General features: G+C 42.5%; 1 protein-coding gene across 1 annotated transcript; it reads right to left on the minus strand.

The window, feature by feature from the left end:
• Positions 1–4,797: 4,797 nt before the first annotated feature.
• Positions 4,798–52,989, minus strand: LOC115150875 (RING1 and YY1-binding protein B). The gene is made up of 5 exons (XM_029694649.1): positions 52,820–52,989; positions 51,908–52,033; positions 14,877–15,569; positions 10,729–10,812; positions 4,798–9,724 (listed from the first exon to the last, which is right to left on the minus strand). Exons 1-5 carry the CDS (start codon positions 52,843–52,845, stop codon positions 9,475–9,477), a joined length of 1,179 nt encoding a protein of 392 aa, XP_029550509.1. The 5' UTR covers positions 52,846–52,989; the 3' UTR covers positions 4,798–9,474.
• Positions 52,990–69,892: the final 16,903 nt, after the last annotated feature.

Genomic DNA, 69,892 nt, shown 5'->3' on the forward strand with positions numbered 1-69,892 from the left:
TCAGTAAAAAGAGACAACGGCAAAGCCTTTAAGCTAGCGTGGTGTAAAACAGCTTAGACAGAGCCAGGTATCAGGTAGTCAGGCCGTGTAAATGGTCCCAGCGAGCAGGTGAAGCTGAAGCCAGGCCCTGAGGTGGAGACATGACAGATAGAAACGTGATAGCTATCAGAGGCTGGGTTTCTGACCTCCAGGTACGTCTGCTTTACAAGCCTCTCAAGGCGCCAGAGTTCATCAATAATTTACCGCGCGGCTGCTCGTGTTAACACTATCCTTAAGCGCAGTCATTATGTATAAGAAACACACACACACGAACGTATGCATGAGCACGGACGGACACCACATGAGGTTCTGTGGCAACTTAATTGGGGAGGACGGGCTAGTGGTAATGACTGGAGCAGTATGAGTGGAACGGTATCAAATACATCAAACGTGTTCGATGCTATTCCATTTGTTCCATTACAGATGTTATTATGAGCCGTTCTCCCCTCAGCAGCCTCCTGTGGCGCACACACACGCACGCACACACACACAGATAGTTATGAAATGATCCTCATTATCTCATGTCATGAGAAGGTGTAATTTTGCACATAATAATGGCAGGCAAAGATCATACAATATGGTCAGTATACGAAAGAGGATTCAAGGCTGTCCAATTTCCTAGAAAGTATGGATTGTCTAAATTAAACTACATACTCCATTTCATTTCAGTTCCTGGCACAAATACGAAGACAATGCGTGGCAGCTGTAAAAGCAAATGTGTCCTCCCACAGACATGGTGGGGGAAAAAAAGCCAAGTTCTTGAACAGAGATTTACAGTTCCAGTTTATGAGCACTGGGGGCTGATGCTCAATAAATCCTTTATCGTTGGGCTTTTATTGGGAGATTATTTATTCTCAGCAGACAGATGGGGATTGTGTTAAAATCATTCTGACTGAACCAAGATGTGGTGCCATCCATGTAGACGGGCACTATAGTAATTGTCAATTATTGAAATATAGTTAGTAGGTATGTGTCTATCACAAATCATGTCTGCTCTTAATGTGCTATTTGTGTTTTTTGTCAACTCATGAGGAGTGGGTGGCAATCAGGTATTCTCACCAGTTCAGCTGTTGCTGCTGGCAAAATAACAGGTGTAGACTAACAGTGAACTGCTTACTTACGGGCCCTTCCACATTTTACATTTTAGTCATTTAGCAGACGCTCTTATCCAGAGCGACTTACAGTAGTGAATGCATACATTTCATACATTTTTTTCTTCATTTTGTACTGGTCCCCCGTGGGAATCGAACCCACAACCCTGGCGTTGCAAACACCATGCTCTACCAACTGAGCCACACGGGACCAACAATGCGGAGAGAATAATATAGAAAAATAATAACACGAGGAATAAATACACAATGAGTAACAATAACTTGGCTATATACAGGGTACCAGTACCGAGGCTAGTGCAGGGGTACGAGGTAAATTAGGTAAATATGTACATATATGTAAGGGGTAAAGTGACTGGGCAACAGGATAGATAATAAACAGTAGGATTGATAATACATGTGATGAGTCAAAAGAGTTTGTGCAAAAATTGTCAATTCAGATCGTCCGGGTAGCTATTTGGTTAACTATTTAGCAGTCTTATAGCTTGGGGGTAGAAACTGTTCAGAATCCTGTTGGTTCCAGACTTGGTGCATCGGTACCGCTTGCTGTGCGGAAGCAGAGAGAACAGTTTAAGATTTGGGTGGCTGGAGTCTTTGACAATTTTTAGGGACTTCCTCTGACACTGCCCTCCTGGTATAGAGGTTCTGTATGGAAGGGAGCTCGACCCCAGTGATGTACGTACTACCCTCTATAGCGACTTGCGGTCGGATGCCAAGCAGTTGCCATACCAAGTGGTGATGCAGCCAGTCAAGATGCTCTCAATGATGCAGCTGTAGAACCTTTTGAGGATCTGAGGGCCCATGACAAATCTTTTCAGCCTCCTGAGGGGGAAGAGGCGTTGTCGTGCCTTGTTCACGACTGTGTTGGTGTGTTGGGACCATGTTCATTGCTCAGCCCTCCGTTTGCTGTAGTCCACGATCAGCTCCTTCGTTTGCTGATGTTGCGGTAGAAGTTGTTGTCCTGGCACCACACTGCCAGGTCACTGACCTCCTCCCTATAGGCGGTCTAATAGTCATTGGTGATCTAGCCTACCACCATTGTGTCGTCAGCAAACTTAATAATGGTGTTGGAGTCATCCGCGGCCACACAGTCGTGGGTGAACAGGGAATACATAAGGGGAGTAGACACGCACCTGTGAGGTGTTGTTGCCTACCCTCACCTCCTGGGAGCATCCCGTCAGGAAGTCCAGGATCCAGTTGCAGAAGGAGGTGTTCAGTCCCAGGGTCCTGAGCTTAGTGATGAGCTTGAAAGGCACTATGGTGTTGAACACTGAGCTGTAATCAATGAACAGCATACTCACATAGACCGGAGATCAATGTAGTATTGACTCTTACCTATCAAACTAAATGGTTTTCCCCCATTGATTGCAGTGGAGAAATGAGACGTGAGTGTGATGTGACTTGTATTCATGACAAGCAACGCAAAACTTTTCAGTGGAATATCTCAGCATGTATCCTCAAAACGTATCCTATTTGCTGGAGTCTCTTGTTGGAGTCAGAGAACCTAATAATGTTCAAAGAAGCAGTGGACCAACAAACGATCTAAGCACCGGCTCAATTCCATTTTCTTAAGTGAATTGTCTGCGCGTGCATCTGGACAACAAACAACATCTGGTATCAAATGGACCATGTGATCTGTTCTGTCAGGTGTTACAGTTAAGAGTTTCGAAGGACATGTGGGGCTTGTAGGTGGAGTCCAGCGACAACCTTTACTGCGCTCCAAGCCACTGCAGTTATGAAGGCGTTAACATTCTGCAGTAAAAAAGAATCCACCAGGAACAGAAAGAAAATGCAGCAGATATCACTCATGCGATTCCAAGGCATGAAGAAACAGTTTCTCAGTGGTGGTGCTCAAACAAGCACAGTGCTTTAATTTCAGCTCTTGGATGGTGCATTATATGGAGAGGCTCTGAGAGAGGTCTGACTGCTGAGGAGGGAGTGGGTTGAGAGCTGCAGCTCTATACAGGGCCTGGCAGTCTGAGGAGATGCAGGTGGCCGTCCGGACCCTGTGGTGGCCTCCTCCCAGGAGCCTACTACCTCTCCTGCTGTATTATCTGCTCAATACACACTGATACCCATATTTCCAACCTGCAATACATACACATAACACATGCACTCTGCAAAATGTTAACATCTACTTTGTGGTTGAGAATGCTAGAATCATAGGGCAATCTGGGAAACGATAGAGAAAATAACTGCACATTTTCACTAGACTAATTGCTAGGAGACAAATACAAACTTGGAAGTGAAGTCTGCATAGAGACAAAGAGGATGGTCTTGCTTTTAGACTAGCCTACCATGGACTCTGTTTGGAAGCAGATAAGTGCTGTGTGCTGTCAAAACAACATTTGGTAGATTATTGAAATCATAGACAATACTTTGTAGTCACACCCAATCAATCAAACTGGTGCTCGAATGATGTTTTAACCATGATGCTTGACCTTGCCACATGCTCTGGATTCCCTGTTTAGCTGACACGCTAGCTAAGAAATGTGAAGCTAATCATGCAGACGACCCTCTCTGTGGTGAAAATCAATAACAGTAAATATATCTGGCATAATTTCTACATGATAAATTAGGCACTACAAAAATATTGGGAGATTGCAGAAACATCAGACACATTCTCCTTCCGTTAACCACATTGTTCAACATTAGGTGTCTTCATTTTTTCTTTGTATCAAAGCTGCTCTCTTTTCTGCAATGTACAATCGTTCCTCACCATATGGATTCATTCACAGTGCAGTGCGGTTACGTTTTGGCTGGAGGAGAAGAGGGGGTCTCCAATGGAAGAGAGCCATCTGTTGGAACCTGAGTGGAGCAGAAGTCATTCTGAAGAGCGTCTCTCTCTAGGGGAGAGTCCGGAAGTGGAGTAAGCAGCAGGGAAGGCCAAACCCTGTCACTGGATAGCCCAAAGACATTACAAAGACTGTAATGAGCCACAAGAACTACTGCACAATCTGAGACTAGAGGCACAACAACAGAGGTGGAATAGGAGCAAGGTGTTACGATTCTACAAGGTGTAAAATTATACTTCCTTGGTCATTATATTTTGTTGAGGAGCGGTTAAGACTCCGGTTCTGCAACATAGTGCAAGCAGATGACGAAATAGCAAGCAATTGGATAGCAATTCAAGTTACCTTTAAGTTTAACTCATTCAAGTCAAAGTGTATTAGTCAGGTACACAGTTTAGCAGATGTCATAGCAGGTGCAGCAAAATGCTTCTAATCATCATGTATCTTTGACTCATCTGTGGTGTCTAGTCATCCAGGTTGTGACAGACAGCAGAGGGCTGCTGCTTCTGCCCCCGAGCCCCGCCTCATCCAACTGTCTGAGAGAGCTCTACTGCTCTGTTAACCAGCCACTGGGGAGAAAGGATTTCCCCAGCAGAGATGACTGGGGGGTGTCTACCTGTAAGGATCCCCCGTGTCTCGTGTCACTGCACTGTGTAGAAAGAAATCCCCCTCACACACCCTCACCTCCCTCCCTCCTCATACACTCAGACATCTCAATCAGGTCTGAGTGATAGCGCGGGAGACGACCAGGCCGGCGTGACGGCTGATCTGTGAAGGCAGCCAGAGATAACTGATAAGACATGGAAGCCACAGCTCAGGTCAGAGGGGGAAATAAAGAAAACAAAATTCCCAAGGAATAGATAACTTGAACAATTTTATTTGTGAAAAACTACAAGCAAAATTCATAAATATACATTTCTATTTGAAGCAGAGGAAATAATAAGGTAGCCTATAAGCGTTAAGCCGTGCACATGCCAGGAAACATGTATTATTCAACATTGTATAAGCTAGGGGACAAGAAGCGGTGATCCTTTGAAATTCGCTCCATACATTTCCACACTAGTGAAGTAATGTGACCATCTCACAGGGTGACCAATGACACATCAGCAAGTAGTAAGAAAGAAAACAGAACGCAAACGAGATTAAACAAAAAAATTGATTAATATACTGACCATACATACTTTTACTGAGCATTAACTTTAAAAGCATTGTACAAGACATTGTAATACGGGAAAATGAAAAGAGCTTGTTGACAATTCCACGATAAATAAGTGATGCCGAGACAGATTTTTCACTTTAAAATGTATGTCAAACAAAAAACAATGATAGCAAAGTTAAACAAACCATACAACTTTATGAATAATTTCTTACCATTTTAAAACACATTTGACAAAAACACATTTACTTGAAGAACAGTGCAGATGCAACACACTGGGCAGATGTCATTTCAACATCTAGTCTTGATTTACATTTGGTTGAGTTGTCAACTAAGATAAATTTAACGTGAAATCGAAATAAAATATTCACCATGTCAATAAAGTTGGGTGAAAAAATGAAAAACAAATCCCTTATGTTGGGCTTTTTGCAAATCCAATGAGTTTCCCCGTTGATTCAATGTCATCACATTGAATGTTTTTGTTGAAATTATGTGGAAACAACGTTGATTCAACGTCATCACATTGAATGTTTTTGTTGAAATTATGTGGAAACAACGTTGATTCAAACAGTTTTTGACCAGTGGGAAAGTCTGGAAGCACAATGACGGTTACCAAACTTTGGATCTGCACTGTTCTTCATGTAAATGTGTTTTGTAAAATTTCTGTGGAAATTGTTAAAAGTAGTCCTTATGGATAGAGTTGTATGGTTTGTTTAACTTTGCAATCACTGGTTTTTGTTTGACATACATTTTAAAGTGAAAAAAGTGAGTCTCAGCATCACTCTTTTACTGTGGAATTGCCCTTGTATAATACATTTAAACTGGAAATTCAAGTGATTATTGTTACTCAGTCAATAAACAAGCAGTCTATATTTAGGTGTCTGACAAACAAAGCTAAAAAAAAAAATGTAACCATCTTTACACAGTAAATTAAGGTTACTGGTCGCACAAGAACAGAACTGCTTGCGCGTAAAACAAAGGAAAAATATATCAAATAAAACAATGCCATTCTAATAAAGTTTGCTCTTGCACCATTTCAGATTATACATACAAGCAACGTTTTATATACCCAGCAAATGGCCATTTTCAATAATTTAACATACAATGAATCAATTCTATAATAATGTCACAGAAGTCAGTCATGTGAATATGGTTGCGGGTAAGGCATGTGAAAATATGGCTTTTAAAGCCAATTTCTTCTGGATTGCATTACAAAGCAAAGAGTTAATATTCTCAGTAAAAATGTGACCGATAACATATTTTTCTTCATATCTCAGCCAGACACCTCATTAATTCTGTTCACATTGCATTTTCTTTGAATGAATCTGATCTTCTTCCTCATTCAATGTAGCCTAGAGACTCCATATCTTTGCACAAAATAGAGTTTAAATAGATAATTATTACATATCATAATCATACAGCTGAACAGCAAAACGAAACTCAGGGAGGAGTCAGAAGAAGTTACAACTTATGCTTAGGCCATACAAAGTTGATTAACTTTCAACGGATTTCATTTTTTAGTAAATTGAGGCGAGTGACCGAAAAGAAGAAAAAAAAAAAAGAGTAAAAAAAATGAATTGAACTAAAGCAACCTTAGTACAACACCTAGCAACATTACCAACAGATTTTAGCCTTTTGGTAAAACGGTTTTGGAATGAGTCCCCCCCCCCCATGTCAGAAGTTGGACCATTTAAAACCTGTCCTGGCACAGTTCATTCAGTTTTAGGCACAGTAAATTTTTTCAGAGCATAGTTGTGCCATTTCTAATAATTGATGTGCTATCTGAAATAAATAGCACTCCTAAAGAAATCAGACCTACTCTCCCTATTATGATCAGCTTCAGCTTCTATTTAGCTTGAATTCTACATTCTTCACATCTCCCACTAACATACAAATTAGATTTTTAGACAGCTGAAGCAAGCACACACATTTTTCTTTGGGAAATGTGCCTTTTCTAGTTGCCATATTTATCTTTCCTTAGAAATGTTTACTTTGCAGGTTGACTAGCATCTATTGAGTTGTAATGTTCCATAAATTGAATTCCCAACTCTACTTAAAGTATCGACAAAACACGTTTTGTAGCCACATAATCCAAAAAGGAAGGCTACAGCTTATCTTTTGCCCCAAAAATACTGCTCACAATTCTCAAATTCTTATTTTGATTCACAGCAATTGAACCAGATCCCAACAATCGCGAAGTGAATTGTTTGTTTCATCAATAAATCATTTAAAAGACTCGATACATATGAATCGTAAAAAAGAAAAAGGGGGAAAAAGTGTGGTCGAGAAATGTGAAGCAGGCATCTGTTAAAACAGTAAATCAACTGTGTATGGCCTTATTGGACAACAAACATTGCTTATTCACAACACACAAATATGATTATCGTATCTACACTAAATAGATCGTAAAGCCTTTACTACAACACCTGCCCGGTGGACTCATGGTCACGGTAAGTTAGAAGGGTATGCCTACCTTGCCTGACCTGCTTTAAAGATGTCTATAGGGAGAGATTGAACTGGCCTGGTTCTCTGCAGGGGGAGATACTGTACGGAGGGCAGTGGAGCAGAGGCTCAAAGCACAGGGCTTTACATGGCTCCAAGAGCTTCTGAACACCGCAGAGATCCCTGCAGCTCACTGCCCATTGAACGCTTTTCATTGCCTCAAGTGTTCTCTAAGTAGAGAAACTGACTTGTGATTGAAATAATGTTAGTGTCTGTTCTGCTTATTCTCGGGTTTATCTAGGTAAGTTCCTTATAAAGTGGACAAGAATTACACCATTTAAATGGATTATATTAGTCTTTATTTAAAATGTATTTCATTTCACACATTTTATAATTGCATCTCAAATTGTTATTCATTTGTCTATGTATCATGTCATTATGAAATTCCTTTGGTCCTTCAATAAATAAAACTAAGATATACACATTTATTCTTTATACAATTTAATACAGTTAAGAGGAAATGATGGTCTATTTTCATCTAAGGAGAATGAGAATTAGAACCATTTAATTGGTTATTTAGGTAAGTGTTCACTGCTTTGAAAATGCAAAACAAAAATCAATATTATTCTATTAGCTATATCATCTACTTGCAATGTTTCTGCCTTCAATTAACCTACATATTGGAGTCTTAAATATATCTTAGCAGAAAAAGTCACTCAAATCAATTCTCAAATCGTCATGAACTGTCCAGGCATTTGCACTAAATAAACCGGAAAAATCACAACTTTGTAAACCAGAGCATTCAAAAAAACATTAGTAATCGTTCGCTAGGACTTCTAAAAACCTGAAGTCCCTTAGCATCAGTTGGATATCATAAACAGTATATGGCATCACTATATTACAGTTCAAACTGTGGTCTTGACAGGTGGATCTGAACTTGACCTTTCTTTCAGTCATTACAGAAATAAAAAAAGGTACCACACCTTTCCTCAACTGGCTAACCAATATTAAAGCGACGGAATGCAAAAACATCAACAACTTTAGTGTTTTTCACAATAGCCTACACTATAGAGTTAAGGACAGGAGACACGGACTGTATAAGATAGATGCTATATATCAGACAAAGGTTTGGGTGTGTGTTGAGTTGACATTGTAGGCCTTTCAAATCAAAACAAAGCAGGTGACCTTCATATGCTGCACATTCACCTCTACACATCAACCTGAAAGACCACATGGAGGTTCAAACTAAAATCAGACACGAGTGTAAGAGTGAGAGAGTGTGCGAAAGAGGGAGAGAGAAAGAGAGCGAGAGAATTTCTGGGTTATTAGCACTTTTGTTGGATCGTGTGAATGACAGTCCCACGTCGGAAACTGTTTCACAGTGTATCGATGTAGCACCAGTGTGTAGTGGTCTCAAGCGTCTTGTCCCATCCTACCAGTTCAACCATCAAAACAAGTGAAAGTGAGAGATGGGTACAACTACACAGCAAAGCCTCAACAAAAGAAAAGTCTCTCAAAGTATAAGGGTGCAACAAGTAATAAATAAGGGTCATGTTTCAGAGTTGCTAAAATGGTGGTGGTTATTGTGTACAGCAGATCATTTCTTTACACAAAAACAAAATGTCGGCCGCACATCCACGTACAAATATCAAACAATACATACAAGTGTCAGGATGCCACCAGTGGGGGCGCTATTCCCATCAGCCCCACTCTCCCGCCTGGGCCATGCTCAACGTGTACCCATGATTTGACGTTTCTCCATTAGGCGCACGCCATGGGCTACTCCAATCAGAAGGCAGACTGCTCCAATCAGCTAGCTTTCTCAGCATCCTGGGACGGTGATGGAATGAAGGCGGAGGCAGGAGGCAGGAAGGTGAAATATCTCCCCCTAAGGGATCCGATCCAGAGTCATCACGGAGCACCTGGACTGTAGGGCTCAGAAGGACTCGTCGTGCCCCACAGAGAGCTCTCCTTTGGGGGTGGAGGCGCGAGACGAGCTCTTGTCCATGCTCTCGGAGCCAGAGCTCTGGTGCCGCTGCTCGGAGCCCGAGCTGGACGTCACGGTGGACGAGGATGTGGACGAGGAGCGGGTCTTCTCCTTAAAGTCCGTTATGATGACCGTCACGTTCCCCACCGTTATGGCTAGCTGCTGAGCGGTGCTCCGGTCAATGTTCTTCAGTTTGGGCCTGGTCAGCAGGGGAGAAACACAGGGTTAGGATTAAATTGATAAAACTGCCTTACTAAGATACAACCACATTAAGGTGTGTAGTACAGTGTGGGTGGTTAGACCCAACCGCTCATTTCAATGTATACTACAAGGCCAACAGGAGTAAGAGGGATAAAGTGAGAGTGGGTGTAGAACATGAAATAGCATTTATGAAACACTTGAGTTTGATTTTGGCAATGAAGTCCTTTTCAACTTACCCAGAGTCAGATGAATTAGTGGATACCATTTTTATGTCTCAGTGTGAAGAAAGTTGCTAACTAGTGTTAGCACAATTGCTTACTAGCATTAGTGCAATGCCTGGAAGTCTATGGTAACAGCTAGCATGCTCCCCTAGACTTCCAGTCATTGCGCTAATGCTAGTTATCATTGGCTAGCAAAACTACCTCTAACTTCCTTCATACTGGATGCATAGACATAACAATGGTATCCATGAGTTCATCTGACTCTGGTGAAGTAGATAAGGTACGTCATTGTCAAAATTCCGAAGTATCCCTTTAAAGCGGCAATCAGCAGTTGAAACAATAACAGTGTTCTCCCCACCTCCGTTTCGGGAAAAATCTGAGAGATGGGGCTGGAGAAATGTAACCATAAATTCATATAAAAAGCTATGCATCCATGATATAAAAAAATGAGTTTTAACCATGTATTGAGACTATAGTGTTTGTTCACGTTTACTTTGTTTACAAACATTGGAGTAAAACAAGCTTATATTTTGGGTTCTCATGGGGTACGACAGTTGAACTAAGCTCATGAAACATTTATAAGTTATATTCTTCAAGCATCCATGGGAACATCTTCATTTATTAGTCCAAAACTGGATGTAACAACTGCTGATTGCCCCTTTTAGAATATCTTGTACGAGTTCCAATTTAAAAAATGCCATGACAGGTTCTCACAATGTCCAACTGGAAGATAAGGTCAGTACTAGTAGTGGAAGACATCTGTAAGAGGACAATGACCCACCTGGAGATGTGAGAGTTGTTGATCTTGGTTGTTGACTCCCCAGACTGTATGCTGGGTAGACTCTGATGAACGTCTGTCTTGGGTCTGCACAGAAAACACAGATGAGTATAATATGTATATATATATATTTTTTCTTCTTTAGGGGGTAAATCAGCTTTAATATGCAGATAGATTGTAGCTTCCATCAATGTAATTGTCTGCATCACTTCCAATCCTCCATATTTGTTTTTGCAAATACACATACATACAGTTGAAGTCGGAAGTTTACATACAACTTAGCCAAATATATTTAAACTCCGTTTTTCACAATTCCTGACATCTAATCCTAGTAAAAATTCCCTGTTTTAGGTCAGTTAGGATCACCACTTTATTTTAAGAATGTGAAATGTCAGAATAATAGTAGAGAGAATGATTATATCAGCTTTTTTTCAGCTTTCATCACATTCCCAGTGGGTCAGAAGTTTACATACACTCAATTAGTATTTGGTAGCATTGCCTTTAAATTGTTTAACTTGGGTCAAACATTACGGGTAGCCTTCCACAAGCTTCCCACAGTAAGTTGGGTGAAGTTTGGCCCATTCCTCCTGACAGAACTGGTGTAACTGAGTCAGGTTTGTAGGCCTTCTTGCTCGCACATGCTTTTTCAGTCCTGCCCACAATTTTTCTATGGGATTGAGGTCTGGGCTTTGTGATGGCCACTCCAATACCTTGACTTTGTTGTCCTTAAGCCATTTTGCCACAACTTTGGAAGTATGCTTGGGGTAAATGTCCATTTGGAAGACCCATTTGCGACCAAGCTTTAACTTCCTGACTGATGTCGCTTCAATATTTCAACATAATTTTCCGTCCTCATGTTGCCATCTATTTTGTGAAGTGCACCAGTCCCTCCTGCAGCAAAGCACCCCTACAACATGATGTGTCATGCACAAAGTAGATGTCCTAACCGACTTGCCAAAACTATAGTTTGTTAACAAGAAATTTGAGGAGTGGTTGAAAAACAAGTTTTAATGACTTCAACCTAAGTGTATGTAAACTTCCGACCTCAACTGCATATACATGTTATGGGCACAGTATGTTTTACATTAGTTATCTTGTTATTAGTCCCAACCTTCAGCTCCATTCAACCCCTCCCATTTATCTCTTAACACCATCCATATTGGATTCTATTTGCCATATATTTTTCAACTGTGCCGTTTCACAAAAGTTCTGAACCTTTCTATTTTCATTGTTTCTACAGATTGTAAATTGTAAATAAACAGTTGTGCAAAAAATATTATTATATTATTGATTGACTATGACTTTTCAGATCGCCCAGTAGTGCTATCTGCAGGGTTATCTTGTTGCAATTCTTCAGCCATTGCTGGACCTGTGACCAAAAACAAGCTACATATGGATAGTACCAAAACAAATGCTCTAATAATTCTGCCTCTTCGCAGCAAAATCTACAGAGCTGGGAAGGTTGTATCGCACATATAAATAACATTCTGTTGGTTGCAAGAATTCTGTATAATAATATAAATTGAAAAATTCAAAGTTTTGAATCTGGCATTGTTTTGCTTATCAGTTCATGAACCATGTGCCATGGAATTGGTACATCAAAAATCTCTTCAACTATTTTGCAATCTATATGGCACAGCTGTACATTCTTTGGTCCTTAAATAAAATTGGTATACTTTTAAAAATGTATTACAGTTCTTTAACCAATTATGGTCTTTAATGCAGGGCCGACAGACAAGTGCCTTACTTTTTCCCCCTTCCCTCTTCTATTTTTACGGTAACGCTGTAATTAGTTGGTTGTAATTTTGAGTAGAGCAGACATTTCCATGTTTTAGGTAGCTGCATGTATGACATAGATTATAGCCTTTTCTTTTATTCAAACAAATTATGTTTTTTTATCAAATAGTATATTTGAGTTTAACCACAATATATATTGTATTATTTGTTCTGTCTTTTCTGGTGGATTAAATTGAAATTGCAACCAACTTTCAATGGCTTATTTTAAAAATTGCAATATTTGGGAGATTATTTCCTTTTCAAATAACAATGTGAGAGGTTATAATCTGAATAAAGGGGGGAAAAAGCCTTTCATGAACATAGGGTGAGACATTCTTACTTATTTGCTAGAGAACCAGTTTGGATTTAAGTATAACTTTAGTATGACTGAAGCCATTAGTGAGAGGTCTAATGCTTTCATATTTAAGACTTTCTGCCCTCCGAATGTATAGTCATTATATAAATAGGCCTGTATAATTTTGTCTTCCTTTCCATTCCAAATAAAATTGAATATTTTTTTCTCTCATACAATAAGAAAAAGACAACTGTTCTCCAGGTGTAGGCAAGACCATAAGCAAATAGGTAAACTGGGATATCACTGAAGAGTTAATCAGGGAGATTTTTCCACAAATAGAAGGGTATTTACCTTTCCATGGTAGCAAGATCTTATGTATTGTTACTAACCTCTAATAAAAAATGTATTGGGAGTGAGATTATTTATTTAGGGATATGTATACCGAGTATATCCACAATACCATCAGACCATTTTATTGGTAAACTACATGGTAATGTAAAAGTTGAATTTTTTTGTGATCCAATACGTAAGTTAGTACACTTAACATTTGGTTGTAATCCAGAGAGGTTAGAAAAATGATCTAGATCCTATGAGGCTGTGGAGGGATCCAAGTTGTGGATTTAAAAAAAAAAACATGAATCATCAGCGTACAATGACACCTTTGTTTTTAAGCCCTGTATTTCTAATCACTTGATATTATTGTTGGATCTGATTTTAATAGTACGACGGCCATAATAAATAGATATGCCAATAGTGGACAACCTTGTTTTACTCCTCTTGACAGTTTAAAACTTTCTAAATAGCCATTATTTACTATTTTACACCTAGGGTTACTATACACGATTTTAACCCATTTTATAAGAGATTCTCCAAAATGTAAATGTTCCAGGCATTTCTATAAAAACTCCAGTCATACTTCATCAAAAGCCTTTTCAAAGTCAGCTATGAATAGCAGGCCTGGTTTCCCAGATTTTTCATAGTGTTTCCAGTTCTTGCCTTATATTATCTCCAATGTAAAAAACCTGTCTGATTAGAATGAATAACGTCTGACAATAACTTTTTAATTCTATGCGCTATACATTTTGCTAGAATTTTCACATCACAACTTTGAAGTGTAAGATGCCTCCAATTTTTATTAAACGGACTGGATCTTTATATTTCCCACTTGTATCCTGTTTCAGTAATAACGAAATCAGACCTACTTGTTGAGTGTCTGATAATCTACCATTTACATAAGAGTGGTTAAAACATTCTAATAACGGTCCTCTGAGTATATCAAAAAAGGTTTGGTATACCTGAAATTGTATGCCATCCAGCCCTGGAGTTTTCCCAGACTTAAAGGCTTTAATTGCATCAAGAAGTTCCTTCTCTATAATTTCACCTTCACATGAGTCTTTCTGTATGGCTGTTCATTTAAAGTTATTAATAGAAAAAAAGTCCATACAATTAGCTTCGGTTAAAGGAGCTGAAGGAGACAAATGAAAACACATGGTTAAAGTACTTTGCTTCCTCTTTCAAAATATAATTTGGTGAATCATTGGTGACTCCGTCATTTGTAACAAGTTTCAGCAAATAATTTGTGGGCGCTGAAGATTAAAAAAGAATTTGGTGCATTTTCCCCCATATTCCATTCAGTTTGCTTTACTTTTATTAATCTTTGTTGAATAAGTTCCTCCATTTCTTTTTCCTCCAACTTATTCTGAGCCTCTATGGTACAGTTTTCATTGCCATCTATCTGTTCTGTTAGACCTTCTATTTCCTTTGTTAGTATGGATGCCTTTGACCTGAATTGCTTTTGTTTTAGAAAGGAGTACTGAATTGCATGGCCTCTAAAAGGCACATTTAAAAGTGGCCCATACAATAAGCGGATTTGCTGTACCTATGTTATGTCAGAAAAATTATGTAATAAATTCCTCTGTCCTAGTTAAAAACAAGTTATCATCCAATAGGCTTTGATTAAATTTCCAATATCCTCACCCACATGGAAATTCAGTAAGAGTAATGTATATGCCAATTATTTGATGGTCTGACCACAGAGGAGTATATTAGTAAAGTTAATGTCTTATAAACACACACTGACCTGATCTTTTTGATGCTGGGTTTCTTGGCGATGGGCCTGGCTGGGCTGCTCTCTTTGATGCTGGGTTTCTTGGCGATGGGCCTGGCTGGGCTGCTCTCTTTGATGCTGGGTTTCTTGGCGATGGGCCTGGCTGGGCTGCTCTCTTTGATGCTGGGTTTCTTGGCGATGGGGCTGGCTGGGCTGCTCTCTTTGATGCTGGGTTTCTTGGCGATGGGCCCGGCTGGGCTGCTCTCTTTGATGCTGGGTTTCTTGGCAATGGGCCCGGCTGGGCTGCTCTCTTTAATGCTGGGTTTCTTGGCAATGGGCCCGGCTAGGCTGCCCTCTTTGATGCTGGGTTTCTTAGCGATGGGCCCGGCTAGGCTGATCTCTTTGATGCTGGGTTTCTTGGAGATGGGCCTGGCTGGGCTGATCTCTTTCCCTTTCTCCTCCTCTTGCTCTGGCTTTGCTGCTTGGTCGTTTTCCGGCTTCTCCTTATCGCTCTCGTCTTTATCCAGGGGAGGTTCTCCTTCTCCTTCTGGCTTCACTCTTTCCAGAAGCTCTCCCTCGGGGTGCTCCCCCTCCCCATCCAAGAGCTCCCCGTCCGGGCCGTGCTCCCTCTCAGGCCTCTCCTTCCTCTCTTTCTTGGGCGGGGGAGGCATCGCGTACTGCTGAGCCACCTGCTGGGCCACCAGCTGGGAGTTGATCCTGGGTTTCCTGTAGAGGCCAGGGCACAAATAGGGATTAGCAGGCAGCAGCGACTCCAGGCTCAGCTTACTCAGGACATGATGACCATGAGCAGCCCCTGCCTGACCACATAGCAACACACACACCCTCTCTGCATCATCTTATAAGGAGTTTGCTGGATTGAGTCGCAGTGCCTCTGTGGAGTGAAAGGGTTAATGTACACACACGGCTGGCTGACTGGATGCAAGTGACAGCTCTTGGTCGGGCTGGTCTGTTTGAAGAGTAATCTCACTAGCTCAGTGCTATAATAAAATGAATGTGGGGATCACAAGGTGGGACAGTTGAAGCATGTCATTTACGTCCTCTTATCTGATTACTGCAGCACTGACACCATTTGTCACAGACTGGGATACACAGAGACGTGCAGCCGCTCACTTACTAGCTGGCTAGCCCACCAGAGAAGAATGAAGTCACTCTCTGTGGCTCTCTGTCGTCACTCACACAGACACACCTAGCCTATTCTCTTTGAGCCAAACCCTTCTCGTTCAGCAGGCAAATGCGTTGTGAGTGAGAGATGGAGACAAATGAGTGCCTTGATAGATGAATAAAAAGATCTAGGATAAAAGGCTCATTGGGAGCTCATCACTCTTCATCCTGAGAGGTTAGAAGAGGTACTTCATTGGGGGGAAAAAAAAACACTTCAGTCAACTGAATGAGAACGCGAGGATTATCGTGTGAGTAACTCCCGACTAGGGGCTGTTCTTAGGCCGACACGAAGCAGAGGGCCGGGGAAACAGCCCTTTGGAGGGTGAAATTAACAATAATTCCCGGGTTATTGCTTTTATAAAACAGTTACTAACACATTTTTCAAAAGATTACATGTTTACATTCAAATATTTAACTTGTTGGGGATAGGGGGCAGTATTTGCACGGCCGGATAAAAAACGTACCCGATTTAATCTGGTTACTACTCCTGCCCAGTAACTAGAATATGCATATAATTGTTTGATTTGGATAGAAAACACCCTAAAGTTTCTAAAACTGTTTGAATGGTGTCTGTGAGTATAACAGAACTCATATGGCAGGCCAAAACCTGAGAAGATTCCAAACAGGAAGCGCTTTCTCTGACTATATCTTGGCCTTCTTGATCATCTCTAACCAAAACAGGGGATCTCTGGCATAACGTGACATTTTCTAACGCTCCCATAGGCTCTCAGAAGGCGCCAGAACGATGAATGGTGGCTTTGCAGGCCATGGCTGAAAAACATTAGCGCATTTGGTAAGTGGTCGATCTGAGGACAATGAGACTGGAGGCGCGTGCATGAGCCGACACCATGTTTACTTTCTCTCTCTTTGAACGAAAACAACGACTCCCGGTCGGAATATTATCGCTTTTTTACGAGAAAAATGGCATAAAAATTGATTTTAAACAGCGTTTGACATGCTTCGAAGTACGGTAATGGAATATTTTGAATTTTTTTGTCACGAAACGCGTCGGGCGCGTCACCCTTCTTTACCCTTCGGATAGTGTCTTGAACGCACGAACAAAACGCCGCTATTTGGTTATAACTATGGATAATTTGGAACCAAACCAACATGTTATTGAAGTAGAAGTCCTGGGAGTGCATTCTGACGAAGAACAGCAAAGGTAATCAAACTTTTCTAATAGTAAATCGGAGTTTGGTGAGTACCACACTTGGTGGGTGTCAAAATAGCTAGCCTGTGATGGCCGGGCTATCTACTCAGAATATTGCAAAATGTGCTTTCACCGAAAAGCTATTTTAAAATCGGACATATCGAGTGCAGAGAGGAGTTCTGTATCTATAATTCTTAAAATAATTATGTTTTTTGTGAACGTTTATCGTGAGTAATTTAGTAAATTCACCGGAAGTGTTCGGTGGGAATGCTAGTCACATGCTAATGTAAAAAGCTGGTTTTTGATATAAATATGACCTTGATTCAACAAAACATGCATGTATTGTATAACATAATGTCCTAGGATTGTCATCTGATGAAGATCCTCAAAGGTTAGTGCTGCATTTAGCTGTGGTTTGGGTTTATGTGACATTATATGCTAGCTTGAAAAATGGGTGTCTGATTATTTCTGGCTGGGTACTCTGCTGACATAATCTAATGTTTTGCTTTCGTTGTAAAGCCTTTTTGAAATCGGACAGTGTGGTTAGATTAACGAGAGTATTGTCTTTAAAATGGTGTAAAATAGTCATATGTTTGAGAAATTGAAGTAATAGCATTTCTAAGGTATTTGAATATCGCGCCACGGGATTACACTGGCTGTTGAGTAGGTGGGACGCAAGCGTCCCACTGGCCCAGAGAGGTTAAGGGCCTCCCGAGTGGCGAAGCAGTCTAAGGTGCTGCATCGCAGTGCTAGTGGTGTCACTACAGATCCGGGTTCGATCCCGGGCTGTGTCGCTGCCGGCCGCGACTGGGAGACCCATGAGGCGGCGCACAACGATCCCAGCGTTGTCTAGGTTAGGGGAGGGCTTGACCGGCCGGGATGTCCTTGTCCCATCGCGCTCTAGCGACTCCTATGGCGGGCCGGGCGCATGCACGCTGACACGGTCGCCAGTTGGACAGTTTTTCCTCCAACACATTGGTGCGGCTGGCATCTGGGTTAAGCGAGCAGTGTGTCAAGAAACAGTGCGGATTGGTAGGGTCGTGTTTAGGAGGACACATGGCTCTTGACCTTCGCCTCTCCCAAGTCCGTACGGGAGTTGCAGCAATGGACAAAACTAAATACAAATTGGACATCATGAAATTGGGGAGAAAAAAGGGGTAAAAAGTAAAAAAAAAATATATATTTTAATGAGTAAATTCATTTCTTTCATCCTTCCACGATATTGTCTGGGCAAAAGTCGTTAGCCAAATGAACTGGTTGTCCATTCCAAATGTTCTAAGCAAAAAAAGATTGCCATGCAGGCTACAGTAGCTAATCCTCCATTGCTAGCCAGCCAACTAGATCAAAACACAATCACACCAAGCAGCTGAAATGACAGCAAATTTCTTTTACCTTTGTTTCTATTGCCATTTCTTTGGATATATCCATTATAATCATCCTGATAAATGAAATCACCTGGCTCAGAAGTTGTCAGTCTCTTCACGTTCATTCTCTCTACGGCAGGTGGAGATTGCAACAAAAAAAAACCTTGTTGCACAGGTCAACGAGAAAGGCAGCAAGGTTTAGACTAGAGGTCAATCAATTAATCAACATGGCCGATTAATTAGGGCCAACAAATTTTCATAACAATTCGGTAATCGGCCTTTTTGGACGCCGATTATAGCCGATTACATTGCAATCCACGAGGAGACTGCGTGGAAGGCTGACCACCTGTTACGCGAGTGCAGCATCAAAAGGACAAGGTAAGTTATTAGCTAGCGAAAAGTGCAAATCAATCCCAGAACAGCAGCAAAAGACCTTGTGAAGATGCTGGAGGAAACATGTACAAAAGTGTCTATATCCACAGTAAAACGAGTCCTATATCGACATAACCTGAAAGGCCGCTCAGCAAGGAAGAAGCCACTGCTCCAAAACCGCCATAAAAAAGCCAGACTACGGTTTGCAACTGCACATGGGGACAAAGATCGTACTTTTTGGAGAAATGTCCTCTGGTCTGATGAAACAAAAATGGAACTGTTTGGCCATAATGACCATCGTTATGTTTGGAGGAAAAAGGGGGAGGCTTGCAAGCCGAAGAACACCATCCCAAGCGTGAAGCACGGGAGTGGCAGTATCATGTTGTGGGAGTGCTTCTTGCAGGATGGACTGGTGCACTTCACAAAATAGATGGCATCATGAGGGAGGAAAAATTATGTGGATACACTGAAGCAACGTCTCAAGACATCAGTCAGGAAGTTAAAGCTTGGTCGCAAATGGGTCTTCCAAATGGACAATGATTCCAAGCATACTTCCAAAGTTGTGGCAAAATGGCTTAAGGACAACAAGTCAAGGTATTGGAGTGGCCATCAGAAAGCCCCGACCTCAATCCCATAGAAAATTTGTGGGAAGAACTGTAAAAGCGTGTGCGAGCAAGAAGGCCTAGAAACCTGACTCAGTTACACCAGCTCTGTCAGGAGGAATGGGCCAAAATTCACCCAACTTATTGTGGGAAGCTTGTGGAAGGCTACCCAAAACATTTGACCATATTTAAACAATTTAAAGGCAATGCTACCAAATACTAAATGAGTGTATGTAAACTTCTAACCACTGGGAATGTGATGAAAGAAATAGAAGCCGAAATAAATAATTCTCTCTGCTATTATTCTGACATTTCACATTCTTAAAATAAAGTGGTGATCCTAACTGACCTTAGACAGGGAATGTTTACTAGGATTAGATGTCAGGAATTGTGAAAAACTGAGTTTAAATGTATATGTAAACTTCCGACTTCAACTGTATATGAAATACAAATGGTATAGAGAGAAATAGTCGACGGGTCATAACTCCTATAATAACTACAACCTAAAACTTCTTAACTGGTAATATTGAAGACTCATGTTAAAAGGAACCACCAGCTTTCATTTATGTTATCATGTTCTGAGCAAGAAACTTAAACATTAGCATTTTTACATGGCACATATTGCACTTTTACTTTCTTCTCCAACACTGTGTTTTTGCATTATTTAAACCAAATTGAACATGTTCCATTATTTAGTTGAGAATAAATTGATTCCATTTCTGTATTATATTAAGTTAAAATAAAAAAAGTGTTCATTGTTCATTCAGTATTCTTGTAATAGTCATTATTACAAATATTTATATATATATTTTTTTTAACCAATTGTGATTTTTCAACACCGATACCGATTATTGGAGGACCAAAAAAACGATCCCGGTTAATCGGACAATATATATTGTCCGATTAACCGGGATCGTTTTTTTTGGGGTCCTCCAATAATCGGTATCTGTGCTGAAAAATCACAATCGGTCAACCTCTAGTTTAGACTAACCCCAACTGTTGCAAACCATATGCTAACCTAGTAGCATAGGGAAATAATGTCTAGACACTTTTTCCCAGGGGAGATTAAGTTTATCTTGTTATGGCTTGGGGGCAGTATTTCGACATCTGGATGAGAAGCGTGCCCAAAGTAAACTGCCTGTTACTCAGGCCCAGAAGCTAGGATATGCATATAATTGGTAGATTTGGATAGAAAACAGGCTGAAGTTTCCAAAACTGTTAACCTCTATGGGACCGGCGGGACGAATTCGTCCCACCTACGTAACAGCCAGTTGAATCCTGTGGCGCAATTTTTAAAACGTTTGAAATACTATTACTTCAATTTCTCAAACATATTACTATTTTACAGCTATTTAAAGACAAGACTCTCGTTAATCTAACCACACTGTCCGATTTCAAAAAGGCTTTACAATGAAAGCAAAACATTAGATTGTCAGGAGAGTGCCCAGCCAGAAATAATCAGACACCCATTTTTCAAGCTAGCATATAATGTCACAAAAACCCAAACCACAGCTAAATGCAGCACTAACCTTTTATGATCTTCATCAGATGACACACCTAGGACATTATGTTATACAATACATGCATGTCTGTTCAATCAAGTTCATATTTATATCAAAAACCAGCTTTTTACATTAGCATGTGACGTTCAGAAAAAGCATACCCCCCGCAAACTTCCGGGGAATTTACTAACAATTTGCTAAATTACTCATGATAAACGTTCACAAAAAGCATAACAATTATTTTAAGAATTATAGATACATTACTCCTCTATGCACTCGATATGTCCGATTTAAAATAGCTTTTTGGATGAAGCACATTTTGCAATATTCTAAGTACATTGCCCAGCCATCACGGGCTAGCAATTTAGACACCCACCCAGTTCAGCCTTCACCAAAATCACATTTCCTATAAGAAAAATGGTCTTACCTTTCCTGTTCTTCGTCAGAATGCACTCCCAGGACTTCTACTTCAATAACAAATGTAGGTTTGGTCCCAAATAATCCATCGTTATATCCAAACAGCGGCGTTTTGTTCGTGCGTTCTAGACACTATCAGAATGCTAAATCACGGTCGTGCGCATGGCGCAGAACTTGACAAATTTCTAAATATTCCATTACCGTACTTCGAAGCATGTCAATCGCTGTTTAAAATCAATTTTTATGCAATTTATCTCGTAGAAAAGCGATAATATTCCGACCGGGAATCTGCAATTAGCTAAACAGCCGAAGGAAAATACTGCACTGGGTCGAATCGCGCACTGCCATAGGAGTTCTGTTATACTCACAGACACCATTCAAACCGTTTTAGAAACTTTAGGGTGTTTTCTATCCAAACCTGAACAATAATATGCATATTCTAGCTTCTGAGTTGGTGTAGGAGGCAGTTAAAAATGGGCACATATTTTTTCCAAAATTCTCAATACTGCCCCCTAGCCCATCGAGGTTAAAATAATGTCTGTTAGTATAACAGAACTGATATGGCAGGCGAAAACGTGAGGAAAATCCATCCAGGAAGTGGGATATTTTTGATGTATGTAGTTTCAATTGAATGCCTATTCAGTATATAATGGGTTAGGACCCATATTGCAGTTCCTATGGCTTCCACTAGATGTCAACAGTCTTTAGACATTGTTTCAGGCTTATTTTCTGAAAAATTAGGAAGAATGAGACCATTTTGTAAGTGGACTGTAGAATGAAGCAGAGCTGGTTTGTGCGCGTGACCGATTGCGCGCCCTTCGTTGTTTTTCCTTTCTATTGAATACGCTATTGCCTGGTTGAAATATTATCGATTATTTAGACAATAGACAACCTGAGGATTAATTATAAACATCGTTTGACATGTTGACGAACTTTACTAGTACTATTAGAATGTATTCGTCTGCATGTTGTGACCGCCATTGAGCCAGTGGATTACTGAACAAAACGCGCCAACAAAACGGAGTTATTGGGAAATAAAGAGGGACTTTAACCTCTCTAGGGCAGGTGGCACCAAATCGTCCCACCTACGTAACAACCAGTTGAATCCTGTGGCGCGATTTTCAAATACCTTAGAAATGCTATTACTTCAATTTCTCAAACATATTACTATTTTACAGCTATTTAACCTGTTTGGGATAGGGGGCAGTATTGAGAATTTTGGAAAAAATATGTGCCCATTTTTAACTGCCTCCTACACCAACTCAGAAGCTAGAATATGCATATTATTGTTCAGGTTTGGATAGAAAACACTGAATTTTCTAAAACTGTTTGAATGGTGTCTGTGAGTATAACATAACTCCTATGGCAGGCAAAAACCTGACAAGGTTTCATGCAGGAAGTACCCTGTCTGACAAGGAGTCGTGCGTCTTGCATCTGTTTATTGAAAAGTAAGGATCTTAGCTGTAACGTGACAATTCCCAGGGCTCCGATAGGCTCTCAGAACCCGGGAAATACCTGAAGGTTGACGAGGCAGCCTCAGGCTGAAACACATTATCGCCTTTGGTAAGTGGCGGATGAGAGGACCTTTGAATGAGGTGCGTGCACGATTCGCTCCTGAGGAGAAATTTAATTCGGCTGTTTAGGCTCAATGCATATTCCCGGTCGGAATATTATCGCTTTTCTACGAGATAAACGGCATAAAAATTGGTTTTAAACAGCGGTTGACATGCTTCGAAGTACGGTAATGGAATATTTAGAAATGTTTTGTCACGCCAATGCGCCATGCGCGAGACTGTGATGTTGCCTTCTGATAGTGTCTAGAACTCACGAACAAAACGTCGCTGTTTGGATATAACGATGGGTTATTTGGGACCAAACCAACATTTGTTATTGAAGTAGAAGTCCTGGCAGTGTATTCTGACAAAGAACAAGCAAGGTAAGAACATTTTTCTTATAGGAAATGTGATTTTGGTGGAGGCTGACCTGGGTGGGTGTCTAAATAGCTAGCCCTGTGATGCCGGGCTATGTACTTGGATTATTGCAAAATGTGCTTTCACCGAAAAGCTATTTTAAAATCGGACATATCGAGTGCATAGAGGAGTTCTGTATCTATAATTCTTAAAATAATTGTTATGCTTTTTGTTAACATTTATCGTGAGTAATTTAGTAAATTGTTAGTGAATTCGCCGGAAGTTTGCGGGGGGTATGCTAGTTCTGAACGTCACATGCTAATGTAAAAAGCTGGTTTTTGATATATGAACTTGATTGAACAGACATGCATGTATTGTATAACACAATGTCCTAGGTGTGTCATCTGATGAAGATCATAAAAGGTTAGTGCTGCATTTAGCTGTGGTTTGGGTTTATGTGACATGATATGCTAGCTTGAAAAATGGGTGTCTGATTATTTCTGGCTGGGCACTCTGCTGACATAATCTAATGTTTTGCTTTCGTTGTAAAGCCTTTTTGAAATCGGACAGTGGGGTTAGATTAACGAGATTCTTGTCTTTAAATAGCTGTAAAATAGTAATATGTTTGAGAAATTGAAGTAATAGTATTTCTAACGATTCAAAAATCGCGCCACTGGATTTCAGTGGCTGTTACGTAGGTGGGACGAGTTCGTCCCACATGCGCCAGAGAGGTTAAAGACAAGACTCTCGTTAATCTAACCACACTGTCCGATTTCAAAAAGGCTTTACAACGAAAGCAAAACATTAGATTGTCAGCAGAGTACCCAGCCAGAAATAATCAGACACCCATTTTTCAAGCTAGCATATAATGTCACAAAAACCCAGAAGACAGCTAAATGCAGCACTAACCTTTGATGATCTTCATCAGATGACACACCTAGGACATTATGTTATACAATACATGCATGTTTTGTTCAATCAAGTTCATATTTATATCAAAAAACAGCTTTTTACATTAGCATGTGACGTTCAGAACTAGCATACCCCCCGCAAACTTCCGGCGAATTCACTAACAATTTACTAAATTACTCACGATAAACGTTCACAAAAAGCATAACAATTATTTTAAGAATTATAGATACAGAACTCCTCTATGCACTCGATATGTCCGATTTTAAAATAGCTTTTCGGTGAAAGCACATTTTGCAATATTCTAAGTAGATAGCCCAGCATCACAGGGCTAGCTATTTAGACACCCAGCAAGTTTAGCCTTCACCAAACTCCGATTTACTATTAGAAAAGTTTGATTACCTTTCCTGTTCTTCGTCAGAATGCACTCCCAGGACTTCTACTTCAATAACAAATGTTGGTTTGGTCCAAAATAATCCATAGTTATGTTCCAACAGCGGCGTTTTGTTCGTGCGTTCAGGACACTATCCGAATGGTAAATAAGGGTCACGCGCACGGCGCATTTCGTGACAAAAGATTTCTAAATATTTCATTACCGTACTTCGAAGCATGTCAACCGCTGTTTAAAATCAATTTTTATGCAATTTTTCTCGTAAAAAAGCGATAATATTCCGACCGGGAATCTGCAATTAGGTAAACAGCCGAAAGAAAATACAGCATGGGGTCGACTCGGGCACGCGCCTAATTCCTTTGTCCTCTGATCGGCCACTTGGCAAAAGCGATAATGTGTTTCAGCCTGGGGCTGCCTCGACATCGTTCAGCTTTTTCCCGGGCTCTGAGAGCCTATGAGAGCCGTAGGAAGTGTCACGTTACAGCTAAGATCCTGACTCTTCAATAAACAGAGGCAAGAACAACAACACCTTGTCAGACAGGCCACTTCCTGCATGAAATCTTCTCAGGTTTTTACCTGCCATATGAGTTCTGTTATACTCACAGACACCATTCAAACAGTTTTAGATACTTTAGGGTGTTTTCTATCCAAAGCCAATAATTATATGCATATTCTAGTTACTGGGCAGGAGTAGTAACCAGATTAAATCGGGTACGTTTTTTATCCGGCCGTGTAAATACTGCCCCCTAGCCCTAACAGGTTAATGAACAAAACAAACATTTATTGTTTAACAGGGACTCTTGTGACTGCAACCAGATGAAGATCAAAGGTAAGTGATGAATTTTATCGCTATTTCTGACTTTCGTGACTCCTCTACTTGGCTTGAAAATGTTTGTATGCTTTTGTAAGCGGGGCGCTGTCCTCAGATAATCACATGGTATGCTTTTGTTGTAAAGCCTTTTTGAAAGTCTCAGGGGCAGAGAAAGACCATAGAGTGCCACAGACACAGGGTTAGCCAAGATTTGGCTCTCACCGGCACAGATAATCACATCACTGGACTGGGCCAGCTCAGTGAAAAATACCAGAGTATACCACACACATACACACTCAACCACGCCTGAGAGGTGCATGGTTTGCCAGCTACTCAGGAGACACAATCCTATGGCATAGCCTCCACATCTCATCTACTGCATTGCCAAGAGGTCCTGTTTATTGTCTAGCTGTTCAGAGTGTGTCATGATTAAAGAAACTCTCTGCAGGTTTGAGGGCAGATGGGCACTTCCATGCTTTCTGATCCACCTGCCTGAGCCTCAGAGACTGAACTGATAAACAAGCTCTGTCTGGCTCCTAGAAAATGTAGCCTACCTGTTGAATAGAATACCGATGAGGTGCTGACTCGTTCGCTCAGAGAGTCTGTTATCGTTAAGTTGGTCAGAACATGAGCAGAAACTTGATGACAATACTGTTCTGATGGCGCTGCTCAAAACATATTTTAGACAACATGGTCCCCAGGCTTTACTTATGGTTCATTTCAGATATGGTTGTCTGATTACGATGGGTATATTGATAATGATGCATGGCTGATGAGGTCTATTTGTGGAGAGGAGAGTGTTTTTCACAAGGCTGCTGGAGTGATTTACCTTAGAAACAGCACATCCTAGATATCAACCCTTTTACTTTCTCCAGGCCTCTCCCTGTCTCTCTTTCCCCGTTCTGCAGCAGATAGAGAACCCACCGTCTCTCCCTCAGGGGGGACCAGTCGATCAGAAGGCAATCAATCGCTTCATAACATGGCATCATGTCGTAGCGCTCGCACCGTGCTCCAATCAATAGGCAGGCTGTGGTGAATGCTGATGACCTTGTTGTGACTCCACCCAGCACAGCTGGCATGGCTCTGGAGCTGCAGCATAAAGCTAGCCTACTCACTCACTCCTGCAGAATCAATGCCAGTCACACTCTGCAGGAGAGGAGGGATTGACATGCTCACGTTCAGCAGCATCTGGATGATGAGACACTCAAAAGAAACTTAAGTGACTTGACAAGGTTTGAGCAACTTCATATCAATGGCAATTCTCAATACCCTTGAGGAGCCTCACTTGTACTCTCAGACTGGCGCCCGAGGTCACTTTGCAACAAGCACTCAAACACACCAAAACTATTTGGCTCCAACGGCAGTGAATATTGTCGCCAATCCATCACAGGATTTGGCAGGACGCATGCAGACCAAACACTCGTAAACAGGTTCTCAGCGCAGCCCGTGTCTGACGGGCCCAGAAATCATTTCCCGTGGCAGGTTAAGCTGTCAGCAGAGTGCTGGAGGTAGAAAGTGAGCGTGATTGATTGATTGATTGATTGGCTCACCGCCTCCTTGGCCCATCACCCCAGACCAAGAGATTTGTGTCAGATGCAGCAGCAGTAGAGCTCAGCCCAGAGAGAGGGAGGCAGCAGGAACAGCCCCAGTAGTTAAGCTGTGATTCAGTGCCAGCTGTAACTCAGCCATGGAGCTGTTGCTGGCATGATCGGAGTGGTGCTCCCTGTTGGCCTGCCCTGTGGTGCGCTTACTCTACAGTGTATTATTACATTTACCAGCTACGTCACTGCTGCCCTGAACACCACCACTCTGACCCATTAACACGGCTGGCTAGCTGGATCCACACCACCGGGCTGACCACACTCATCTTGCTGGTAGGCAGGAAACCAGCGCCACTGCGTCTGTACCAAGCCACTTCTCACTGAGAAACACCAGATAAGCCTAGACCGATTAACTTCCTCCTTTTCACACCTCCATAGATAATGATTGACATTGTCTCTGCTGACCGCCCCTTAAATTCCCCTTGATATGGGGTGTGGATTCTTACCCCACAGGAGGCTATGAAATGACTGTCATCAGCACTAAACACTAAACCCAGGCAGACAGACCTATGGTTATGCTGCCAGCCACACCCACTATATTGTCAATCATAAGAAGTACTTCCAAGGAACTACTCATGCATGTCAATATTAGCCTCCTACCTGAAGAGCATAGCAAGTGGAGACCTAAAGATGCCAATAACATACTGTTGAACTTAAAACCAAGCAGTGTTGTGACAGAATTGAGATATTGAGTACTTCTGTAGAGACAGACACGGAGAGAGAGGTGACCATGCGACCACAGGAAAGCCCTCATTAACACGGTTCTTTATTTTGAGTGATAATTGGAGGACAGGCTATTACTCCCAGCCAGCCACAGACCCAGAGCATGCAGCAGCGGCAGCTCGAAGAGAGAGAGGCCTAGACAAAAAGGTCCCCTCTAACAGGGACAGCCAACTATAGTCAGACAGTAAGATATCATCTGAATCTAAAATACTGTGCACCTGGAGTTAGGACTACACGATTAATTGTATTCAGATTAAAATTGCGATATTGACATGTGCAAATATCTATATCGCAAGAGGTTGCAATTTTCTCCTTTCTTTGACACTGTTAACACAAGAAAAACTAGACTATGGTACCATCTTCAATGAGAGGCGCTAGACTCCATTCACTCACCCTCTACATGCACAGAGGATGCTGACCAATCACAAGCGGGCTCTCCCACTCTCTGCACGGCATGCACATGCTGGCCAATCACAATCGTCCGCGCTGGTGAGGAGAGAAGGGGCTTCACCAAAGACAGTACAGTATGAGGTTCAGAAACTCTGTGGCTTTACCTCAAAGTTTGTGTCAAACATGAATGCTGCAAGTGCTAATTAAAATGTCAATTTGGTGCCAAAGAAGGGCGCATCTTCAGCAGTATTTTTGGCAAAATTAACCTCAGAGCTGTGGTGTCAAGAGGCAACACAACAAATGTATTCAATCATTTGAACAATAACCATCCCCTACTTTCCGATGATTGCACGGTAAAATTAAAAATAAAAAGTGCCTGACAGCAGCAAAGCCCCTAAACCACAATCAGCCACCTACGGTAAACAGGCATCGATTGTCCATGTATTTTCAAGTGTAACGCCCTACGAAAAACAACCTGCAGACACACAGAAATCAGAGGCCATCACATAGCCAAAGACATGGTTCCTATTTACACTGTCAGCAAAGACAGCTTCAAAGAGAATATAAACAAGCTGGACAGGACATGGAATCTTCTATCTTGCACATATTTCCCAAGTCGCCATCCCAACACTGTATAACAAAATTAAAAGGGAGAAGTTGAAACATGTCGAGTTGAATGACTGGACCAGACCGTTTTTGGACACAGGCTGCACCTTGCAATTGGTAGGCTACGTATTAAGGCACTTTGACTCATCATTTCAATCATAAGGCATACTTATACATAATTTTACACACTAACAAGTTTCCTATTCCATCTGCAGCCTATGGCTGCCTGAATAAATAATTAACTTAGGAAATGTAAGAACTAAATGGTCAAATAAAAACTAGGACCTAATGTTATTACTTAATTAATAAGTGCTAGGATAGAGGAGCACCATTTTGATGATCATGTTAAAAATGTATTTTAGTTAAGAGGTAGATGTAATAATCCTATGTATTATCACAGTACCAGTCAAAAGTTGACAAAGAAAAACCCTTGTATTAGTTATTTTTACTATTTTCTACATTGTAGAATAATGGTGAAGACATCAAAACTATGAAATAACACATATGGAATCATGGAGTAACCAAAGAAGTGTTAAACAAATCAAAATATATTTTAGATTTGAGATTCTTCAAATAGCCACCCTTTGCCTTGATGAAGCTTTGCACAGTCTTGGCATTCTCTCAACCTGCTTCATGAGAAATGCTTTTCCAACCGTCTTGGGAGTTCCTACATATGCTAAACACTTGTTAGCTGCTTTTCCTTCACTCTGCGGTCCAACTCATCCCAAACCATCTCAATTGGGTTGAGGTTCGGGTAATTGTGGAGGCCAGGTCATCTGATGCAGTACACCATCACTCTCCTTCTTGGTCAAATAGCCCGTACACAGCCTGGAGGTGTGTTTTGGGTAATTGACCTGTTGAAAAACAAAATGATAGTGGGACTAAGCCCAAACCAGATGGAATGGCGTATCGCTGCAGAATGTTGTGGTAGCCATGCTGGTTACATGTGCCTTGAATTCTAAATAAATCAAACAGTGTCACCAGCAAAGCACATCACACCTCCTCCTCCATGCTTCATGGTGGGAACCACACATGCGGAGATCATCCGTTCACTTACTCTGCGTCTCACAAAAACAAGGCGGTTGGAACCAAAAATCTAAATTTGGACTCATCAAACCAAAAGACAAATTTCCACCGCTCTAATGTCCATTGCTCACGTTTCTTGGACAAGCAAGTCTCTTATTATTATTGGTGTCCTTTAGTAGTGGTTTCTTTGCAGCAATTTCACCATGAAGGCCTGATTCACGTAGTCTCCTCTGAACAGTTGATGTTGAGATGTGTCTGTTACTTGAACTCTGTGAAGCATTTATTTGGCCTGCAATTTCTGAGGCAGGTAACTCTAATGAACTTATCCTCTGCAGCAGAGTTAACTCTGGGTCTTCCTTTCCTGTAGGGGTCCTCATGAGAGCCAGTTTCATCATAGCGCTTGATGGTTTTTGCGACTGCACTTGAAGAAACTTTCAAAGTACATGACATTTTCTGAATTGACTGACCTTGTCTTAAAGTAATGATGGGACTGTCATTTCTCTTTGCTTATTTGAGCGGTTCTTGCCATAATAAGGGCTTGGTATTTTACCAAATAGGGCTATCTTCTGTATATCACCCCTACCTTGTCACAACACAACTGATTGGCTCAAACTCATTAAGTAAAGAATTCAACAAATTAACTTTTAAAAAGGCACACATGTTAAGTGAAATGCATTCCAGGTGACTACCTCATGAAGCTGGTTGACAGAATGCCAAGAGTGTGCAAAGCTGTCAAGGCAAAGGGTGGCTACTTTGATGAATCTCAAATATAAATAGTTTGATTTGTTTAACCTGTCTGGGCTAGGGGGCATTATTGAGAATTTTGGAAAAAATATGTTCCCATTTTTAACTGCCTCCTACACCAACTCAGAAGCTAGAATATGCATATTATTGTTCAGGTTTGGATAGAAAACACTCTGAATTTTCTAAAACTGTTTGAATGGTGTCTGTGAGTATAACAGAACTCCTATGGCAGGCAAAAACCTGACAAGGTTTCAAGCAGGAAGTACCCTGTCTGACAAGGAGTCGTGCGTCTTACATCTTTTTATTGAAAAGTAAGGATCTTAGCTGTAACGTGACAATTCCCAGGGCTCCGATAGGCTCTCAGAGCCCGGGAAATAACTGAAGGTTTACGAGGGAGTCTCAGGCTGAAACACATTATCGCCTTTGGTAAGTGGCGGATCAGAGGACCTTTGAATGAGGTGCGTGCACGATTCGCTCCTGAGGAGAAATTTTATTCGGCTGTTTAGGCTCAATGCATACTCCCGGTCGGAATATTATCACTTATCTACGAGATAACTGGCATAAAAATTGGTTTTAAACAGCGGTTGACATGCTTCGAAGTACGGTAATGGAATATTTAGACATTTTTGACACGCCAATGCGCCATGCGCAGGACCGTGAAGAAGCATTCTGATAGTGTCTAGAACTCACGAACAAAACGTCGCTGTTTGGATATAACGATGGATTATTTGGGACCAAACCAACATTTGTTATTGAAGTAGAAGTCCTGGCAGTGTATTCTGATGAAGAACAAGCAAGGTAAGAAAAATTTTCTTATAGGAAATGTGATTTTGGTGGAGGCTGACCTGGGTGGGTATCTAAATAGCTAGCCCTGTAATGCCGGGCTATGTACTTAGATTATTGCAAAATGTGCTTCATCCGAAAAGCTATTTTAAAATCGGACATATCGAGTGCATAGAGGAGTAATGTATCTATAATTCTTAAAATAATTGTTATGCTTTTTGTGAACGTTTATCGTGAGTAATTTAGCAAACTGTTAGTAAATTCCGGGGGTTATGCTTTTTCTGAACGTCACATGCTAATGCAAAAAGCTGTTTTTTGATATAAATATGAACTTGATTGAACAGACATGCATGTATTGTATAACACAATGTCCTAGGTGTGTCATCTGATGAAGATCATCAAAGGTTAGTGCTGCATTTAGCTGTGGTTTGGGTTTATGTGACATGATATGCTAGCTTGAAAAATGGGTGTCTGATTATTTCTGGCTGTGTACTCTGCTGACATAATCTAATGTTTTTCTTTCGTTGTAAAGCCTTTTTGAAATCGGACAGTGGGGTTAGATTAACGAGATTCTTGTCTTTAAATAGCTGTAAAATAGTCATATGTTTGAGAAATTGAAGTAATAGTATTTCTAACGATTCAAAAATCGCGCCACTGGAATTTCAGTAGCTGTTACGTAGGTGGGACGAAATCGTCCCACATACCCGAGAGAGGTTAACACTTTTTTGCTTACTACATGATTCCATATGTGTTATTTCATAGTTTTGATGTCTTCACTATTATTCTACAATGTAGAAAATAGTCAAAAGAAAAGAAAAGAAAAGCCCTTGAATGGGTAGGTTTGTCCAAACTTTTGACTGGTACTGTATGTAGCCTATAAAACAATGTTGAAAAAGATTAGTTTCATTTGGTTTAGTATTCAGTTAACACAGTATGTGATCTCATTCTACAAGGATGTGATCTCATTTTACAAGTTATTTTCTCAACCCTGACACGTTTTAACCATGTCTGATGATATTACCAAGTTTTCACCCAAGTGTTTGAAAATCACAATCTGGCCCCCCACCCCCACAAAAAAATAAATGGTTTGCTATTAGACATTGTGCAGCCCTACCTGGAGTGGAGAGCAGCTCCAGGCTGCAGCACTGTCTGCATGACTCACTGCTGGCTAGAGCCAAGGGCATTATTAAAAACATTGAATTAAACATTCATCCATCTCCTCCAGACACAAAATCCTGCACCCCCAAGGGGGATGCCCCTGCATGCCTCCCCATGCCCCGGGTACTCAGTGAGCACGGTGGGCCCCAGCAGAGCCCTCCTTCTCCGCAGCCCTCAGAGGAAAAGGACACGACAAGGCAGCTGAGCATGACATTTCGTTCCCACGGTGATGTACAGTGACAACTATTTGGGACAGTTGACAAAAGAGAAAAATCTATGAAAATCTTAAAAACAAAAAAATGGGGAAAGAAATAAGTCCCTCATCCTTACAATTTAAAAAAAAAATTTTAATAGCACCCTTTAACCTAAACCAGTGTGGGGCTTCTGAGTGTGTGTGGCCTCCCACTGGGAGATATTCCCTCCAAAGTCTGACCTTCAGGTTACAAACTGCTTCCCATCAGGGTGATTGACAGCCGTCGTTGTGACAGCACTAAGCATGCATGAGCTCCCTCCATCAGAGGCTCCATGACACATTCCTCTTTGTATAACATGCGCTCTCTCCGCCCTCGCTTTCCCTGCTGAATCATTATCTCTTCTCTTTACCTCTTGTCAAGTGTATCATCTACTTTGTCTCCAGTCCCCATTCTAAATATGTAGCTATTGCTTCCCTGCTATACCTTTTCTGTGCTGTCAGTCACACACTGTTTTTCACTCTTCCTTCCCTTGTTATTTCTCATTCCGTGGCTCTCACATCAAGCTCCTCTCTTTCCCTGTGTCAGTCTGCCTCCCTGCTATGTGAGGGGTGTCTGCCAGTGTCTGTTGGAACCAGTCACCTTGCAGCGGTCATGCGTTGTCATACTTGCTCTTGTGTAAACTTGGCCTGTTTCAAATTAGCTCAAGTCATCAAGCAACACTGCTCAGGGGAACACAGTGGTTGACAGCAGGCATTTCATGTTGTACAGCGCATTCGAAAAGTATTCGGAGTTACGTTACAGCCGTATTCTAAAATTGATTAAATACACCCCCCCCCCCAAACACACACACCCCATAATGACAAAGCAAAAACAGATAATTTTTTGTTGCCAATTTATACACACACACACAAAAAAAGAACTATTACATTTGCATAAGTATTCAGACCCTTTACTCAGTACTTTGTTGAAGCACCTTTGGCAGTGATTACAGCCGAGTCTTCTTGGGTATGAAACTACAAGCTTGGCACACCTGTATTTGGTTTCTCTCATTTCTCTCTGCAGACCCTCTGAAGCTCTGTCAGGTTGGATGAGGAAAGTCACTGCACAGCTATTTTCAGGTCTCTCCAGAGATGTTAGATCGGGTTCAAGTCCGGGCTCTGGCTGGGCCATTCAAGGACATTGAGAGATTTGTGCCGAAGCCACTCCTGCGTTGTCTTGGCTTTGTGCCTTAGGGTCATTGTCCTGTTGGAAGGTAAACCTTCGACCCAGTCGGAGATCCTGAATGCTCTGGAGCAGGTTTTCATCAAGGATCTCTGTGTACTTTGCTCCGTTCATCTTTCACTCGAACCTGACTAGTCTCCCAGTCCTTGCTGCTGAAAAACATTCCCGCAGCATGATGCTGCCACCACCACCATGCTTCACCGTCGGGATGGTGCCAGGTTTCTTCCTTATGTGACACTTGGCATTCAGGCCAAAGAGTTCAATCTTGGTTTCATCAGACCAGAGAATCTTGTTTCTCATGGTCTGAGAGTCCTTTAGGTGCCTTTTGGCAAACTCCAAGCGGGCTGTCATGTGCTTTTTACTGAGGAGTGACTTCCGTCTGGCCACTCTACCATAAAGGTCTGACTGATGGAGTGCTGCAGAGATGGTTGTCCTTCTGGAGCTATGTCAGAGTGACCATCGGGTTTTTGGGCACCTCCCTGACCAAGGCCCTTCTCCCCCGATTGCTCAGTTTGGCCGGGCGGCCAGCTCTAGGAAGAGTCTTGGAGATTCCAAACTTCTTCCATTTAAGAATGATGGAGGTCACTGTGTTCCTTCAATGCTACATAATTTTTTTGGTACCCATCCCCAGATCTGTACCTCGACACTATCCTGTCTCGGAGCTCTACGGACAATTCCTTCGATCTCATGACTTGGTTTTGCTCTGACATGCGCTGTCAACTGTGGGCCCTTATATTAGACAGGTGTGTGCCTTTCCAAATCATGTCCAATCAATTGAATTTACCACCGGTGGGCTCCAATTAAGTTGTAGAAACATCAAGGATGGAAACAAGATGCACCTGAGCTCAATTTCAAGTCTCATAGCAAAGGGGGTCTGAACACGTTTTTAATTGTAATATATTTGCAAAATATCATTATGGGGTATAGTGTGTAGATTGAGAGAAAAAAAAGTGGGAAAGGGGTCTGAATATACTTCCAGAAAACACCGTAAACTATACAAAACAGAACAAAACAGAAACATAACCTAAATACAATCAGAGAAACCTTCTATCCTGACACTGCATAATGCTAGTGAATAAACACTACACGAACTGCTATAAATTGGGTGATTTCCAATGTTCACTCTAAGCTGCGTGCTTACGTGGCCGCGCACCTCCAGGACTGCCGCACAGAAGAAATGTCAAGCAGCGCAGAGAAGACCCAAGAGATTGAACTTCACCGAGTTCACCCTATTAGTTTGCCCTATATATACACACACACACACTGCTCAAAAAAATAAAGGGACCACTTAAACAACACATCCTAGATCTGAATGAAATAATCCTAAATACTTTTTTCTTTACACAGTTGAATGTGCTGACAAAAATCACACAAAAATAATCAATGGAAATCCAATTTATCAACCCATGGAGGTCTGGATTTGGAGTCACACTCAAATTTAAAGTGGAAAACCACACTACAGGCTGATCCAACTTTGATGTAATGTCCTTAACCTCTACGGGCTAGGGGGCACCATTGAGAATTTAGGAAAAAATATGTGCTCATTTTTAACTGCCTCCTACACCAACTCAGAAGCTAGAATATGCATATTATTGTTCAGGTTTGGATAGAAAACACCCTAAAGTTTCTAAAACTGTTTGAATGGTGTCTGTGAGTATAACAGAACTCCTATGGCAGGCAAAAACCTGAGAAGGTTTCATACAGGAAGTACCCTGTCTGACAAGGTGTTGTTGTTCTTGCTTCTGTTTATTGAAAAGTCAGGATCTTAGCTGTAACGTGACAATTCCTAGGGCTCCAATAGGCTCTCAGAACCCGGAAAAAACCTGAACGATGGCGAGGCAGCCTCAGGCTGAAACACAGAATCTCCTTTTCCAAGTGTCCCATCAGGTCACAATAGAATTAGGCGCGTGCGCGATTCGCCCCCGTGGAGTATTTTCATTCGGCTGTTTAGCTAATTGCAGATTCCCGGTCGGAATATTATCGCTTTTTTACGAGAAAAATTGCATAAAAATTGATTTTAAACAGCGGTTGACATGCTTCGAAGTACAGTAATGGAATATTTAGAAATTTTTTGTGTCACATTCTGCGCCATGCGCACGACCGTGATTTAGCATTCTGATAGTGTCTAGAACGCACGAACAAAACGCCGCTGTTTGGATATAACGATGGATTATTTGGGACCAAACCTACATTTGTTATTGAAGTAGAAGTCCTGGGAGTGCATTCTGACGAAGAACAGGAAAGGTAAGACCATTTTTCTTATAGGAAATGTGATTTTGGTGAAGGCTGAACTGGGTGGGTGTCTAAATTGCTAGCCCGTGATGGCTGGGCTATGTACTTAGAATATTGCAAAATGTGCTTCATCCGAAAAGCTATTTTAAAATCGGACATATCGAGTGCATAGAGGAGTAATGTATCTAAAATTCTTAAAATAATTGTTATGCTTTTTGTGAACGTTTATCGTGAGTAATTTAGCAAATTGTTAGTAAATTCCCCGGAAGTTTGCGGGGGTATGCTTTTTCTGAACGTCACATGCTAATGTAAAAAGCTGGTTTTTGATATAAATATGAACTTGATTGAACAGACATGCATGTATTGTATAACATAATGTCCTAGGTGTGTCATCTGATGAAGATCATAAAAGGTTAGTGCTGCATTTAGCTGTGGTTTGGGTTTTTGTGACATTATATGCTAGCTTGAAAAATGGGTGTCTGATTATTTCTGGCTGGGCACTCTCCTGACATAATCTAATGTTTTGCTTTCGTTGTAAAGCCTTTTTGAAATCGGACAGTGTGGTTAGATTAACGAGAGTCTTGTCTTTAAATAGCTGTAAAATAGTCATATGTTTGAGAAATTGAAGTAATAGTATTTCAAACGTTTAAAAAAAAAAAAATTGCGCCACTGGATTCAACTGGCTGTTACGTAGGTGGGACGAATTCGTCCCGCCGGTCCCATAGAGGTTAAAACAAGTCAAAATGAGGCTCAGTAGTGTGTGTGGCCTCCAAGTGCCTGTATGACCTCCCTACAACGCCTGGGTATGCTCCTGATGAGGTGGCGGATGGTCTCCTGAGGGATCTCCTCCCAGACCTGGACTAACGCATCCGCCAACTCCTGGAAAGTCTGTGGTGCAACGTGGCGTTGGTGGATGGAGCGAGACATGATGTCCCAGGTGTGCTCAATTGGATTCAGGTCTGGGGAACGGGCGGGCCAGTCCATAGCATCAATGCCTTCCTCTTGCAGGAACTGCTGACACACTCCAGCCACATGAGGTCTAGTATTGTCTTGCATTAGGAGGAACCCAGGGCCAACCGCACCAGCATATGGTCTCACAAGGGGTCTGAGGATCTCATCTCGGTACCTAATGGCAGTCAGGCTACCTCTGGCGAGCACATGGAGGGCTGTGCGGCCCCCCAAAGAAATGCCACCCCACACCATGACTGACCCACCGCCAAACCGGTCATGCTGGAGGATGTTGCAGGCAGCAGAACGTTCTCCACGGCGTCTCCAGACTCTGTCACGTCTGTCACATGTGCTCAGTGTGAACCTGCTTCATCTGTGAAGAGCACAGGGCGCCAGTGGCGATTTTGCCAATCTTGGTGTTCTCTGGCAAATGCCAAACGTCCTGCACGGTGTTGGGCTGTAAGCACAACCCCCACCTGTGGACGTCGGGCCCTCATACCACCCTCATGGAGTCCGTTTCTGACCATTTGAGCAGACATGTACATTTGTGGCCTGCTGGAGGTCATTTTGCAGGGCTCTGGCAGTGCTTCTCCTGCTCCTTCTTGCACAAAGGTGGAGGCAGCGGTCCTGCTGCTGGGTTGTTGCCCTCCTACGGCCTCCTCCACGTCTCCTGATGTACTGGCCTGTCTCCTGGTAGCTCCTCCATGCTCTGGACACTACGCTGACAGACACAGCAAACCTTCTTGCCACAGCTCGCATTGATGTGCCATCCTGGATGAGCTGCACTACCTGAGCCACTTGTGTGGGTTGTAGACTCCGTCTCATGCTACCACTAGAGTGAAAGCACCGCCAGCATTCAAAAGTGACCAAAACATCAGCCAGGAAGCATAGGAACTGAGAAGTGGTCTGTGGTCCCCACCTGCAGAACCACTCCTTTATTGGGGGTGTCTTGCTAATTGCCTATAATTTCCACCTGTTGTCTATTCCATTTGCGCAACAGCCTTCCCCGTAGCTCAGTTGGTAGAGCATGGTGTTTGAAACACCAGAGTTGTGGGTTCGTTTCCCACGGGGGGCCAAGTACGAAGAAAAAAAAAAAATATATATATATATGTATGAAATGAAAAATGAAATGTATGCATTCACTACTGTAAGTCGCTCTGGATAAGAGCGTCTGCTAAATGACTAAAATGTAAATGTAATGTGAAATGTATTGTCAATCAGTGTTGCTTCCTAAGTGGACAGTTTGATTTCACAGAAGCGTGATTGACTTGGAGTTACATTGTGTTGTTTAAGTGTTCCCTTTATTTTTTTGAGCAGTGTAGATGATTTGATCACAGAAAAAAAACTTTAAACATTATATCAGCCCCTTTTCAATGCAAAACAAAAGCAATCTAACTTTGCAAGATTGAGCCTGTGAATTTGTTGTAGGCAGAGCCAGAGCACAACAGAGTACAATTCTATTGGCGGGTACAGTGGTTCCTCCTTTAAAAGTTGCGTCATACTGCGGCGCATCATACTGCGGCGCATCATACTGCGGCACACCCTGCGTGCTGCTGCAGCATTCTGTGGCACGTCATTTAATTCTCAGCCATTTCTTCTGTTACTGCAAGTTATTGCTTGTTTGACCACCAGAGTGCATCTTTGAGAATTTTTTTTTAATGTACATATGAATTACAAATCAATCATGTTTCTAGTCTATTGCATAGTTACAATGTGTAATCGTTGATGTCCCAGGAGCAGTAAACACTGTTGAAGTGTATAATTGTAATACATTCATGCAGACACAGCGTCATTCAAATAATGGAGTTTGATATGACTGAAAAACTATGTCTCAGAGATTCATACCTGAACCGCACCTTTATTTGCCAAGGAAGAGTACATGATCACTGAATATATTCAATGTGGGAATCTCATACGTGGTAATAAATACAGTACATGTGTATATAGGACTTGCATCCTTGGCACAATAAAGTTATTATATTCTACTCTATCCACAGGCTTCATTAATGCCATTCAGACTTGAAGTTGATACAACTATGATTGCTGAGGTTCACAGATTGGTATGAATATTAGTTCAGAACCTAAAGTTTTAGGGTCCATACACAGATCAGCGACATACTGTAGCTAGCTACACATCCATAGGCATACAGTCATTTTTATCCTTCACTACACAATAAGCAAGTAAATAGTTAGCTAGCTATGTTACTTTAGCTGCATTGCAAGGCAAGCTTACACAATTGTACATTCAATGTGCAGTAAATGCTTTAGCTAGCTAGATTCTTTACATCCACTGTTTCACAAGATGACAGCCTGGTTTGCTGGTTCTCAGGAGTCCCTAAAACATTAAACACTAATTACAAATTAATTCTCCTAACACGAGCAAACTGGCTAATGTTAGCTAGTCAGATAACTTGCTAAATAGCGATTTTCGTGAATTAGCTTTATGACAAAAAAATATGCACAAACGTTTGTCTCTGCATAGTCAATTTTTGCTTGACTTGTTATGACGTTATAACAACTTACATCTGGTTCCACCGTAATGTTTTGTCAGCCATCTTTGTTGAAGAACGCCACTAGGCAAGGGTGAAGAAAAAATAAATGTATGAAATGTATTCACTACTGTAAGTCGCTCTGGATAAGAGCGTCTGCTAAATGACTAAAATGTAAAAAAAATGGCTTGCGTCAAAATTTATCATTGGAACCACTCGATATGATTTGATGGAAATACCACTGAGCCAGTCTCCAAATTACAAAATATTCTATACACAGAAGACTATCATGTCACAATCTTACCTGAATAAAAAGACAATACATTTTTAACTTGCCTAGTTAAATAAAATTTAAAAAATATATATATATTTTCCCCAGATGACACTACCGCTGAGCTGTTTCTTTCCCTGTCTCGTGTTGTGACAGACACGGATGGAGTTGTGATCCAGAGGGATGGCCATGGTGGAAAGAGGCATGTGTGAGGGCCAGCCCAGCTCTTTCCTTCCCTTAGCTCCCTGGGTAATTATGTGCGCCATTCTGTCATCCCCCAGGAGACTCTTGGCTGAGTGAACACATCCCCCCTCCACAGTCCAACACGCCCAGCAGGCCCCCCCCCCCCCCTTCGTCTCCGTCACAGCACGACCGGGCCCAGCCACTCCAGCCCACACTCTTGTATCCCGTATGCTTCCCCTTGTCCCCCCGTACCCTCCTGATTCCCCTTGTCCCCCCCGTACCCTCCTGATTCTCCCCCGTACCCTTTGATTTCCCCCCCGTACCCCCTTGATTCCCCTTGTCCCCCCGTTCCCCCATGATTCCCCTTGTCCCCCCGTAACCCCTTGATTCCCCCCGTAACCCCTTGATTCCCCTTGTCCCCCCGTAACCCCTTGATTCCCCTTGTCCCCGCGTAACCCCTTGATTCCCCTTGTCCCCGCGTAACCCCTTGATTCCCCTTGTCCCCCCGTAACCCCTTGATTCCCCTTGTCCCCCCGTAACCCCTTGATTCCCCTTGTCCCCCCGTACCCTCTGCTCTCGGTTCTTCTCCCGGCTACTTTGCCTCCCCACTCTGTCACTCTACACGTCTCTCTCGCAGTCTCGTTTGCTCGCTCCCTCTCTCCATCCTCTGAGGACAAGTTCAATTCAACAGCTCGTTCTCTCAACGTTTCTCCATTTGTCAGATTGCCTAATGGGCCATTGTATTTCAAAATCACTCACATTCTCTCAAATCTCATGAAGTAATTAAGAACTCTGAAATACGCCAATTAACACATTTAGATTAGGGCCTACCTGCTCATGCTTAAGGATTAATGCAGATGCTGATAATGATTGATAAGCATAAGCCTTTACAAATACAAATGGAGTTTGCAAGCACGTCCTTCTTATGTAATTCCATTAGCCTTGACAATGTGTTAATGTGACAGCGGTAAAATCCACAGATTATAATGACAATGGCCGGGCGATATGACGATATATATCGTGTGACGATAGAAAAACGTCTATCGTTTCATATTATGCTCTATCGTTTATTTCGTTGTGTCGCAAATCACACTCTTTACGGCAATATTTTTCATCAATTGGAAAGAAATTCGCAACACAAACAAACATGGAGGGCAGTGAACGTGACACGAAGCTCGTACCTGAAAGAGTGGCCACTTCGGTCACATGGACGTGATTTGGGTATGAAAAGTCTGACACGGACCAGAAAACCGTCCTCTGCAAAATATGCCGCAGGACGGTCCCGACGCAAGAATCATGTGAAACAGTACGGAGAAAGTCTACGGATGAGAAACTAAAAAGTACAGTCAAGTGCTCAAAACAAACCCCCGACTCAGACGTTGAAAGAGGCTTTTGCCCGCGGCACACCATATGGCAAAGAATCACAAAAGACGGAAGGAGTTAACAGCTGCCGTTACAGCTTACATCTGCAAAGACATGGCCCCAATTTACACGGTGGAGAAAAGGGGGTTTCGTGAGTTGGTGCCAACACTCGACCCAAGGTACCAAATGCAAATTGATATGCGACACGTATTAATGCCAAAATAACATGCAACAGGCAAGCCCCACCCCCCACAAAAATATATATTTTAGGCCTATATTTATGTTGTTTGCAACTATAATTGAAGTGTTTTCTATTTACCTTTTTCGATTTTATACATTAATATTTTATTACCGTAATTTCCGGACTATTGAGCGCACCTGAATATAAGCCGCACCCACTGAATTTTTTTAAAATTCTTATTTTGAACATAAATAAGCCGCAGGTGCCTACCGGTACATTGAAACAAATGAACTTTACACAGGCTTTAAACGGAGCACGGCTTGCAACAAAAAATAAAACATTTGCAGTAAACAGTAGCCTACCAAGAAAGTCATTGGTCACCATCTTCCTCCTCCTGTGCACTGAAACCACTGAAGTAATCTCCTTCAGTGTCGGAGTTGAATAGCCTCAGAATTGCTTCATCCGATATTGGATCGTTTTCATTGTCGCTCTCGTCACTGTTTGACCTTAACCCGTTCAGCAATTTCATTGGTCTAATGAAAGCTTCATGCCGCCAAAAAAAACTGAGCACGTCACAGAATGTGTTTTTTTGGAGAGAAAAAAATGGAAAGCGGGAAAAATCCATATATTAGCCGCGTCATTGTTTAAGCCGCGAGGTTCAAAGCGTGGGAAAAAAGTTGCGGCTTATAGTCCGGATTTTACGGTACACGCTTAATTTAAAATTTGCACAAAGGTTCTAAATAAAAGGAGAAATAATCAAATGAGTGAGTAAGAACCTTTTATTTGTTAATTCAACATGTAATAAGAAATAGGCCTTTACATGTGATAATTTTATATAAACTATTTATTCATTGAATTTACATAAAATGTGCTATATAATGATATGAAATGACCTATCGGGACATGAGATTTTGGCCATATCGCCCTAAATGACTCTATTCCTTCATTTTAACAGAAGCACATGCACGCACGCAAGCACGCACACACACACACTGTAGGCTTATATTGCTTTCAGTGTGACCCAATCAAAGCGGTCACAAAGAGGATGTAAATATTGAAGTAGGCCGAAGACTTATAATTCAATTTCCATAAATGTCCCTGTCCATTGTGAGGCTACACTAAAATAGAGCAATACATGCCTCCCATTCCCTCCACTTAGGTGAAGCATATTTTTGCAGAGCAGAACATTTGTGAATGTGCAAGTTCAGTCTGAGTGCTACTGCAAACCTCAGTTTAACACCATCACACTAAACTGACAAACACTCAAACATCTGGACATCAAAATGTCAATGTGAAGGGTCAACAGGTTGCAGTCTGCATACCAAACAGTAGCCGAGTTAACGCAATTCTAATAATTTGGTTTGGAATATGATAATCACCAGCGTGACGCACAGCAGTGAGCCAAAAATCCTACCTCTGCATAAACATGTCTGGAACAAAGTGGCAAGCAACAATCAACAAGGAACGTCACGTCCCCCAAAACCACAGCCTGAGGCATCACGTCACAACAACCAAAGAGCATTGATCCCCGACGATTAATCAAGTTGATTCCGACCATTAAATCAAGTTGATCCTGACCATTAATCAAGTAATCAACATTACATGTTGAAAATAAGAATTTGTTCTTAACTGACTTGCCTAGTTAAATAAAAGGTAAAATAAATGTAAAAAAATAAAAAAGTTAAGGCCCCGCCAGGGCCTGGAGCAGCTCAAGGTGCAGCATACCAACAAGCACAGCCATCAAGAAAACTGTGCTGATCCAGCAGCAAGATGTCACAATCTAGCACTGATTGGTTTCATGTGCTGGCTACTTTCGAATGATAGCTGATCACTGCTGTCAGGCGTATGCTGCTAACGCAAAGATACTCAAGATGGGCCTCTTCCAGTATAAGAACGCTTCAAAAACGTACTCCAACTATTAACAGCAGAACTTGGGAGGTCAGGTCACAAAACACAGTGCTTTCTTGTTAGAGAACCAAAGTGAGTGCAGTGGCAGTGCACAGATTTAGCCTACTTGAGCATTGTGTGGGATTGGGTGAGAGTTGGGCCTCCCCATGCATGTTGATATTGCTTCTGTAGCACATGTTAGCACTAGAGGTCTTCACGGATTCACCTGTACCCGAATACCGAGACCAGATCCAGGACCCTGATTTAATTGTCACAGGTATGAGTAATTTTAACTGACTTGACCAAGAGGGACCAATACAGAGCCGAATGCACCTGCTGCAGTAGAGAGAGAATTTGTATAATTTATGCTGCTGCTCTGTGCTTTTCACGAGAGTGCCGCATGTAGCTTGTTGTTGGCCAATCATAAATCATCAAAGCGACATTAGGCTAGTAATAGATCCTCCATGTGGGGCAAAAGTTAGGAGAAACCCTACATGACCAAAAGTATGTGGACACCTGCTCATCAAACATCTCATTCCAAAATCATGGGCATTAAAATGGAGTTGGTCCCCCTTTGCTGCTATAACAGCCTCCACTCTTCTGGGAAAGCTTTCCACTAGATGTTGGAACATTGCTTCCATTCAGCCACAAGAGCATTAGTGAGGTCGGGCACTGATATTTGGCAATTAGACCTGGCTCGCAGCCGGCATTCCAATTCATACCAAAGGCATTTGATGGAGTTGAGGTCAGGGCTCTGTGCAGGCCAGACAAGTTCTTCCACACCGATCTCAACAACCCATTTCTGTATGGACCTCGCTTTGTGTGTGTGGGGGGGGGTACTGTTATGCTGAAACAGGAAAGGGCCTTCTCCAAACTGTTACCAATGTTGAAAGTACAGAATCTTCCAGAATGTAATTGGATGCTGTAGCATTAAGATCCTCCAAACTTTACAGTTGGCACTATACATTGGGGCAGTTAGAGTTCTCCTGGCATCCGCCGAACCCAGATTTGTCAGACTGCCAGATGGTGAAGCGTGATTCATCACACCAGAGAACGCGTTTCCAATGCTCCAGATTCCTATGGCGGCTAGCTTTACACCACTCCAGCTGACGCTTGGCATTGCGCATTGTGATCTTAGGCTTGTCGTGGCTGCTCGGCCATGGAAACCCATTTCATGAAGTACCCGATGAACAGTTCTTGTGCTGACGTTGTTTCCAGAGGCAGTTTGGAACTCGTAGTGAGTGTTGTAACCGAGTACAGAGAATTTTTACGTGCTACGCGCTTCTGCACTTGGCGGTCCTGTTCTGTGAGCTTGGTTGGCCTACCACTTCGCGGCTGAGCCGTTGTTGCTCCTAGACATTTCCACTTCACAATAACAGCACTTACAGTTGACCAGGGCAGCTTTAGCAGGGCAGAAATGTTACGAACTGACTTGTTAGAAAGGTGGCATCCTATGATGGTGCCATGTTGAAAGTCACTCAGTTCTTCAGTGAGATCATTCTACGGCCAATGTTTGTCTACGGAGATTGCATGGCTGTGTGCTCAATTTTATACACCTGTCAGCAATGGGTGTGGCTGAAATAGCCGAATCCACTAATATGAAGGAGTGTCCACCTACTTTGTATATACATTGTATCTAATCAATGGAGGAAGATGGAATTAAAATGTTGGCTGCTACTTTATATTCTGAATGGAGTTGTTTGTAACTGTGTAGGACAATAAAGCGTGATGTTGCCTACCCTTGCCACCTGGGGGACGGCCCGTCGGGAAGTCCAGGATCCAGTTGCAGAGGAAGGAGTTCAGTCCCAGGGTCCTGAGCATAGTGATGAGCTTGGAGGACACTATGGTTTTGAACGCTGAGCTGTAGTCAATGAACAGTATTCTCACATAGGTTTTCCTCTTGTCCAGGCGGGAGAGGGTAGTGTGGAGTGCAATAGAGATTGTGTCATCCGAGTATCTGTTGAGGCAGTATGCGAATTGGAGTGGGTCCAGGGTGTCTGGGATGATGTTGTTGACGTGAGCCATGACCAACCTTGGCTACAGATCTGAGTGATAAGGGGTGGTAGTGATTTAGACAGGTTCTTAGCATTCTTGGGCACAGGGACTATGGTGGTCTGCTTGAAACATGTAGGTATTACAGATGGGGTCAGGGAGAGGTTGAAAATGTCCATGAAGACACTTGCCAGCTGGTCAGCGCATTCTCTGAGCACGCATCCTGGTAATCCGTCTGTCCCCGCGACTTTGTGAATGTTAACCTTGATTAGGGAGAGCGAGATCACACAGTTATCTGCAACAGCTGGTGATCTCATGCATGGTCCAGTGTTGCTTGTTGCAAAGCGAGCAAAAAAGGCATTTAATTTTTGCTTGTAAGCAGGAGGACAGAGTTATGGTCAGATTTGCCAAAGGAAGGGCGAGCCTTTCATGCTGGTCCCTCAGTTGGTAGAGCATGGCGCTTGCAACGCTAGGATTGTGGGTTCAATTCCCACAGGGGACCAGTACGAAAAAAGTATGAAAATGTATGCACTCACTACTGTAAGTCGCTCCGGATAAGAGCGTCTGCTAAATGATGTAAATGTAAAAATGTTGTGAAACGGATCAGTTTCCCTGCATTAAAATCACCGGACATGAGAAGCGCCGCTTCTGGATGTACATTTTGTTTGCTTATGGCCCTACACAGCTCGTTGAGTGTGGTCTCAGTGCCAGCGCCGGTTTGTGGTGGTAAATAGACAGCTACAAAAAAATATAGATAAATAGGTAAATAGTTTGGTCTGCAGCTTGTCATGAGGTATTCTAACTCAAGCAAGCAAAAACTTGATACTTCCTTAAAGGGTAGGAAACACGCAACAGGGTGTAGTCACGATCTGGTTACCTATACGTGCAAAAAGTTGTTACATATTCAATATTAACTTAACTTATTTCCGGATATCTTCTAAACTACCCACAATGCATTATTTCTCAACATCAAGTGGAGGATCTGCTCTGTGCTACTGAGCAGCTAGCTCAAGCTGGCTAACGTTAGCCACTAGCGATGACAGCATGTAATTACATTCCAAACCAAGTGTTGGCGGTGGAGAGCTACAATCCACCAATCTCAGGAAGTGTGATGTAAACAAGAAGTTGATGGGGCACATGCGGCCATGAAGCATGCTCTTCACAGACTTTGTGGCTGTGTTATCTATTTGGAACCAGTCAGAATGGCAGGCCCTGGTGCCTTCTTCCCGTGGGCTCAAATCGATAGAGAAAATCTAATTTTGTAGTACCTCGTCTGTTCTCCTTTTTGTTTTGTCAACTTTTCAGCATATTCCCTGTTTAGTACACTATAGGAGTTTTGTAACCTTTTCCACCTTGGCTTAGTGCTAACGCAATAGATTCCAGATATCGGTCAGCTATCTATTTGGGATTTCCCTGAGACTCCATCAGCCAGTGAAGTACCCGCCTCCTCCTGGCTTTGGTAGCTAACTCAGATCCAAAAATAGTTATCATTTCCAAAACTCTGGTTTACTTTAATGTAGCTGTAAGCTAGGTGTTGATAGCAACTGGCTGACTCGTGTAGTGCTAACATAACACTAGCAGGCAAGTAGGGCTAATGTTAGCAGGCTAGTTGGCTATTAACCTTGCAAGTTGGTTTGTAACAATAAACTCATTAAGTAATTGCTTGTAAGTTGCCTGAAAATTACACCGAAACCAGTATTCAGGACCACCTACAATTTGGTTTAATTTTAAGTTATTTCTGTTGGAGTTTACATTATAGAAGACAGGCTGGCTTGCCGGGTCCTCCATAAAACATCACCTCACGGAAGAATATTTTCCGACATGACTTCGGCATTCTGATCAGCTTTATGTAATAACTCAAACAATAGAAAACTGAAGTGTGACTTTGCATTAAGACTTTTGAGGTCTATACTAATGCAAATACATATGCTACGTTTATGCTACCTACCCTTTAACAGAGATCACGCACCAGCTGTTAAAGATACACACCCCTCCCCTCTTCGTCCTACCCGAGGCGGCCGAGCGGTCTTGACGATGCATGGAAAAACAGCTAGATGTATGTTAGCCATGTCCTTGTTCAGCCACGACTCCGATAAACATAGAATAATACATTTCTTTAGATCCTGTTGATAGGATACTATCGAACAGAGCTCGTCCAGTTTGTTCTCTAGTGACTGTACGTTTGGCAATAGAACGTAGGGTATAGTAGTCTCGTCTGGATGCCGGCTCATCTGCCTCTCTTGCACTGTTGCTTCTTCTTTCAAATTCCAGAGATTAGGGCCTGGTCAGGAGTAGGTTTGGGTAGTATCCTGGTTTTCATATCGTCATACCATCCTTCTCTCACCCCGGGAGATGCATGTGTACTAAACTGGTAATAATGTAACTGTCAAAAATAATGCCAAAAACCCAATTGGGTGTCTATTACCAGAATGCTAACAAAATTAGCACAAGTAATAGCGAATTTCCATGGACCCTGCTAGCTAAATGTGATAAATTGCAAAGACAGGCAATCCAGCTCACAAAGTTTTACATATATAGGTAGAAGCTACCGAATGTCATTTTTGATGAGTTTGGACAATTACAAGCGAATGAGAACGAGATAAAGTTGACGCATGCAGTACTGGCTCTCGAGCAGCATGTCTACACCAAAGATTTGTATAACTAACCCCATCTGTGTCAACACGCTGTGTCTGTGTGGAGTCTGCTCTACTCGGAGAAGAGGGGGGAGGAGCAGGTGGGCCGAGAACAGAGAGGAGGGAAAAAAATGAAGGAAATCAACATAGCAATGGCAGCTGTACAGATAACTCATGCAAAGGGCTTTGACTTCTCAAACATGGCAGAAAGCTAAAACAATATGATGCCCCGTCACCTTATTAATTCAGCCACTTACTTAGATTAGGCCTGGTTCGCAGTCGGCATTCCAATTCATCCTTAAGGTGTTTGATGGGGTTGAGGTCAAGGCCCTGTGCAGGCCAGTCAATTTCTTCCACACCGATCGACAAACCATTTCTGTATGGACCTCGCTTTGTGCACAGGGATCATTGTCATGCTGAAACAAGAAAGGGCCTTCCCCAAACTGTTGCCACAAAGTTGGAAACACAGAATTGTCTAGAATGTAATTGTATGCTGTAGCGTTAAGATTTCCCTTCACTGGAACTAAAGGGCCTAGCCAAACCATGAAAAACTGCCCAAGATCATTATTTCTCCTCCACCAAACTTTACAGTTGGCATTGGGTCAGGTAGCGTTCTCCTGATATCCACCAAACCCAGATTCGTCCACCAGACTGCCAGATGGTGAAGCGTGATTCATCACTTCAGAGAATGCGTTTCCACTGCTCCAGAGTCCAATGGTGGTGAGCTTTACACACCACGCCAGCTGACGCTTGGCCTTGCACATGGTGATCTTAGGCCTGTGTGCGGCTGCTCGGCCATGGAAACCCATTTCACGAAGCTCCCTACGAACAGTTCTTGTGCTGACGTTGCTTCCAGAGGCAGTTTGGAACTGAGTGTTTCAACCGAGTACATGCGATTTTTACGCACTTCAGCATTCACTGGTCCCGTTCTGTGAGCTTGTGTGGCCCACCACTTTGCAGCTGAGCCGTTGTTGCTCCTAAACTTTTCCACTTCACAATAACAGCGATTACAGTTGACTGGGGTATCTCTAGCAGGGAAGAAATTTGACGAACTGGCTTGTTGGACATGTGGCATCCTATGACGGTGCCACGTTGAAAGTCACTGAGCTCTTCAGTAAGGCCAATCTACTGTGAATGTTTGTCTATGAAGATTGCATGGCTGTCTTCATATGGTCACATGCCACAAGGCAACTTTGAAGCCAAAAACTGTCAATAGGCTGGTGTTCCTGGCACAGAACTTGTGAAGAGGGAGGCAGTGAATTGTTACATGTTGAACTGAGAAACATAGAGTGTCTGGTGAATGCTTGAAGAAGTTAGTTTGAAAAGGTTTACAACTTGAATTCATAATGTCCAGTACTATGCTGAAAAAAAGACTGCACTTCTTATGTGTCAGGGGGAAAAAAATAAATATATATTTATTTTCTTTACATCCTGAATACTTTAAATATTTGTTTTATTTAATTTGACTGCACATATATTTAACTCATACCTTTGTTTATGTTTCATGTTTGCACAGGTTTACCATAGAATTTGTATTTTTTTTAATAAAGTGCAATGCTTTCTGTTTCTATAGGGTTAAAAGCAATATTGTCTCATTTATTAACTTTGAAGGGCTCATAAAATGTTTGTTTTATTAAAGTACAGTATATCGTGATATCGTTATCATCCAGAAAGTGGAAAATATTGTGAAATAAACTTTAGTTCATATCAACCACCCTTACCACACACACACACTGTTAAAGTGTGAATCATTTGGCTGAGAGCATACTGCATCAAACAGAGAGAAAATATGCCTAATTAGTACTCATTACAATAAGAGCCAGGCTTACAACAAGCAAACAACTGCATCAAAGGTTAACAATTCAGATCAAATGGGAATGTGACAACCCACTTCAATGATGTCATGCGATTCCATTTACCAAATAGAGGCAATTGGGCTATTGCCAAAAGCTCCATGGTAAGGGGCTTGGACATACTTGTCATGACATCCCCTTATTAACATAAAGCATGCTAACCCCCACTGTGACGTACCAGTATCTGTTAACTTGCCCTGGCCGGACCAAATCTGAACCAATCATAGACGTTTCACAAGTTTGAACAGCACAGTAGAGAACAGTACAGTAAAATAAATGTACAGTATAATGTACTGTATTCTACATAGGCTATCTACTTTGCTGCACTGTGATGTCCAAAATTGTGAAACATGGACATCCATGATTGGTTCCGATTTGGTCTGGTCCAGACCAACCAAATGTGGTCTTTGTGACACAGGAGGTTGGTGGCACCTTAATTGGGGAAAACGGGCTCATGGTAATGACTGGAGCGGAATAGTATCAAATACATGGTTTCCAGGTGTTTGATGCCATGCTATTTGCTCTGTTCCGGCCATTATTATGTGCGGTTCTCCCCTCAGCAGCCTCCTGTGCCTTGGGAGTGGAGCTCATTACAACCATAGCCAGTGTGTAGAATAATACCCAAATACGCAAAAGAAGGATATTACATATTTGTACTTTTGTGTACCTATTCAGGATACATCACCATGAAGAGAATGATATTCATAATAATGCATTTCTGTATAGTACAGATAAGGGACCTATGATGTAATTCCGTTGCTGTTATTTCGTTCCCAGATGTAAATCCACCTCACCTACTATAGTTTAATAACCAAAATATATTTTTTTAAACTCAAGGTGTCATGTCGTAAAATCTGAGTGAGATTCTACCGTAATTCTGTTACTAAACTTTGCAACTGCACAGTTCTTCCAGTAAATGTGTTATGACATTCTCTGTGTAACTTGTTCAAAGTAGGTCTTGTGCTTAGAGTTGTATGGTTTGTTAAACTTTGAAATCAATGTTTTTTGCTTGGCATACATTTTAAAACAAAAAATCTGAGTCAAAGCATAATTCCGTTAATGTGGAATTGCCCAGTACACAACACACATTTCGATTAGCAGTAAACCGGTCAGTGTTTTCCCAGTGGCAGACCAAAGGTGTCAGCAGAACACTCATTCTAAAACCACAGCTGGAAAGGTTAGAGCATGGAGGGACTATTCTGCAGGCTCACAAATGACTCATCTATCTCTAGATTTCATCTATGTCTAGATTTCATCAGGCAGCTGATGATAAGTGTCTGTAAACTCACACTGACAACTTATCCGCAGTACCCAGAACTCAAGCTGGAGTGGTAAACATGAAATTTAAAGGGAATCACGTAAAAAATTTGTGATGATGTCATCTTAGTTGCCCATTGCAGTGACAGTCCAGAAAAGGTTTCTAATGGGGGGGTGATTTCTCCCACTCTGCTGAGGAGTATTTATGCTCCACTCATACAAGAGTAATAAGGGACTAGTGCACTAACTTATTTGTATATAAATAATAAATGCATTCTTTCAGGGGGTGCTGCAACACCTCAGCACGCCTAGCTACTTCCCACGGCTATGCCAACTACTGATGTTTAATCCTACAGGTAGCCTAAGTGATATATTCTAACAGATGTTTCAAGCTACAGATGTCTTGTTTCAATCTGGTGATACTAATGTCAAATTCAGAGATTCACTCGGGAGCTGCTTTATTCTAGCAGCTCCATACAGCTATTATGAAGTAAGGTCCCTCATTCCCACCCCATCCCCCTCTCTGGCTACCAACAGCACACCTAGACGACTCAATTCACTCACTATCCATACAATAATGAAATGCATGGCCACACAATGCAACATGCCTACATCAATTAATAAGTCAAAGCATTACTACGGAAATTGGTAGACAGTTAATGTTGATTTCAATAAATTGCGATGCTTTACTGCAGAAGTAAAACACCCGTTCAGACATACCTTGTGGATGTGCCCTTCCTCACATCGCAAATGCTGCATTTAAAAGCCTCTGCACTGTTCTTGAAGGTGCAGACGCTACAGTCCCAATATCCATCGTCAGCACTTGGTTTAGCTTGTCTTTTTGGCCTTAGAAATATAAAAATGTAAAGTCAAGTTAGTTTATTACATATAATTAATTTGGTTATGACTGTTGTTGGTGCTGACGACATACAGTACCCCCTAAATTAAAAATCAGCTAACTTAAACTATTATAGAAAAAAAAAAATCGCTGTCAGGTTATCCATTCGAATCCCGAATAACCTACGCAGCGTGAGTTTCTCGATTAGATCAGTCACTAGCTAAAATCAAGGTCCTTGCTATCTGGGATCCTTGGGACGTCCCTATCCCATTGAAGTTGACGTTTAAAATTGTTATGGTAAGGGTTGTTATGGTTGGGGTAGGAGTTAAGATAAGGATAGGGATGACCCAAGCATTCTGGATAGTACTAACCCTAGAATCAAGCGACCTAGCAAGAATTTCGGTTAGCTAGCTAGCTAACGTTACAACATTCGATTGTATCGCGGCTTAGCCTAATGTCTGTTCGGGGCTAAGCATTTTAGCTAGCAAAACGAATGTCAAATAATGTCCATTCGACATTGATCTTCGAACGACTTCTGTTGACATTGAATATAATTTTCTAGAATGGCAGACATATCCACTGAAAAATTCCCTTTGTCTGAGAGTGACTGGTAGAGAGTAGGGAGCGAGAAGCCGCCATAGTGCCTGTGCACTATTCTAGCTCTGGCATACAAACTGAAAAAAGGGAGAAACACTCCTTGAGAAATCATCCGAATATCAACCGCAAACGCCATGGAATTATCGCAAAACAAGTCGAAATCGACACAAAACGGACTGGGGTATACGGCTAAATACCTGGTAGGGCTTTTCTTGTCGCCCATGGTGAAGAACTGTCTTCCAAAAGAAGAAAAGGTCTTCAGTAATAATCAGTAATTGTTGTAGGTTGTGCGCGGAGGATCCAGATAGAACCGCTGCTAAAGCTGGCAGTTAAGCTCGCATTCAGCGGCAGGGCGACTGCACACCGCGTGACTCCAAGACGCCCAATCACCGCATGCCTCGGTTTAAAAGTCTGGTTGGAAATAAGAGAAATAGGTAGCTCGCTATATATTTCCCCGAAATATTCTGTATCGAAATGAGATGATGCGGTTTATAGTCGAAATGTAGGAATAACAGTGCCAGCCCAATGTATTCACAGGTTTCGTGAGTGTCATACTGTGCAGTACCACAGCATGAGCTGGTGTCATTGCATTTCATGCCTACTCACATTGAAGATGTAGCTGGTGGGGTTCATCTTGGGACACAGGTGCATAGAAAGTTATTCCCCATCATTCCTTTTCAATCGTGACAGGTGTAAGAGTCAAAATGTCTAGGCCTACTAATAAACCAAATGCAAAAATGTATGTTGAGTGCTATCAGAACAGTCTAGAGCAGTCCAGTCAATTTAGCCTGTAGAGCTTTTGTCCCTATCATACCTGTCCGTGAGACGGACATGTTTCAGATGTTTCATCTTCTGGGGTTGTAGTGTGCCTAACATTTGAAAGGACTCAAGGAAATGGGGATTGCCTTATGTTTCAAATAAGACATAGAAGAAAGAAAGGAAGAAAGGATTACCTCAGATACTAAACATTCACCTTGAATGATCATTTGTGTTTAGATACAAATGTTCATCTTACTCAACCTTTTCCAAAATTCCAGACATCCTGGAGGACCCCTAAATAATTTGCAGATACTCCTAGCTTTAGTGAGCTACTTCATCGTGCACCCCTTGAAGGCCTCCCTCCCTCCTGCACAGGACACGACTCTCTGTGTGGAGGAGATGAAGCGTGAATCGTATAGCCTCATTAGCCACTTGCCATGGCTCCTGGTCCTATATGTATGCACGAATGACTAAATCGCTTTGGATAAAAGTGTCTGCTAAATAGCATATATTATTGTGAATCTCTCCCTTCTTCTATCCACCAAGTGGAGAGGAGAAGATACGATCACTTACTTCTGCTGTGTCACTGTCATTCTTATCACACCGGCTCTGCCCTCTACCCAGTGATTATACACTCTTAGAAAAAAGGGTTCAAAAAGGGTTCTTCAGCTGTCCCCCATATGAGAACCCTTTTTGGTTCCAGGTAGAACCCTCTGTGGAAAAGGGTTCTACCTGGAACCAAAAAGGGTTCTTCAAAGCTTGTCCTATATGGGGGCAGGCGAAGGACCATTTTAGGTTCTAGATATCTGCTTAGCTCATAGCATGCTGCTCTAGAGGTTAATCTGCTCATCATGATATTAATAACATGAATTCAATCGTAACAGCATTACGCATTGCCTGGCGCATTCTGTAATTCATTCAAGGGAAAATTGGGCATTTTTGATGTTACAGTAATAAGGGAGACATTATAAGAAAAGCAACAAGTGAAAAGAGAATTGGGGGAGGGGACAGAGACGAGAAATGATACCATGCATTAGGCAATTCAAGAGTGTGACTGAAACAGCTCTACCCACATCAGAGTTCCTTCCTTTACTGAATCTTGTTATTGCTCAGAAAAATAATCTGTGATTGGCATGTTGCCAAGCTGTCAACAACCAAACGTGTATGGTAGCTCTGACATACATTTCCTCTGACTGAATCTCTTTGGAAAAATAGACATGGTGCTGAAGTTCTGGTATGAAATGTGTTTAACTGAGTGTAGTATGATGAGAGATTATACGTAGGGATTACAGATGGATCAGTTACATACAGTTGAAGTCGGAAGTTTACATACACCTTAGCCAAATACATTTAACTCAGTTTTTCACTATTTTGGCCCATTCCTCCTGACAGAGCTGGTGTAACTGAGTCAGGTTTGTAGGCCTCCTTGAACGCACACGCTTTTTCAGTTCTGCACACAAATGTTCTATGGGATTTAGGTCAGGGCTTTGTGATGGCCACTCCAATACCTTGACTTTGTTGTCCTGAAGCCATTTTTCCACAACTTTCGAAGTATGCTTGGGGTCATTGTTCATTTGGAAGACCCATTTGCGACCAAGCTTTAACTTCCTGGCTGATGTCTTGAGATGTTGCTTCAATATATCCACATAATGCCATCTATTTTGTGAAGTGCACCAGTCCCTCCTGCAGCAAAGCACCCCCATAACATGATGCTGCCACCCCCGTGCTTCACGGTTGGGATGGTGTTCTTAAGCTTGCAAGCATCCCCCTTTTTCCTCCAAACATAGCGATGGTCACTATGGCCAAACAGTTCTATTTTTGTTTCATCAGACCAGAGGACATTTCTCCAAAAAGTACGATCTTTGTCCCCATGTGCAGTTGCAAACCGTAGTCTGGCTTTTTTGTGGCGGTTTTGGAGCAGTGGCTTCTTCCTTGCTGAGCGGCCTTTCAGGTTATGTCGATATAGGACTCGATTTACTGTGGATATAGATACTTTTGTACCTTTTTCTTCCAGCATCGTCACAAGGTCCTTTGCTGTTTGATTTGCACTTTTTGCACCAAAGAACGCATCTCCTTCCTGAGCGGTATGACGGCTTTGTGCTCCCATGGTCCCACTTGCGTACTATTGTTTGTACAGATGAACGTGGTACCTTCAGGCGTTTGGAAATTATTCCCAAGGATGAACCAGACTTGTGGAGGTCTACAATTTTTTTTATGAGGTCTTGGCTAATTTCTTTTGATTTTCCCATGATGTCAAGCAAAGAAGCTTGACATCAAGGTACACCTCCAATTGACTCAAATGATGTCAATTAGCCTATCAGAAGCTTCTAAAACCATGACATCATTTTCTGGAATGTTCCAAGCTGTTTAAAGGCACAGTCAACTTAGTGTATGTTAACTTCTGACCCACTGGAATTATGATACAGTGAATTATAAGTGAAATAATCTGTCTGTAAACAATTGTTGGAAAAATTACTTGTGTCATGCACAAAGTAGATGTCCTAACCGACTTGCCAAAACTATAGTTTATTAACAAGAAATTTGTGGAGTGGTTGAAAAACGAGTTTTAATGACTCCAACCTAAGTGTATGTAAACTTCCGACTTCAACTGTATAAAGCAGGTGTTCTGCCTTGTGCACTCACTTATATATAAACTATATTAACTGAGAATATAACACTTCAGTAAAACTGTGTCTTTTGTTTCTTATATGGTAATTAAGATAATTATTCGCCAATTGTTTTTTTGTTTTTTTAATACAATGTGAAATCAGGTTTCAGCATGTGGACAGGTTGTTTGTTCCAGAGAGATGGTAATCTAAAGGAAAAAGCAGTTTATTTTTGTCTATTTATGGAAAAAGACAGCATCGTGTAGCGGAAACGTGTTGCACTTCACACAATTCCTTTGCTGTACACTTGTTTTTGGAAAATATTAATTGGACTGAAAAACAGTGGAGTGGAAGAGATGGAGAGAGAAGGGCAGGTTAAGGTTGAGCCAGGGAGAAGAGAGGCAGTGGAGCAGACAGGGGAAAATAGGCTGTTAAGAGACAGGTAGGATAGCAGACGAGGACACATTCTCCTGATACTGAAATCACACAGGAGAGGAAAGAAGCTCATGATTAATCGAGGTCTCTCACAAAGTTCCCTGATGACATTCCAGGATCAATAAAAGTCTCACAGGAAAGAAACTCAACACTTCCTCTTTGCCACTGCTTGCAATACACCCAAGATCCTCTTGCTCCCAGTTAGTCCATCATGGTATGTGTCCCTCATCTTACTTGCCTAATTAATTAAACAATTATTAATCCTCATCAAAACATCATCATTATCATCTAATTATGAAGGACAAGTCAGGATGCATTTGGTCATACAATTGAGGTTCACCATGCAGGCAATTTGACCCTCTTTGTTTTGACTGTTCTGCAACTGGTAGATATTTTCTCTACTTCACCTTCCACCCTGTGATTACACCCAATGGTGTGTTTACCTCTAGTGTTGATTACTGTCTGTGGGCATCTTTGCGGACAGTGAAGAAAATACCTCTGTAGCTGTCACACAAAATGGGGATGGAAATGGAGCAGAGGTATACTGTAGAATAGATAACCGACATCACACACACACTTCCTGCACTGAGCATTAAATGGCAGTGGCCTCACTGTGTGGGTGTGGGGGAATTGTAGTCTGGTCAGGACCCTCAGGAGTTGAGGGTTATGTGGGTTGTGTTTAAGTGTCCAGGGAGGGGGTTAGGGGGTGGTGGCTGAAGACAGTTTCCTCCTCCAGCAGAGGAATGTCTCCATACGTGTTCCTGTTTGGAGAGGCAGCTCACAGCCCAAGATGTTGGCAGGAAACCACATGCTGCTTACACTACGCCGATAAGGAGGAGCAAGGGGAGGCTTTGCCAAACCTTCAGGAAGGTAGATTATCCCACGACATGCTGGCAGCGGTTCAGTCTTTGTGCATCTGCGAGTGTGTGTGTACACTAAGTGTGTGTGTGTATGAGAGAAAAATAGTGTATGTGAGAAAAAGGCTTCTTCAGTTCACTGAACGGTAGAGAGTTTCAGTGAATTCAGGGCAGACTCCACGAAAGGCAGAAGAACAACAGGCCTGCAAGCTAAAATGTGCAGCGCAGAGGCACGGCCCAATCTCCCGGTTTGTTAACCCAGGAACACAACTGTGAATAAAGAATAAGACAATGATAAATCACTTGTCAATTACCTCCCTGATGATAAAGAATAAGATAGGGATTTCATTTGTGTGTAGTTTGTGTTTCCCTAATTCCCTTATATCAGAGCGATTCAATATTACATCTACTTCATTATCTTAAACTGAGCTAAGTAACATGCATTTTAGGTGACACATTTAATTGAAATAGTCACGGCACATATTGGTAACATAGCGGTAATAACAGCTATGACCAGGTTACATCCCCGATCTGATTCCATTAAATCATTTGCGACATCATTTGAGACTACATCATTATTTAGTTAAAGTAATATCTCCCACAAACTGCAATCATCTGTGTAAAATACCATCTGTGTAAAATACAAAGATTCCAACCAGTTTTCACTATATCATTCAATTGCATTCTCACAAATATGTGAGACATGAGCCTAGAGGGACACATATTTTAGACAGTATAGTCAACCACAGTCAAATGTCAAAACAGGAAAATATTGTCTATGCATCTCCGTTGTATGTGCGTCAGCTCATCCCTGGTTAAGCAGTGGGCACTAGCGGTTCTGGGGGGGGGTCAAAATTGACAACAATTTTGGACCCCCTTGTGGCCCTCCTAAATGTGGAGTACATCCGTTATTAGACAGTGGCAACGATGATGATTATGAACATGGTCTTTTGCCTGCTAATGCCTGCAATGCAGTGAAGAAAACAATATGACAACAATAACGTCTAATGTAACTGGCCCCTCTAACAGTACAACTGGCCCCAGCTTGGCCCCCCCAGTTGAAATGGTCTAGAACCACCACTGGCAGTGGGAGAGAGATTGGAAAGGTTTTCTACAATGTTCTTATATAGTAATTCCCACAAATGCACACAATCCACTGGATTATAAATCAGTGGCCCTATGAAGAGGTTGCAGCCAAGTATGGATAGTGTTTATGGTGTTTAGACTAAATCCAGCTGTTTGGTCACACACAACGCTGCAGAGCTGCTGTCAATTTGGCAGATTAGTGCATTGACAGACGGAGCACCATCCAACCAGCAATCAATACATACTTTATCATCCTGTTAAATGTTTGTTCAAGCCCTGACACAGTAACCCACGGACGATTCCCTCCCTGGGCTCTCATGGCTATTATATTGCTCCTCTTCTCAACTAACCAACTCTCTCTCTCTTCTGAAATGAAAATCTAACCCTTTCTCACCAAGTGCTAAGGGATGTGCCTCCCTCAAGTAGGACAACCAAATCGAGACATCCATCACTTTGTGTCAGGGTGGAGTAAATGACCTTGATGCAGTCTTCACACTTAATTGCAGATACCCTTGGGCTCCAATATGAAGAGATTTAAGCAGCGACCAGCCTTCAGTGGCCAGCCTTCACATTAGATTTCCATGACTTCTCCTTCACCCAAATCCAAACAGCTGACGTTCTGAAAGAGCGGCAAAATCTGGATCCCTACAAATCAGCTGGGCTAGACAATCTGGACCCTCTCTTTCTAAAATGATCCGCTGAAATTGTTGCAACCCCTATTACTGGCCTATTCAACCTCTCTTTCGTATCGTCTGAGATCCCCAAAGATTGGAAAGCTGCCGCGGTCATCCCCCTCTTCAAAGGGGGAGACCCCTTAGACCCAAACTGTTATAGACTTAAATTCATCCTGCCCTGCCTTTCTAAAATCTTTGAAAGCCAAGTTAATAAACAGATCACCGACCACTGTGCAATCACCGTATTCTTATCGGCAGACTCAATAGCCTTGGCTTCTCAAATGACTGCCTCGCCTGGTTCACCAACTACTTCTCAGAGTTCAGTGTGTCAAATCGGAGGGCCTGTTGTTCGGACCTCTGGCAGTCTCTATGGGGGTGCCACAGGGCTCAATTCTCGGGCCGACTCTTTTCTCTGTATATATCAATGATGTCGCTCTTGCTGCTGGTGATTCTCTGATCCACCTCTACGCAGACGACACCATTCTGTATACATCTGGCCCTTCTTTGGACACTGTGCTAACAAACCTCCAAACGAGCTTCAACATCATACAACACTCCTTCCGTGGCCTCCAATTGCTTTTAAATGCTAGTAAAACTAAGTGCATGCTCTTCAACCGATTGCTGCCCGCACCCTCCTGCCCGACTACCATCACTACTCTGGACGGTTCTGACCTAGAATATGTGGACAACTACAAATACCTAGGTGTCTGGTTAGACTGTAAAGTCTCCTTCCAGACTCACATTAAGCATCTCCAATCCAAAATTAAATCTAGAATCGGCTTCCTATTTCGCAACAAAGCCTCCACTCATGCCTACAAACATACCCTCGTAAAACTGACCATTGTACCGATTCTTGACTTCGGTGATGTCATTTACAAAATAACCCCCCAACATTCTACTCAGCAAACTGGATGTAGTCTATCACAGTGCCATCCGCTTTATCACCAAAGTCCCATATACTACCCACCACTGCGACCGCTATGCTCTCGTTGGCTGGCCCTCACTACATATCCGTCGCCAAACCCACTGGCTCCAGGTCATCTAAGTATTTTCTAAGGAAAGCCCCACCTTATCTCAGCTCAGTGTTCACCATAGCAACACCCACCCGTAGCACGCACTCCAGCAGGTATATTGCACTGGTCATCCCCAAAGCCAACAATTCCTTTGGCCGCCTTTCCTTCCAGTTCTCTGCTGCCAATGACTGGAATGAATTGCAAAAATCTCTGAAGCTGTAGTCTTTTATCTCCCTCTCTAACTTTAAGCATAAGCCGTCAGAGCAGCTTACCGATCACTGTACCTGTACACAGCCAATCTGTAAATAGCCCACCCGACTACCTCATCCCCATATTTTTACTTACCCTCTTGCACCCCAGTATCTCTACTTGCACATCATCATCTGCACATATATCACTCCAGTATTAATGCTAAGTTGTAATTATTTTCACCTCTATGGCCTATTTATTGCCTACCTCCCTACTCTTCTACATTTGCACACACTGTACATAGATTGTCAATTTTTATTTTATTTTGTGTTATTGACAGTACGTTTGTTTATGTGTAACTCTGTGTTGTTGTATTTGTATTTGCTATGCTTTATCTTGGCCAGGTCGCAGTTGTAAATGAGAACTTGTTCTCAACTGGTCTACCTGGTTAAATAAAGGTGAAATACATTTTTTTTCAATAATAATAAAAAATACTGGACACAATAAGTTTGAGATGCAGAGAGCCTGGATTGTAAGAGTAGAGGCAAGGGAAAGAAGAAGGGTAGGGGAGAAACGGGATGAAAGTAACATTTCTTTCCCCTAATTACTCAGAGATCAATAGAGCTAGATACACCATATTGTATGACAAAACTTATATACACTGAGTATACAAAACATTAAGAACCTGGCATAAACTGACTAGGTGAATCCAGGTGAACGCTATGATTCCTTATTGATGTCACTTGTAGTGTAGATTAAGGGGAGTAGACAGGTTAAATAAGGATTTTTAAGCCTTGAGACATGGATTGTGTATGTGTGCCATTAAGGGGGTAAATGGGCAAGACAAAAAATGTAAGTACCTTTGAACAGGGTATGGTAGTACATCCAACACCTTGTAGAGTTCATGCACCGACGAATTGAGGCTGTTCTGAGGGGTGTGTCACGTTGTCTAGTGACTGGAGACAGGCGCAGACATACGTAATAGGGGGTATTATTTACTCCACCCAAACAAAAGAGCGAGGTGTAAACCTCTAAATAATACATGGCATGAGACCTGTAAAACAGGTGCACTATAACACGTAGCATGGAAGCCAATTCAACAGCACAGGTACTCACAGGACCAACTGACATGGTAACAATAACCGACAAGGACATTGGGCAACAGAGGGCACATATATAACATACTAATCAGGGGGAATGGGAACCAGGTGTGCATAATGAGAAAAGACAGTCTGGGGTTAGTGGTAATGAATCAAGTTCAGTGACGCCTAGAAGGCCGGTGACGTAGACCTCCGGAGCTGGTGAACGGAATGAGCAGCAGTACCGGGGGGATCCATGACAGTACCCCCCGACCCGCTGCACTAGCATCGGGAAGACACCGGCCTCGGGGACGACCACAGGGACGCGGGTCAGTCAGGCATCAGGCGGGGCATCTCCAGTACCTCATCGACTGGGAGGGATATGGCCCAGTGGAGCGGTGCTGGGTTCCTGTGGTGGACATCCTGGACGCTTTGCTGACCAGGGATTTTCACTGTCGGTGCCCTTACCGACCCGCAGCGTGTCCCTGTGGTCGTCTCTGAGGCCAGTGTCGTCCTGCTGCTGGTGTAGCACGTCAGGGGCGGCAACTCATCCGGCCGCATACCAGCTTGGTTTGAGGGCTGACTTTCAATAGATTGCAGAGAGTGAGCTGCTCTGCTTTGTACAAAACCATGACCCAGAATCAAGTCGCCCCTCTCCTGATGTGCACCGCATGTTTGTGGGGAACCTGGTGCTAAATCACTCGTAGACAACCTGATCCTGGGTCAGGGACCTCCTCCCTCTATGTCCAGAGGAGGAGGCAGGGCAGCACTGAGTCGAGCCTCAGCGAGGGGACCAGGCACCACTGGCCTGAGGAGAGACACATGAAAAGTCGGGTTAATGCGATAATCAGCAGGGAGTTGCAAATGGTACATTTCCTCATTAACCTTCCTCAGGACTTTAAATGACCTCACAAACCGCAGGTTCAGCTTCCGGAAGGGCAGGCGGAGGGGCAGGTTCCGGGTGGAGAGACAGACCCGGTCGGCTGGAGTGAAGACAGGCGCCTCACTGCGGTGGCGGTCGGCCTGTTCCTTGTGCCGACGCACAGCCCGCTGAAGACGAGTGTGCGCAGCGTTCCTCAGCGCTCTGAAACCACTCATCCACTGCAGGGGCCTCAGTCTGGCTTGGATGCCAAGGTGCCAGGGCTGGCTGACATCCCAACACGCACTGGAAAGGAGTGAGGTTAGTGGAGGAGTGGCAGAGGGAGTTCTGTGCATACTCACCCCAAGGTAGAAAATCCGCTCACACCTCAGGAACCCCACCTCCTGATTGACCCTCTCCACCTGCCCATTGGCTTGAGGACAGTACCCGGAGGTGAGACTGACCGTGACCTCCAGGCGTTCCATGAAAGCTTTCCATATGCGTGAGGTGAACTGAGGGCCACGGTCTGACACAATGTCCTCCGAGATCCCGTAGTGCCGGAAGACGTGTGTATAAAGAGCCTCCACGATTTTCATGGCCGATGGGAGCCCAGGCAGAGGAAGGAGTCGACAAGCTTTGGAAAACCGGTCCACAACAACGAGAACGGTCGTGTTCAGTGACAAAGTCAGTGACAAAGTCCACCGAGAGGTGAGACCAGGCTCATTGTGGATGCAGCAGGGGAAGGAGCTTTCCATAAGGGAGGTGTCTGGGTGTCTTCGACTGGGTACAGATGGAGCAGGATGAGACGTAAACCTGGGTGTCCCTAGCCAAGGTGGGCCACCAGTACTTCTCAATCAGGCAGGCGATGGTACGGCTTATCCCGACACAGGCGCCGTGTGCGCCCAGGTAAAGAGGCAGTCCCACACACCCATGGGCACGTAGACGAGGTTCTCCGGGCACTGTGCAGGTGCGGGTTCCGTGCGCAGGGCCTGCCGTTTGTCAGCGTCCAAGTCCCACACCACTGGTGTGATGATATGGGACGTAGGGAGGAAGGGGGTCTCTTCTCCCTCCCTCTACTCTGCATCATATAGGCGAGACAGGGTGTCCGCCTTCACGTTCTTTGAGCCTGGCCAATAAGAAAGCTTGAATTGGAACCCGGCAAAGAATAGAGCCCACCTGGCCTGTCTTGGGTTTAGCCTCTTCACTGCCCTGATGTACTCCAGGTTGCGGTGATCTGTCCACACCAGGAAAGGGTGTTTGGACCACTCCAGCCAGCGCCTACACACCTTCAGAGCCTTCTTGACCGCCAAGAGTTCCTGGTCCCCAACGTCGTAGTTCCCCTGGGCGGGGCTCAGCTGCTTGGAGTAGAAGGTGCAGGGCCACAGCTTTGGAGGGGTTCCGGTGTGCTGGGACAGCACTGCCCCGACTCCTACCTCGGAGACATCCACCTCGGGAGGTAGGTAAGGGAGGTAAGAGGTGAGACCACTGTGCTGAAGCCCCGGATGAACCTCCGGAAATAGTTGGTGAACCTCAGGAATCGCTGGACTTCTTTCACGGAATTGGGGATGACCTGATTGTGCTGATGCATTGCTCCTTCATCTCCACTCCCTCCGTGGATATGAGGTAGCCCAGAAAGAACACAGACCACTGGAAAAACAAACAATTATCTTGTTTAACATATAGATCATGATCCAACAGTCTTCCCAGCACAGACCTGACTAACAAGACATGCTGGGCGCGATCAGCAGAATAGACCAAAATGTTGTCTATATAAACCACTATGCCCCATCCCAGCATGTCCCGAAACACTTTGTTAATAAAGGCCTGGAAGACTGAAGGAGCATTAGACATAACAAAAGGCATTATGAGACACAGTCATGGCACATGGTTGTGGAAAAGGCCATTTTCCATTCTTCGCATGCACGAATGCGCACCAGATTGTAGGAGCCCCTCAAGTCCAGTTTCGTGAAGTACGGCGCCCCGTGCATTTGTTTGATGATGGTTGGAATGAGGGTTAAAGGATAGCTGAACTTGACGGTGGCTTTATTCAGAGTTCGATAATCAATGCAGGGGTGCAGTACTCCATCTTTTTAACAAAAAAGAAGCTTGAGGAGGCTGGTGACGTAGAGGGGTGGATAAAACCCTGCTGGAGGCTCTCCTGTACGTAGGTCTCGATTGGCCTCGGTCTCCGCATAGGAGAGGGGATAGACGTGTCCTCTCGGTAGGGCTGCGTAAGACAGCAGGTCAATGGCACAGTCACAGAGGTGATGAGGAGGCAGGCGTGTAGCCTGGGTCTTCGAGAAAACCCGGTGCAGATCCTGGTATTCCTCCAGTAACTCCACTTGAGGGGCGTGTCCGGACTTTCCACCTTAGTGGTGTTGACAGATACCACGAGACACCTTCACTGACACTCCTGCAACCAACCCAGCAGTCTCCTCTCGGACCAGGAAATAACAGGACAAATGGACATGGTAACAATAACGAACAAGGACAATGGGGAACAGAGGGCACATATATAACATACTAATCAGGGGGAAGGGGAACCGGGTGTGCGTAATGAGACAAGACAGTCCGGGGTTGGTGGTAATGAATCCAGTTCAGTGACGCCTAGAAGGCTGGTACGTAGACCTCAGGAGCTGGTGAACGGAATGAGCAGCAGTACCGGGTGACAGGGTGTTCCTAATGTTTGGTATACTCAGTATGTCCTCTACCATTAGCAACTGCAATTTGATTTCTAGGGTAAATGAGTTGAAATTAAATAGACCAAGAACAGAACTACCACAACGTTACTTTTGTACCTCCCAGCGGGGCGGGAGTAACACAGCCTTAGAACGGAAGTAACAGCTGGAAAAAATGTCACTAAATCTGTCTTAACTCCATGTTTCTGGTTAATAATGATCCTTACTTTCAACAAATGTACTATTAGACATAATTGTATGTTTGTGTTGATTTGAATAATTAATGCTATAGGTCAAAAAATTATGAAAATGAACCATGCAATGTCGCAATGTTGCACAACCACAATAGTCGGCCTTAAAATATTAACCAGACTAAAATGGCTGACATAATAGCTATATTAACCATCATTTTCTCATCTCACTTTAATGGCAATGTAGTAGATGTTTTTCACCATTATCAATGACCATTCATGCTCAGCCCTACCAATCAGGTGCGCACCAGCTGTCCTTTTCACGTGCACTCCTCGTGTCTTGATAGAATAAAAGTCTTTATTTGCCTCATAAACGGCAAACTCATCATGCTTATCACATTTCCATGGTTCGACATAAGGTAATTGACCCCCAGAATCATAAAGATATGTTTTTAATCACTAACCTTTCGATAAAAGCTTATTTAAGAAGCTGATCCATCAAGTCAATTGATTAAGGCACAATTCTCATGATGTCATATATCATTTTCAAACATTCTGTCACTTGTTTATATTTACTAACATTATTAAAGCAATATGATTCCAGATCATTATATTACATTGTGTTACTTTCATCCCAACCCGTCTCTATTGTCGTCTAACAGGCTAACACCCAAGACGAGCTAGCATGATACTTGAAACCTATGCTGTACTTTGGTCACTAGATGGGTTAAGAAAATGATGGTTTAAGAAAATTCGGAACCTTAAACAACTGAACACAACTTTACAACTGGAAAACACTTGTAGGTCCAATTTTCTTTTACTTACATCGCCCAAAACCACTTTTTGTTGATAACATGGTCAGGCTGAGAAGTTTTTTTTGTTGCAGTGAGGTTGTCTTCCACATTAGGAACATGCTGACTTCATTCACTAAGTCATTCTAGCTTCTGAGTTATCGGAGAAAATGGGCGTGTTACTTTCGCCCCGTGTTACTTTCGTCCCGGCTCTCCCCTACGGAAGGAGAGGTGGTAGGAAAGGAAGATGGAGATGGTGAGTCAGCAGGAGATGAGATGAGTGGTTATGGGGGAGATAGAAAGAGAAGAACATGCTGTGGCAGTAATAGGAGATGAGAGGAAGGGGGTTGAGCAATGGAGCTCCACCTCTGCTTTAAAAGGGTCTATGGATAGAGAGTGTAAGGATGTCTTTATTAAGTAGAAAAATGTTTTACAGTGGGGGAAAAAAGTATTTGATCACCTGCTGATTTTGTACGTTTGCCCACTTACAAAGAAATGATCAGTCTATAATTTTAATGGTAGGTTTATATGAACAGTGAGAGACAGAATAACAACAAAAAAATCCAGAAAAACGCATGTCAAAAATGTTATAAAATGATTTGCATTTTAATGAGGGAAATAAGTATTTGACCCCTCTGCAAAACATGAGTTAGTACTTGGTGGCAAAACCCTTGTTGGCAATCACAGAGGTCAGACGTTTCTTGTAGTTGGCCACCAGGTTTGCACACATCTCAGGAGGGATTTTGTCCCATTAAGGTTTCGAGGCTGACGTTTGGCAACTCAAACCTTCAGCTCCCTCCACAGATTTTCTATGGGATTAAGGTCTGGAGACTGGCTAGGCCACTCCAGGACCTTAATGTGCTTCTTCTTGAGCCACTCCTTTGTTGCCTTGGCCGTGTGTTTTGGGTCATTGTCATGCTGGAATACCCATCCACGACCCATTTTCAATGCCCTGGCTGAGGGAAGGAGGTTCTCATCCAAGATTTGACAGTACATGGCCCCGTCAAATGATGCGGTGAAGTTGTCCTGTCCCTTTAGCAGAAAAACACCCCCAAAGCATAATGTTTCCACCTCCATGTTTGACGGTGGAGATGGTGTTCTTGGGGTCATAGGCAGCATTCCTCCTCCTCCAAACACGGCAAGTTGAGTTGATGCCAAAGAGCTCCATTTTGGTCTCATCTGACCACAACACTTTCACTTTCACCAGTTGTCCTCTGAATCATTCAGATGTTCATTGGCAAACTTCAGACGGGCATGTATATGTATTCTTGAGCAGGGGGACCTTGCGGGCGCTGCAGGATTTCAGTCCTTCACGGCGTAGTGTGTTACCAATTGTTTTCTTGGTGACTATGGTCCCAGCTGCCTTGAGATTATTGACAAGATCCTCCCGTGTAGTTCTGGGCTGATTCCTCACCGTTCTCATGATCATTGCAACTCCACGAGGTGAGATCTTGCATGGAGCCCCAGGCCGAGGGATATTGACAGTTCTTTTGTGTTTCTTCCATTTGCGAATAATCGCACCAAATGTTGTCACCTTCTCACCAAGCTGCTTGGCGATGGTCTTGTAGCCCATTCCAGCCTTGTGTAGGTCTACAATCTTGTCCCTGACATCCTTGGAGAGCTCTTTGGTCTTGGCCATGGTGGAGAGTTTGGAATCTGATTGATTGATTGCTTCTGTGGACAGGTGTCTTTTATACAGGTAACAAACTGAGATTAGGAGCACTCCCTTTAAGAGTGTGCTCCTAATCTAAGCTCGTTACCTGTATAAAAGACACCTGGGAGCCAGAAATCTTTCTGATTGAGAGGGGGTCAAATACTTATTTCCCTCATTAAAATGCAAGTCAATTTATAACGTTTTTGACATGCGTTTTTCTCGATATTTTTGTTGTTATTCTGTTTCTCACTGTTCAAATAAACCTACCATTAAAATTATAGACTGATAATTTCTTTGTCAGTGGGCAAACATACAAAATCAGCAGGGGATCAAATAGTTTTTTCCCCCACTGTATGTGTATGGCTGACTTTGCTTGTAGTTTTAACGTGTTGTGAGTTCTAATTGAAAATAATCTCGGGTGATTCATCGCAAAAGCAGCACAATGAGGATATAACTGTTCTCCACAGTGGCGTGCTGTGAATGAGTGTCTTCTCTAAACTTGTGAAAAACATTTCTATACACAGATGACAGTTCACAAACACTAAGACAGCAGCATACCATAGGGTCAAGAGGAATTCTGTGGATTTAGTACATTCGTATGAACCTTTATTTTTTTATCAAACACCCAAAGCAACCTGCTAGAAATAATTTGAACTCAGATGTAGCCCATATTGGACAATGTTTTTATTTTGATCTCCTAAAGATAGAATCCATGTTCCTGCATATTTTTCTGCTTTCCATAAAGAAAGGAATGAGCCGCTGTATCATTGCAGTGTGTTGCAGTGTATTGTGGTCCCCTGGGAGTTAATTTGGCAGTCAGTGAAACACCACCTGCAGCTTTGAGTGGCATCATTAACAAAAGGTCACATGTGCTCACTGTGAAATTATCCACACATGAATTTCTCATTGACTTGTTAATACACCTGGATTTCCTAGCCTGGGGTGATAGTTTGCCCTTTCCTGTCTGCAGGGAAATGATGCTAGCCCCTGTGTGTGTGTGGCTGATACATGATACAATTCACAAGTTGTTGTTATTACCACTGACTCCTGAGTTTGGGGTCTAGAATTAGACAATGAATACATACTGAAAAAGTAGTGGTCAAATACAGCAAACCACAGAGGATAGTACAACAGTATTAGGATGTTGGACCTACCTATCCAATGTCAACCTTTCTTCTAGGGGGGAAAAAGATATAGGGACCAAATCTTTCTCTTCCCATTTTAATTCCAAATATGCACACAATATCATTACAATGTGAACACACAATATCATTACAATGTGAACACACAATATCATTACAATGTGAACACACAATATCATTACAATGTGAACACACAATATCATTACAATGTGAACACACAATATCATTACAATGTGAACACACAATATCATTACAATGTGAACAGCGAATCTCATTTTGAACTGCGTATCATCACCATTTGGACAAGCAGCTTTTAGACAACCGAGTGGTCAGGGTTGTAGCACACTCACTCCAACAGTGTTTTCACAGTAAAACATGTGCCTAGGCAAGTCATGTGTAATGCATTGATCCATGTAACAGCAGTGGGAAAATCTCATACACTGATACCATGACTGCTGCCAACGCTACTCTTCAACAAAGTGCCTCACCAGCTACACTGACAGAGGAAGTCACCTACTTTGATTCATGTTTAAGATATCTCAGAGCTATACATTTGTGTTGCGTAGAATAGATATTCCCACCGCTTGGCAGAATACAACATTCCTTATCTTCTCTCAGTATAGCTAGTTATTCAAAATCAGGTCTGTTTATGATTAGAGGCTGTCACAATGTGTTCAGTGTTTCACATTTTTGTTCAGGCTGAACCTAACGATGCCAAGCTGAGCATCTCCAAGAATGGGGCAGTCAGAGAGCCAGGCCAGCAGCACCTTCTAGCACCTAACTGAGTAGCTATTACAGACCAAGACAATCATCCTCTCATAGATTTACTCCCTGCAGCCACCCAAAAGCTGGAAAATGTATGTCAGTTGTATTTAAAATGTTGAACCCTTGACACATACATACACAGTACATAATGTCAATGCTATAGAATATCTAAAGTACACTGTTAGGAAAAAAAGGGTCCCAGATGGGTTCTTTCGCTGTTCCCATAGGAGAACCCTTTAGTCGAATTACCTGGACTAACCTGTACCCCAGCACATTGACTCGGTACCGGTGCCCCCTGTATATAGCCTCATTATTGTTATTTTATTGTGTTACTTTATTGAATTTTTTACTTTAGTTTATTTAGTAAATATTTTCTTAACACTATTTTATTAAAACTCCATTGTTGGTTAAGGGCTTGTAAGTAAGCATTTCACGGTAAGGTCTACTACACCTGTTGTATTCGGCGCATGTGACAAATAACATTTGATTTGA

This window comes from Salmo trutta, chromosome 16, assembly GCF_901001165.1.
Source record: "Salmo trutta chromosome 16, fSalTru1.1, whole genome shotgun sequence".
NCBI classification, from domain to species: domain Eukaryota; kingdom Metazoa; phylum Chordata; class Actinopteri; order Salmoniformes; family Salmonidae; genus Salmo; species Salmo trutta.

Coding starts and splice junctions, on each gene's coding strand:
- LOC115150875 (XM_029694649.1), bottom strand. CDS start 52,845: ATGGGCGACAAGAAAAGCCCTACCAG. Junction 52,034..52,819: donor GACAAGAAAAGCCCTACCAG/GTATTTAGCCGT, acceptor TATATTTCTAAG/GCCAAAAAGACAAGCTAAAC. Junction 15,570..51,907: donor AGGAAGGGCACATCCACAAG/GTATGTCTGAAC, acceptor TGGCCTCTACAG/GAAACCCAGGATCAACTCCC.